The sequence below is a fragment of the Cyprinus carpio genome, chromosome A22 (assembly GCF_018340385.1).
Source record: "Cyprinus carpio isolate SPL01 chromosome A22, ASM1834038v1, whole genome shotgun sequence".
NCBI classification, from domain to species: domain Eukaryota; kingdom Metazoa; phylum Chordata; class Actinopteri; order Cypriniformes; family Cyprinidae; genus Cyprinus; species Cyprinus carpio.
In genome coordinates this window covers 6,567,918-6,640,006 of record NC_056593.1, presented here as the reverse complement: position 1 = coordinate 6,640,006, position 72,089 = coordinate 6,567,918, and the positions used below count along the sequence as shown (strand labels likewise).

Here is a 72,089-nt window from a genome sequence, read left to right as displayed (position 1 = left end):
GATGTTTGTACCAATACGTTTTTAACCTCCAGTGGAGTTTCTAAGACCGGTACACACAGTTTTGCAGCACAAGATCTTTTTTTTTAAACATCACCATAAGCAAGAGTGTGCACCTATTAAGATAAGATTTTCAAACTTTTACTTTCTTCTTTTCAGGCATTCTTCCTCAGTTGTGCTTGTTTATACATGGCTGCAGCAACAGGAATGGCAGCGCTGAGAATAATTTAAAATACCACACTTGTCACATGCAACAGTTCCCACCTGTAGATTCCTGTGAAAATACATCAAAACTACCAGTGTGAAAGTAGAACAGTTATTTTTGTTTCGTTCCAGGTGTCTTTAAAACTCCACTAATACATATCTCTCTTTAGCCAGATTGTCCCAGCTGGAAGACTAACTCAAGTATAGCTGGATGGGAGGTTTTGAGATCCCTCATATCCATGCTTTATTTGTTCAGTATTGTCTGAAGAGCCAGTCTAATGCAACTCTAACCCTTAGTATTTTGGCATATGACATCCAAGAGATGTAGAATTCGCTTGGATGGAGGTCATCAGATGAGATGTAGCCCTCCAGAAACCCCAAGGGAATGGAGACATAAAAGCTCAAGGGTTTGTGTGTTGATGAAGGGAACATTTGGAAGATTTCTGAGTAAAGTTTCAAAGCAAATTCACAAAACAAGTGGATTCCTATTAGGATTCCCGTTGAATATGTATCCCACAATGCCTTGCAGGATGCACTATTCTAACTAAAAACAGTTCATGTGATTTTAACTGACTGGGTTTAAATAAACCCAATGCATGTTGTGAAATGCCATACATGATGTGATAAAAGCTTTCTTTAACATTTAAATCTATATTTTATCCCAGTTTTAATAGGAAAATGCATTCAACTTGATTTTGAAATTGTGAATTACTCCTCAACAGTGGTTTGAAACCATTGACTTGGACTTCATATACACCCACTAGCGCTGTTTAAAATGTATGCGTAGTAGCAAAGTGTTTATCCTAAAATTATAGTCATGCCTGGGAAGGAACCGCCACCATCAGCACAAACAATCTAAAGTGCCAAACACAGCAATTACCCATAAACACCTGCTGTGTGGGCTGCTGCAAGGGGGAAGCAGCAGTGTAGTTGATTTGGTGGACTCTGCATGTGGGAGGGATAGACGCAGTGTTGACCCTGTTTAGCTAATGAACGACACCGTCCTCCCTGCACAACTGTACTAGCTCTGTGCAGCCCAGGAGGCCGGAGAAAAGTAAGATTTGTCTTTAATACTGGACTGTGCAAATGGAACAGTTTGTTAGGTCATGGTATATCATAAAATATAATTTTTTGCTGTGTAATGGATGTTTTCAAAGCTGTTGGAAGCGATTCCTGTGGCACTAGTGGTGACAAACCAAAATGGTCTTCCATTATTTGGTCAAACAGATAGTACTGGTCTAAACTAATGCAATTATCAAAGTCATCGCCAAGATTTCTGATTAGCTAACAGAAAACCTCAAATAAATTTAAAAGGATTTTGTAACCTCGTTGAAAAATAAAAACAGCATATGATGGTTAGGTATGTTTTGAAGCATGATTGCTGGTTTGAGCTGGTTTAAGCTGGTCATGTGCTGGTACTATGCTGGTCCTAAGCAACTACCTCTTGCTCAGGAACAGCTTAAACTGACTCATGACCTGCTAAGGACCAGCTTAAACCTGCAGCCATGCTTCAAAACATACCTAACCAGCATATGCTGATTTTTTTCAACAGGGAAAACCAATCTAAAATCTCTAAATTGATTGATTACTTTTATTGTTTTATATAAGCACAATACCTTCTCCACAAGGTTATGCAGGTAACATTAGTTTGTTAAATTGCTATTAAATTGTCATATTTGAATTTAGCACGCTAATATGCATAATGCAACATTAGCAGTAGCAAGCTAATATGCACAATACATTGTGATGAAAGGCATTAGCATAATTGCTAACTAGCAGATAAATTGGTAGTGACATTAAAAGCCAAATTTCTTATGACATATTTGAAGAAACTATAACAACACGAACAGATTTTCTTTTAAAAAATAATTCACATTTGTTTATTTGATTGCCATTTTATTCCAAACGTAGCCTGTTAACATTCAGAATAAGACGAACGTTTGCTGTAAGCAAGCTAACACCATACATGTGATCAGAGTTGTAAAAGGCAAAAAGGTTTCAAAGACATCCAATAATACCAAGGCTTTAAGAAATTATTTGAAATAAGCTTAAAAATTGGCATATATTTAGAGATGTTATGGCAGTGCACAGGAAAACCCTGTTAGCACTTCCAAGTCACCATACCTTCGATGAGGCTTTTCTGGAGTGATATCTCTCTTTTTGCTATCATAATAAGAGAAATATCACACTGCTACAAGGTTTAATTCTTGTAGGGACGTGTGGCATTTTCTTGTGAGATTCTCAATATCCAGACAGTAACTGAGAGAGCCATGGGCCCTTGTTATATTCCTTGACAGGTCGCATAATGGGCCTATTGACAAACTGCCTGAGCTTCCCGTGGGCAGACGACACATGAGTGCTGGTGAGTCTGAAACTCTTTTAGGAAAAGAAGTGACTGATAAACAGTGCTTCGACCTATTGAAGTCCAACATAGACATAAATGCCATGGTGACAACTGCAGAGAAGGAAGGGGGTGGGGGGGGGCTCTTTCAATTTAACAAGAGAGGAAATTAAAAAGAATTAGAGTGTGAACGTATTAGAGGAAGCTGGTATAAACAACCATTCCTTCCCCGCCCAGTTTTGACACACCGCTACATCGCCAGAGTAAAGTAATTCTGACACCTGTAGTCTTGTGTGGAATGGTAATATGGACCAGCGGGCATAGCAAAAAATAGCATGCTGAAAAATATGATATTCCTATTGAAATTGTCTCAAAATTGGCACCGTTTGAGACACATGAGGCGGATTGAGATCTCTTTAAAAACTAGATTAGATTATTGGGGGTTTGTTATTTGGAGAAAATTATGATTTTTGCAAATGTCTTATCTCAATTCTATCTAATTGCTAACAACTGAGATATTTAAGAGACTTGGTTTGTTTTAGATTTTATTGTTTAAATTTTATATATTTGATAGAATTTGTTTTTTTTAGGAGACTTGGTTTGTATAATATTCATATAATATGGCACCTCAGTGATAAAACTCATGGATTCGGATGGCGATGTATTCACAGTGGTGAAGCAAGTTCTGTGATCCTTTGAACCTGGGAACACACTGCTCATGTGGTCAGTCGCATAATTGAGAATAAATTCATAATTATATATCTATTTATTATTTGACTATTTAAATATCCTGTTTAAAAATAGGAAAATAGACACACCTGTTGGTTGCCGTAATAATGGCTCATTTCAAAACTCTTTTGGAGAAAAAATAACAAATTGGACAATTGAGTAAATTTTAAGATCTGAGTTTTGATATTGAGATCTCTTCAAAAAAAAAAACTTGTGAAATTACTGGGCCTTTTTGTTCTTTGGAAAAAAAATGTGGACTATGCAAATGTCTCAATATGATCTCTGTTTTATCTAATTGCCGTGAAGGTGAAACAATTGAGACATTAAAGATTTCTCTTTTATTTGTTGGTGGACAACTGACAGTTCATCCCATAGGAAAATTATCCAAAGTTAGTTCTATTATAACATAGCATTCTCAGTTATGTTTCATTTGAGTATCAGCTTTGTCTCTGAGGTTTCTGAAAACTTTGATATCTTGGTAAATCTAGCATAGTTCCTGAAACTCTAGCAAAATCGTGTGAATCTCTGAAGTCCAAGCTGGTTTCATTTTAGTCTCATTGCCTTCAAGGAATACACTGAGATGGTAATCATTGTATATTTTGCTTTCCTATGGTGCGGTCAAATGTAGAAGGTGAGTTCATACTGAAATATCTGACTTTTATTGTGAATTCAATTCTATCTAATTGCTAACAACTGAGATATTTAAGAGACTTGGTTTGTTTTAGGAATATATCCAGGTGAGCAATCTAAGTAGCAATACACTTAACCAGAAAGTTTCCATTTGCTCTCTAATTATTTCTTATTTTTCATTAAGGTCTAGGAGAATCAAACGAGATATTAAAAAGATCTTATATAATTTTTTTCTTTTTCAGGAAAACACACTAAACAATGAAGAGGCTCGTTGCTGGCCTGCTCACCTTCTGCAGACACTTATAAATGAAGCTAAACGTACAAAGGCCCACAGTTACTCAATATGAATGAACTGTTGAGTAATTCCTCCATTATGTCACAAATCTCAGGCATTTACTGAAGCGCTTCATAATGGCTTTATAATGGAAATTATCGTCGTAATCGTCAGTAGTAAAAGTGAATAAATTTCAGCATATGTTCAGGGTTAGCTAATGTATGAGGTTAACAGTGTTTCTTCGGGAATGGGTGGAGCCTTCCGTAAATTTACCCCACAAAGCCGCGATACTGCAAGGTCAGGCTGTCGCACCATAACCAGATCCAGATAATGAGTGTTGATTTCTCGGAAACACAAGCCAGAGGTCTTCAAGCTGAGGAGAATCTCCATTAAGGCTGAAGTGCTTTGTCTGCTGAACTGTATTGCATCTTGCTTAACGAGACTAAGTGAATTTAGATCTACGGGAAGCACGTCCAGCTCTTCTTTCTGGGGAAATAAAATCCGTTGAATATTTGTAATACCTTGAGCAATCAAAAGAGCCAAACACAGGTTCTCTAGAGTCACAGCCTGTTAGATGTGTAATTCACTTTCACAGTCTGAATTCAGACATCAGAAGCGTAATTAGTCACCTCTCTGAATGCTTTTTTTCTCTGTAGACGCCTTTTTCAAAACGTCTCCTCCTTCCCTTTTTATCTCCCTTTCTTTCCATCTGGCTTCCCGGCGAGGTGGGACAGAATCCATTAAAAACAGATGTTCCCTCACCTAGCCAGCTATTTTTCAGCACAGGCGCGCCGGAGTGATTCTTCCACACGACCTGAAGTGCCCTTTCAAAACACTCGCACACCAATGGAGGCAAGCGACAGCAATGTCGTGGTGAATGAATTTAAGCATCCGCATGTTTTCATACATGCCTTATAAGTGTTTATGTGATGGGCTGCCATAGGGCCCATTGGGTAGGTTCACTCTATTAGTGTACTGATGATTTCAAGCCCCCACATGGAGCTCTTCGTGGAAGCCAATGATCCATGACGGATAGGACGGTTCCTCCGCTTTGGTTCCTTGCCATTTTCATCAGCCCTGATTTCCCTACTGTAAACTCAGGACTTTGGGTCTCATAGGACTAGATCTGTACAGGCTGAAATGTCAAAAGATTATATTTTGCTTTTGGTGTAAATTGAACATAAGCTTAGATATAGTAAATAAATATAATGCTATAATATGCCCCAAATTAATTTTAGTGTGAACTTCTCTGTTGAGTTACATTCGGTTCCTGTTCTCCTTCCCCGTTTAGTTCTGATCAGCTCTTCATTAGTTTTCTTGGTTACCTATTATTCTCAGGTGTTTCTGTTTCATTAGCCCCATTATTTATACTATTTATACTTATTTAGCAACATGTTATCTTCATTATTTTTATTGTTTATATTTTTTTATCAGGTTTTTATGTTTTACTAAGAAACATGTTAGAAACTTTACAGCAAGACCCTGGCAACCACGAGAAATTACTGCTAATCCAAAGCAAACAGAAGCCATAATTAGTCCAATACTCTTCCTCACTGATGTAAAGAACCCACGCGGCCAGAGCCATGCAGACAGACAGAAATCTCCAGGAGAGTGAACACACACTGCTCTCTTTGACTGGATGTCAGCCAGCTGTCAATAAGCATCTGCTGCTGGACTATCCAGATGAATTAAGAGAGTCTATCAGGTTTCTGAGTTGAAGAACTGTTCCAGCTCCTACTTTAAACTGAGAAGAATTTGGTTGGCAGGGGTTATGTTGCATCCCTGATGACATCAATTATTGGCATACGTAAACTATTATTTATTTTTTTTAAATGCCTACATTAAATTTAGCAGATGGTCTAAAGCAACTTTAGTATCTAAAGCAATTTATCATATAAGTCAACAATGTCGCTAATTGGGTGTTAGCTAGTAGTATTAAACCTAAAGCTGTAGTGAAATGCAGCAAAGTGGAGATACAGAAAATATTTTGTTATTAATATGGAGTGGAAGTACCTTTATGGTGGTGGTTCAGTTAACAGATGTGTCTTCAGCTGGTTCTTGAAGGTTGTTCCACTATAGAGGAACAGAGAAGGTTCTGGACTTTGTACCTTGTTGTGAAGAAAACAGATGCCACTCGTTAACTGACCATAATTTTGATGTTAATTTGAACAACATGCATAATTTGTGTGTGTAGTATACTAAAACGTGTTTTAGTTCTTAAAAATAAAAGTACCTAAAGGGGTTTTACACAGTGATGCCACAAAAGAACATTTTTTTCATAGTTTGAAGACCATTGTAAAATATAAAGAAACTTTTTCCAATCTTTTGTGGAATGGAATGGTTCCATTGATGTTAAAGGGAAGCAATAGTTTGAAGCTTTTTACACTTAATTAATGGACCGGAGTGTTGTGATTACTTGTGGATTATTGTGATGTTTTTATCAGCTGTTTGGACTCACATTCTGACGGCACCCATTCACTGCAGAGGACCCATTGGTGAGCGAGTGATGGAATGCTAAATTTCTCCAAATCTGTTCTAATGAAGAAACAAACTCATCTACATCTTGGATGGCCTTAAGGGTGAGTAAATTTTCAATTTTTTTGGTTCAAATATTCTTTTAATCACCAGAAAAAAATACAACAATGACAAAAGTCCAATCTTCCTCTGATCCAGGATACAATGTTCAATTCTCAGCTGATTTTCACATGTATGGATAACAGTTAATTGTATGTCTAATTCTGATTTCCACAAAGCTTTTGACATTTGCATTATAAGCCTAGGAACATATATTTTAAAAAAGTACATACTATATATTGTTTGACTTTCTGAGAGTAGTAGCTTTTAAAGATACTGCAGAGCAGCCAGGGTGCATTTTCTTAGCATGTCAGAGATAAGAATGAGTCAGGAAGACAAGACCTTTATCGGTTATAAAATAAGTGTTTCTGAGTCTCTGACGACTTCCAGTGACTAGTTAAGTACTCACTTTTAGATACAGGAGTCAAGCTAGTGTATTAAAATTGATGCACGAACCTTCATCAAGTTCATGATAATGAAAACCTGTGTACTGAACCTCTTAATTTTTAATGACGGAGGAAAACCAAGAACACAGTTCAAAACCACACACAAAAAAGACTGAAAGAGAGGTAAAAATGAAGAACATAAAAAGAGGAAACATCATCCATAATATGTAATTAATAAATAATGTCATTATTTATTAATGGTTGTTCTTGCTCTACTCTTTTGTCTGTGTGTGGCTTCACCTTTGCTGGAACTGAAGGTGCTTTTTTTTTTTTTACCCCGTTCTCTCATTTCTTTCTCTTCCTAGCTTTTATCTTTTTTTCTCGCTCACTCTTTCTTCCCAAAGCTTTACTCCTGGAGATGAACATGATGTCCTTTTCACAGAAAGACTCACTTTCTTCCCTTCTTAGCATGTGTCTCATCCAGTGTTGAGGAGTAAGCAGCACATTTTTCAGTAGCACAGCAATAGATCAGCTGGTTTCTAAATAGTTTTTCAAGAAATAAGCTGAATTTTACAAGAAGCACAACCAAATATATATATATAATATTTTCAATGTCATATTTCCGTACAGCTCAACGTAACATATGGCATATGATTTAAGCACTGAAAATTGTTGATTCGTTTAGTGAGTTGGTTCACTCCTCTCTTTCATCATTACAAAGTCTGGGATATTCTCACTTTTATTTAAAGCTTTGGAAAGTCAGTTTTGTTAGCTGATCCTGTCATATGTACCATTTCAACTTTTGATTCAATTTAGTAAATCACTGCATCCTAAACACTTCATTTCCTGCTCCATTTGCTTTGTTCGAGCGTATTAGTTTTTTTTTAAAACAGTCCTCTTGTTCATGTGTCTGTTAAAATTTTCATTTTAGTGAATCACTTTATCACAAAAACTCCATTCTCTGCTTCATTTGCTTCATTCTAGTCAATTGATTCATAAGCATTTGAACAGACATGCGAATGAGGTATGTATGATTCATCTTAGTGAATCACTTCATCAAAAAAGCTTCATTCTCTGCTTCAATTGCTTTATTCTAGTAAATCATTTATTTCGTATGCCTCATTTAGTGAATTTGCTCATCTTAAACAATCCTTAAACATCCTGTTCAAATGTCTGATTCATTTTAGTGAATCTCTTTATCCTTCATGCTTCATTCTCTGCTTTTTTTTTTTGTTTTTTTTGTTCTTATTCTTAAACAGTTCTCTTATTCATGTTTCTGTTCAAATGTCTGATTCATTTAAGTGAATCACTTAATCTTAAATGTTTCATTCTCTGCTTCAATTATACTTTAGTGAACTAGTTCGTCTTAAACAATCCAAATGTTTCAACTGGTCAAATTTTTGACTCAATTTAGTGAATCAGTTCATCCTAAACACTTCATTCTCTCCTTCATTCTAGTGAATTGGTTTGTCATAAATGATCCAAAATTTCAAATTAAAATTAATTCAGTAAAAAAGTATTCAATGATTTCAAGCCCAGTCTTTTTTTTTAATGGTGAAATATATTTAGATAAATACCGCTGCTCATTTGTTTTCAATTATATGAATTGTATTGTACAAAGTATTACTTTCTTCTTCTTCTTGTTGATTATCTACTTGAAAACATAAGTAGCTCATATCATAGCAAGCCACATCTTTGAAATGGCTTTCCCAAACCCATTCTCATCTCACCTTCATGCAACTGGATGATGACCATCCAGTCTATCATAACCCAGCTTATTAAAGTGAGGTTAACCAAATGAAATCCAAACGCTCCCAACCACAGATGGAAGGCGAGAACCTTGACTGCAGACGGAAGTTGTAAGACGTGAGGAGCCGGCGGGAAGGCAGAGCGGGGAGAGTAAATTAAAAGCTGCTAATCTGTAAGTCAAAGAGCATGATCAGAGCACAGCATGCTGGGACTTTAAAAAATGAATTAGACAGGAAATGGATCTCCAGTGATAGAAAACCAGAATGAATTCCCAATGAGGAGAATGAGGAGAATTTCAGAAGGTTGGTTGTAAAATTCTAGATGCACTTTGGAACTATGTGTGACAGAACATTAAATAATTCTAATATGCTATTACTCTATGCTTTATATTAATCCATCAAATGTTCTTATTTAACATAAAATTTTTTGAATATTGTTTGTTTTGTTGTTTTTTTTTTTTTTTTTTTATTTTTTTTTTTTTTTTTTATGTTTGAGAAGATGGATGAGGATAAACACTGACTGCATGGCTGACCACTATATCACTGTGTCAGACTGTATCAAAGAGGGTCTTTGCTCTTTGAATGGAGTACGGTGTCATTCTCTGTCCTCTGGGATTAATGCTCTAATCCCTGTATTCTGAATTCCTATAATCCAGTCTCAAACACATGCCATTGTGCCCTATGACCTGCCGAGAGATTACCACTGCATCTGTAAAATGCATTAACACTAATGTGTGTATATATTTAGCATTCTTATCTACATGGGGTTCAAAGAACAGTCGCATTATGTCTTCAACTTGGTTTTTCTGCATATGATCATGATGAATCACCAAGCACTTGTCTTTGTGTTTTATATGCTACAGAAAATAATTACCTCACTTATCCAACTTTAATTCTTCGATCACAAAGGAAATGCATCACTTCAGCATTCTAGAGAAAACGGATGGTATAGTGATGCTAATCTCAGAGAGTTTGCAGACAACATTTTTCAGGTAGAAAGCCTTGGGTTTGTTAATACTTGAAATTAGTAGATAAACCATTTTCACTTGATCTTTTTGAGTTTCGATTGGTTTTCAGTCTGCAGTCTATTTGGGTTCCGGAAACTTGCCCTTGTTTACACATTTACACAAAATTTACACAGTTTAAGGATTAGATGTAGACTAAACTAATATGTAGCCGACAGAAATGAGAATATTATATGAAGATTTGAGACTTGTACCACGAGATGTTAAAAACTGAAGTTAAAACGTTTAAATCATATGGTTTTTTTTTTTTTTTGTGTCTACAATAGTCTTAGAATACATCTCAACTATGCCTTAAGCCGGGTACACACTGTACGATTTTGGCCACGATTTTGATTCCTCTGATCCAAGGCTGAAATCTGAAGTCTCTGGTCGTTAGTTTGACATGTTCACTAACAGCCAATTAATGACCGCTGCGATCAAATTTTACCTTCGATGGAATTCTGGCAGTTCACACTCTGAAGCTCAACTTTCATTGGAATGAACCGTTAGCCACCATTTCATTCCTGTGTGTAATGCAGCTCACCTTCACCGATTGTCTCATTGGTTGATTTTTTTCTTGCGCATGTCCTTTTTTTTAACACGTCTTAACTGTCATACAGTCTGACATTAATGACAGCTGAGATCCTACAGTGTGACATGAGGATGGTGTTCGTACAGTCTGACAAGCAACAATCTTATAGGACTGTTTACAGTCTGACATTAATGACAGCTGAGATCCTACAGTGTGACATGAGGATGGTGTTATGGCATAGCTTTTGGGACATATGCATTTAAACTAATGTTCCAGTCAAAAAATATAAACAGTTCAAAAATGAAATATTGTATATTTGATTTGTGGGGATCTTTAGATAAATGTGGTATTTAAATATATACGAAGTTAAATGAATTCTTACGTAAGACACCTAAGCCCGCCAGTATTCTTAAGAGTGACAAATTCAAAGAATTCATACGAAAGACACCTAAGCCCGCCCCTAAACTTAAACGTCACAGAAATGTATACAACGATTTTGTATGAATTTTTTATATTTTTGATTTATAGATTTTTGTGCTTTGTGTGTGTTTGATTTAATCTTAAAAGTCAAAGTAATGTATTTAACTTTTTTTGGTCCGGACCAAATACAATGTTGATTTTTTTTATTATTTTTTGGTGCGGTTCGCTTTCACACTGCACTTTTTTGCAAGTGAACCAGAAATGTCACGTGTGCTTAGGTCATCCATTCATTGGTTTCGTCCATTCAACCGTACCAGAGTTCATTTGGCAGTGGATTAAGACCACCTCTTCTGCTGGGTCTCGGTAAGGTCATTGTGGTTGGTGTGCACCTGAGTGCGATTGCTGTATTCACACCTGCCCAAAAGATCTGCACCAAAGGGGGAAACGAACTTGAGCTTGATTCAGTCAAACCAAACAAGACAGGTGTGAATACACCCTAAGAGCGCGCGTGGCCATTTGTAACTTAAATGTGTGAGGCTTCCAGTGTCATTTATTTCCAGGTATTTTACCTGTAAACAACAGTCTATGATGTGCCTGATACTGCAAAATGGTATTTGCTATCATACTATTTTAACGTATTATCATAATCATAAACACACTTGTTTGTAAAGCAAATAGTTTTAGTGGCACTTTGAACCGGGAGTCTCGCACATTCAAGTGAATTTTAGGAGAAACATCAGAGCCACCATGTACCTGAGGTTAATTTACACAGTATTAGATGTATATTTTCAAACTACTTTAATGTCCATCAGACAGATATAAGACTATTATATGAAGATTTGAGAAACGGCACGAAAAAATGAGTTTAACCTATGTGCGTCAACGTGTCGTGTGTAAAACTGGAGCGCGTCAGTGAGCGCTGTCCACAGATGTGCTGCTGAAATCGTCTCTCTCTCTCTCTCTCTCGCTCTCTAACTCTCTCCTCTCTCTGTCTCTCTCTCTCTCTCTCTCGCTCTCTCAAAACTCAACTGCTTTCCACAGATCGTATCATTCGCCTTACAGCGCACATCCTCTCCACACTGTGTCTGTTGGCTCGCGCGCATCAGAACGCACCAAGTCTCATTCTGACCTAAGTATCTTCTCGACTTCAGTTGGACCTGTACAGTTCGGAATATCAAGCAGATCTGAAGACATCCAGGCAAACCCCGCCGAAAACTTAGTGTACGTAGAGTCTCGTGGGAAAAGCTTTACGTATGTCCCTAAGAGGAACTATGGGGGGAGTGTCTCCTTCGGTTCATCACTGGACAGACTAGCCGAAGAGCCGTTGGAGCCGATCCCGAACCGGACCCGAACTGGCTTTTTGGAGCTATTTTACGCTGGCTGGGAATATAGTGCAACTTGGATAAGCGTTGTTGTGCGTTTGGAGAGATGATGAAGGTGGTGCTGATGGACGCGCTGAGTTTCCACGCGTTCGCGCTCTTGTGCGCGCTACGCACCACACTGGCAGCAAATAACTGTGAGTATATTTGCAAGCATTACCTTAGTTAAAAAGAAAAAGTGAATCATATATTCTATAATTGTATAATTATTGTAAAATATTTCAAATATTAAAAATATATCTAAAATAAATTCTTATTTCTTTCAATGTAGTATTTTATAGTATATTAATGTAGTATTTATTTTTTTACATTTTATATTTTGGAATATTTAATTTGATAATTTAAATAAAATGTCATCTATATATATATATATATATATATATATATATATATATATATATATATATATATATATATATATATATGATGGATTGTATGAATGAATGAATATATATATATGAATTGTTTTAGATGCTCAATGTATTTTGTGTGTACATATGTCTGTTGTTTTCAGGATCTTGTGCTTGAGTTCCAGTAGGCTACTGCTATATTTAGCATTTTCAACAATTTATCTTATTAGTAGGTATAGTAATTAATAGCTTTTGAGAGATGATTTTTCGAGTCACACACTAAAGGTTCACGTTGATGGGACAAAACTCCGTCGGGTCTAATTTTGGAAGCTATTTATAGTTTTCAGAATAATATACATGCATTTTTTGTTAATGCTTTTGTAAACTGTGAATTTGTTATTCGTGCATCTTTGTAGGCAATGCGTTTAATTAAATGCATATTTAAGATGCTGCCACCGAATTAATGAGACGAAAATCAGCAACAGTCAAAAAAAAATGTCTTTTTTTTTTACTTTGTAAAGTCCAGGAAGCAAATACATGACACATGATTCCGATAATTAAAGACTTAGGAGCTATAAATAAGTTATTCAATAAGTAAATTTTTATATTGATCAGTAAAAAAAAAATAATAAGACAGACTTCTGTAGTCCACTTCAGAGTGATTTCTGACCGCTAGGCGGCGCTGTTTCCCCGTCTAGATCAATCTAATGCCATTGATATATAAATGAGTCAGCGTGCATTCAAGGACCTTACACACACCATCAGTAGCACTTATGAGGATTTATGTAATTCGTAGGAGGACATCACTTGAAAGAAAAGTTTAGCAGTGGGACTGAATGGCTTGGGAATAATTGTAATCACAATTTAAAAGCCTATAATATCAAAAGTTTGCACTTTTGTGGTACATCACAGGTTATTCAAGATCCACATTCTCTTTTGGTTGATTCTTACTTCGTGGATTGATTTCAAATGTCTTGATTTAAGAAAATCTGCCAACCAACGATCCAAAGAAATAAACATAGAGCAGGTAGAGTGACACTTGGCACAACTTATTTCCCCACTTGTAAATATGACTCATATATCTGTTGAATTGAGATTTACATTACTCTCTGAGGAAGATTTGTAGCCTCAGACTCTGGTTAGGCACTAGGGGTTGTCCAACATGAATATGCAAATCCCTTATGGTTAATTTGCATATGCGACGTCTAAACATAACATCCATAAAAAAACTTGGCAGGTTGGAATCCAGGCCGTGTTTGTGGATAACAACAAATAGCAAAATGCCTTGACAGTTAATTTAATGTTAGAAATTCACTATTATTCATTATGATGATATTCATTTTTTTTTTTTTTTATAAAATATCAATTCATTTTTATTTTATATATGGATACATGGATAATCAGTTGATAATGTTTTATAGATAGATTAGTAGATAGAAGATGGTTTGATATATATATATTTTTTTAACTTAAAATGTAACTTCTTTTTAGTTTCATAATTTACATAGATAGACCTAAATAGGTAACCATTTCTCTTGAGTTATTTGAGTGTGTCTGTGTATAAACACACACATACCTACTGTATTTAATGAGGATGGTTGAATGCATATGAGTTGTATGATTTGAGAATTGCGTTACACAATAATTTCACAACAAAGCCTGAATTGGCCAATCAAATGGCTATTTATTTTTTAATATCAGCTTTGATTGGCCTGTCACGTTCTGTCTGATCCGCAGCAACTATATAACCACAAAAGCACCTCATCCTTGACTGGAAATGGCATCATGTTTGCGGCATAATTAGTAGCGCCTTTCTGGCCAAATAAATATTAGTGTTAGATAATAATTATAGATTAGAGATATAACAGAAGGCTGCAGGACGTTGCAGGCACGAAACCATCTGTGGATAAGCGCGAGCAGTTTGCTGATATTAATAACCACACTAACCGTGCCGTTCTCATAACCCATTAGATTGCACAAATTATAATTAACAAACTCTTCATATGACAGATTGCAAATAGATAGAAGTGAGTCTAGTAATGAAATGCGGAACTGGAGTTAAGCCTAGAAACCGGTGCTGAAAATAACGCCTCCATATACCTTATTTAGTGTTGTTTGTGAATGATTTGGAGATATGTATTCTTGTGAGGTGGAAACATTGCAGTCTGTTAAATCTAATGAGAGCAAAGTGTCTTTGAGAGAGTGTGTAGATGGTGGCCTAGATTTCCCCTCTGTTTTGATCGAACATGCCTGACAGCATTCAACCAAAAAAGTCAATTACTGCTTTTAATTACCTGATCTGGAAGGTCCAGATGAAAAATCTGCCGGGACCTTATTCTGCTCTTAAATCCTGAAAATAAAGAGGTTGTAGAGCCGTGATTGGTGCAGCCCGATCTCACGGCCATTCAACGAGATGGCTAATTAGTATGAATTTGTAGGAATGATCTACACCTAACCCCACCCCTAAACCTAACCGTCAAAATTAAAAAATTTTGGGTTAGCGACCCACCGGTTGAGAACTGCTTTGATTCAGTTATGCCGTTCATTCTCTTTAGATGGTTTAAAGTATGACAGACAACACAATCTAGCTGGTTCACGGACAGTTAGGGTGTCTTGTCTGGCCTTGTAACTCTCAAATGTCTCTCTCTCCTTGTCTAGGAAAGAAAAGCGCAGCGTTTGCATTGTACAGTAGATCATTGTCTAACTCAATAATTGCCTTTATCTTGTCAGCACATGTGTCAGCTGTAATTTCGGCACTAAACAAGAGGCGGATCCATAGTCGCTGTAAAAGCCTGACCTTAGAAGTTAAAGACAAACACCCCCACCCCACACCCCTCCAACCCAACTACAAACTCCAGTCCTGCTCATGAATAGCCTTTAGTCCATGTACCTCCATGTGATTTTCACTGTCGATGAGTGTTTATCACGACAGCGCCATTGGGTATTTTAAGACATTTTATAAATGCCAGAAAAACTATTCTGAAAGATGCGTGGGTTGGGTGAAAAAAAAAGAAAATAAAATTAGAAAAAGGCAAAGATTCTTAGTCGTTCTGAGAGATCCGAGGAACATCTTGGTTTTTAATAAGCAGCAAATTCCATAGGAAATTCTGAACTAGTAATCAAAAGATAAGTAATCAAGTTTGAATTCCTCTTCAGGGCCCCCGAAGGTTTGGCGCAGTACATGAAGGCTGCTGGTTCTAGTGAAATAACATATACAGTCAGGGCCACTGCTGGCCAAATGGGTGCCCTAAGCAGGATTGTATTTTTGTGCCCCCCTTCCTCAAATATTATAGAAGAAAAAGAAAAAAAAAACACCTACTATGGTGGTCAAAATAGAACTTTAATAAAATATAAAAGCAAATAAATAAATGGTATTATAACTACAATTATAGCTCTAGACAGTTACCTATGGCTATGACTTTATTAATACAGTTGTCTAATTGATTTTATAGTCTCAAGCATTCAGAAATCACGCCAAAAAAAAAAAAAAAAAAAAAAAAGCAGTTTTACTACGGTAAAACCATGGTTTTATTTTTGGGTTGTGACGTCCACATGTTTGTTGTTGAAGAAATTATAGAGGCTGTGTTATCTGTAGCAAAAAGCTGGCCAAAAATTAAATATCAATGTCATTAATAGCTTAAACAAGGATTTGATTGTCCTGTTAGTGTAGCAGCAGCAGTTACCCTCTGGCTCCCTTTGCAGGTATTTGTAATAACATGTTATGTACATAAATAGTTTGTTTTGTATTAGCCTACATTGTGTATTTTAACAGTGTTATTAACCAATCATTATTGCCTTATTGTTTTTATATAATGCATTTTATGTAATTCTAAAGGCTATTGTTGGCTTAGATCTGTTTTTATAACCACATAAAATTCTAGATGAATATTAGATGCATTTGTGATGGTAAAATTATTTCTGACATTAAAACACGCTATTAGCGTCAACAGCTAAAAAAGTTTTACAGGATTATTAATGTGCCTTAAAGTGATGCACGGGCTTCGTTTTCACCTTTTTTTTCTTTCTTATTATTTTCTCTGGGCCGCATTGCTGATGTCTATTCACGGGCATAGATGTCCATCCATCAGTTCTGATCATTTGCATTCAGCCACAAACATGAGAAAATGAACAGTGATTAGTCACTTTACATTTCCATCAGGCGGTATTTCCTGTCTAAGTGGGCAGTTTTTAAACAGAATAAGCTGCGGAGAGGATTAAACTTCATGCCATGAGTGAAAAGTTGCCATCTTGGAATATACATAAACACAATAACCTTTTGAATGAGTAGACAGACATACAGTATACAAACCCCGAAAACTCCCATTCAATTCTCCCAAGTTTATCATAGATATTTAACATATTCTCACAAAACGCACAGCACAACCAGGACCTTCCAGCCGTCACCCCTCAGAGAACTGTGAGAAAATGATCGACAGATCTAATCCATCAAAGTAAAAGCTGGTGATGATAAAACTGAACCCGGCTGATGTTCACTCCCGACAGTACCTTGAAAAACAGACTCCTTTAATGTATCTTCCCTTAATGAGATGGTGTTCAGTCTGTGTTAGTGGGCGTTTAGTCTGCAAAACATATGTTCTGCAGCTTCGTAAATATCCAAAGCACAACAATCTCTTAACAAGCCGCTAATGGTGTTTCACGAAGATCCCAGAAAGTTCTGCTGGCATCCCACACTCATCGCTGAACTGCGCTGGAGATGTTCCCCGCCCTGATCAGTGTAAAGAAAAGTTGTGTAAATAGCTTTGATGGTGTCCTGGTTGTGTAGTGATGTTTATTTAAGCCAATGACCATTTGGAGGCCTTGATAAGTTTGCTTTTCCAGGACTGCTGTGTTAACCAAAAGGGAAAAAAGCAACAATGAAAAACACTGAGCTATATCCGGCCACATATGTACTAAGCAGCTTCAGCTGTTACATTATTAATGCTTAAACCTTGTCATACTTCCAGATTCTTGTGTAAACTAGTCTATGAAATTCTTCTTATGTCTAGGGCATTAAAGTTGAGTTGCTTCAAAATATTGCAAAATTAAATATAATCTCTAAAAAGTTACAGATTATTGTTTTATATAGTATTTTAAATTATTTTTTTACATATTTGTTTATATGTATGTATGTTTGTATATTGATAGTTTTATATTGATTTTTGACTGAGTACTGCATATCTTGTATGAATTTTATATAATATTGTAATAATACAATAACTATATACTATTATATACTATATATATATATATATATTGTATTTTTTTCATTGTATAGCTTATTAACTTGAGTGTGTGTTCATTGTAATTTATTTTTAGTATTTTGTTGAAAAGATGTTTTGGTTATTATTATTTTTATTATTATTATTGTTATTAATATTCAAAATTGATAGATTATAAATGAAAATATAAATGACAATATAATTTCTTTTTAAAATTGTTTCTAGTTTTAGTTTTTTTTTTTTCGTACAATTTTTGTGGGTGTATTGTATTTATTTTTTTTGAATGAATTTTTATATGGAAATATTTTTTTTTTTTTTTTTATTTTTAGTTATTTTTTTGTTTTTATTATTTTTTTTATTATTATTATTATTTTCAAATTTGTAAAATATTAAATTTGACATTAAATTTAAAAATATAAATTACATTATATTTTAATTTATAACTAGATTTTTTTATCCATTTAAACACATTTTTGTGGGTGTCTTGTACTTTGTGTGTACATATAGATTTATAGATAAGTGTATTTTATATAATTTGTGTGTTGCTTATGTATATTTTATTTTTATTTATTTATTTATTTTATTACTCAGATAACACAATTTCTTGATTAAATTTGATATGATCAAATATGACCAAGACCCTGAACCAACGATGTTTTTTGATTTTGAACTACATTGCAAACTAATCTTAATGAAAAATATTCAGATTCGCTGAGTCATATTAAAAATAAAAATAAAAATCAATCAATCAATAAAAAAAAAAATCTAAGATGTCTTGTTATTGTTATTTTAGCTCTGTTCTGTAAAAAAAAAAAAAAATGAGTGTGGAAGCAAATTCAATCATGCCCACAGTGCAGATCATCTACCTATCCGACACACTGCAGGATGGTGTAATGGAGAACAGAGAGAGTAGATTATATCTTTCTATCTGTGTTTTACTAGTTACTGTCATGGGGCTACTGCAGGGAACGTGGTGTTGGTGCTGTTGTGACTCCAAATAATTGTTTTTGAGCTCTATGTGAAGAAGAAGTTCAAATCAATCATTGTTTTTCTAATTAAACACAAAAAGAGCTCTTTAGCTAAATGTTCAGGCTGCTCTACCACAAAAGAAGTATAAAGCTGCAAAAATCATCATATAAGCATTCTGTATGACTCATGCACACATTTCCTGAGATCACAGAATAGGTTTGCGTGGAATAAACATCAAACATAAATTGTTATTCAAAGAAAGTATTGCTTTTCCTTCCAGTGAATCCCAAAAGTGTCAATCGATACATATACATGCTCTCAGCATGAACTGCATTCAAATGCCTCTGAACTGACTCCAAATCAATCAAGATCTGATTGAGTTTCTCAGCATAAAGTTTTCAAAACAGTGTATGTGTGATGAGTGAAGAGGTTCTTTGTGCATTAGGGTTGTTTTACGATAAGAAAATTGTTGTAAACAGTGCAATTCTGTCATTATTTATTACTAAGTTATTACATATATTTTCAGAGGGGTTTTTTAGAAAATTTTGGGTTTTTATATGATGTTACACATAGATTCGCAGAGAGGTTTAGAACAACTTGAGGCTCAATTCCAGAGTTTTGTTCCAACCCTGCTCCAACACACATACCATGTAGTTTTCAAATAAGCCTGAAGGACTCGATTAGTTGGATCAGGTGAGTTTGATTAGGGTTGAATCTAAACTCTGCAGGGCTCTGGCCCTCCAGGAATTGAGTTTGACTCCTCTGCTTTAAACCAAACAAAAATGTAAACCATTGTGGCTGAAATGACTTTCATGTTTACACCTCCTGATATTCCATTCATATTCCATGATGTAATGGCCTAATCTTGCTATCGAATCCTCAGTTAAATAGGTGCCTGTAAATTACCCGGGCTTTGTTAGGCTCTTCTCGTTGTGTTCTACCTGCTGAGGAGAGCGTAGAATGTCACAATGGAAATGAAGAGTCTCTCTGTGTCGCTGTCAGGTTTAAGTAATAGCCTCTCTTTCGTTTTCCTCTATTACATCAGCCCTCGCTGCCATAGGCAACCGTTAGTAAAATCAGGTCAGCGCTAAATGCCAAGCTTGAAGAGGTGGGCAGAAACGTGGCCCGAGTCATTTTAATTACCCAAAATGCTGTGAGATAGGGTGCAGGGGTCTAAGGTGTTACTGTAAATGGGACATGTCTGAATATGAAGTGCTGTTGTGGAGGGGGAAAAAGGATGTTAAATTATTTTTTCTCATTTTATTTTATTCAAATTTATTTTGTTTTATTGTTGTGTAAGGTACTATGTTTTATAGTATTTTAAAATGAGTATATCATTTAAATATAAATAATAATAATATATAAAAAATAGTAAATTATATATTTTTTACAATATTTTTATTGTTATTAATTTAAAATAATGTGTGTTTTTTCATTTTTATATTTAAATATGTATTTTAAAAATACTACATTATTGTTGTTGTTTTGTTGTTATTAAAATAATGCTAAGCTCTTTAGACATATTTTAAAATAATACTGTATTAGTATTATTATTAACAATTAATCAATGATATATTTCCTCGTTTCTTTAGAGCCATTCAAATGGCGCAAACAAGGCAGAATCCTCTCACTGTTTAATCTACACAGATGTTGGTCTTGGTTTTATCTTCACATGCAAGATTAAACCCCTCTCACAAGGCTCAGGAATGATCCACAATTCTTAAACTACTGAAACGTGTTGAGAATGATAATTCATCATCAGATACCAAGAAGAGGGGTATTAGAATGATCATTTTAGAGACAACTTTTCACTGGATGTGGGTTTTGAGTTGGCTATATGGTGCTTTGGAGATAAATTATTGTTGTAGATGCTTTTCAGATTGTTTCTTGAGGTTATGCAGTTTCTCCGTATATGAATTTGTAACATTGAATCTTGTTATATTAAGGTTTACAGACTTTTTTGTATTTGTATATTATTGTTTAGTAACAGTTATAGTTTTCATTTTGTTTTTAATCTAATTCCAAAGAGTATGGCTAATTGAAAAGTATATTTTACATGAATATGGAGTCTGATTAACTGTTTATTTTATTTGTAAGTAACCTTTATTAGTTTTCATTTTGTTGTAATTTAATTTTAAAAAGTATAGCTAATTTGATAAGAATTCTACTTGAATATGGAGTTAAATTAAGGCCCTGTTTACACTAGTAAGTTTTCGTTTTAAAACGCATAACTTTTGTTACGGTTACGCCTATCGTTTACACTACTCTGGCGTTTTCGACCCTTGAAAACAGAGTCTTTTGAAAACACTGCAGACCTTGTTTTAGTTTGAAAACTCCGGGGTTGCGTTTTAGTGTAAACGGACCAAAACGGAGACTTTTGAAAACGATGGCATGGGTGCCCACATTCGCTCTGCGTATCATTGACGACCGTGTAAACAATAACATCAAGCGCATTGTTGTACCCATAGATGTATACGTAGATTCCCCATTTGATCGCTACAAGCACGTAGACGCGTCCATGCATTTTAGGTTGTGTAGTGTAGACTGAGATCATTTCTGAAATGCAGCGGAAACACCAGTGTAGACGAGGATTGTTTTCATTCTAAAACGCTGTTTTAAAATGAAAACGCACTAGTGTAAACAGGGACTAAATGTCTATATTGGTTTATTTTATTTTTTTATTAGTTCAGCAACCTTTTTTATTTCATTGAACTTTATTGAGCTCATTTGCTGTCTGACATCTGGCCTAGACTACGAGCCCTTATTGTTAAGATTGTACTTTTAAAATACAAGATGGCGTTGTTTGTAAACATAAAAATTCACCCAATTTTGCACACTTGTCGTCTTTTGAATGTTGAAGACTTCGGCTTACTAACTAGTGTCTGAATACAAGATTTGGTCTTTGTAATAGAAAGCTTTAATCCACAGAGGACGGATTGTGTTCGGTGTACAAAGAGACCTGGGATACTTCGGGACCGTGCAAACTCTGCAACAGGATTTAAATGAGTGTTTCACACTTTCTACAGGATGTAGGTGTCCTTTCACAGATGTCTAGGCATTCGGCATTTTCTGGTTCCATCTAACCACCCCATCCGCCTCTCTCTTTTTATGGCTCCTTTGGAAAAGTTTGTTGGAGTCAATTCAATGTGGGAAAAGCTTCTTTAAAACTGCATTAGAAATCACATGTTCTGTCACAGTGCAGATGCACTGGGACATCCAGGGATTCCATTAAAGGTGCGGACTCTTAAAAGCGTAGCTGGGGTCAGGAAAAATGGACTGTCGTGCTGGGTTTGCAGTGGGCTGCTTTTACGTTTAATAAAGCGTAAGAATACTTCTCAGGAGGAGGGAAAAAAAAACCTTGGCTCAGAAATACTATTTCGTGGATTCTTGTATCCGTTAATAGCCTCATACATGTTTTTCCAAACCACATTTGCTTAAAAGCTTTGAGTCTTAAACACTCCAAGGAGTAGCGAACAGTAAAGAAATTGAGTTAGTAATGTCAAATGGATGTTTTATATGATTCTGAGAGCTTTCTTCTGTAAACGTTTCTAAATAACAACCAACTCTTTGTTGCAATGCTAACGTTTAATGCCGTCCGACTGTCTAGCAAGCAAAACGGCGAATTAGGCGACCTATCCTCAAGCTAATACCAGTGCTGCTGAGTTGTTTTCCTCCCATAAACATTAATTTCGCAGCATGCATATGTCAGTAGATCTGGGAGGGCTGACTAGGAGAATTTCCAAGGTAAACATAAAAATTTAATCTCCCCCACCCTTCCAGCCCGTCTTCGCATCCATGCCAAGCATCCGTCTGATCCCGGTAGAAACAATTACGTGTGGTGTGTTTGTCAAATGGAGGGGGAAAAAAAATATGTTTTTACCGTTGAACACGCAGCCCTGTGTGTGCACTAACTTCCCATGGCTTTCGCTCTTGTCATAATTTTTTTATTTAAAACAAAAAGTGAGCACTGTTCTTGATTCATTAAACAATTTTATTAATTACATGCATACATGAGTACACTTCATTTCCACTAATTAATACGCTAAGCTAAAATGAATATTAGCATGATTAACCAATTATGTATGCAGCAATCAGGTCATTGTATTTGATTAGAATAAATTATTTTTGGCATTCTGGTTATTGGCAGAAGTTAAAACATTACATTCTTGGCTTAACTCTTTGTAATCCGATAGAAAAGGAAAAATCACTCTTCATTAACTTATTGTTTCTCCTGAACAGAAACTAAATTAAAATGAAGAGTAAAGGAGACTTTTAAGTCTCTTGCCCCCCAGATTTGCTCTCAAGAAAAAGATCTCATCAGTGTCTCAAACTATGCTTCGGTTTGTTTTTGGTGTCTTGGCAAATCCAAACATAGTTTAAGCAGCCAAAATTTGGGGATCTCAATATGACCTCAAGCATTCGTCATTTTGAAAGGTTTATGAAGACAATGATCTCATATGTGATTGCTTTTTGTCTTCTAGGAGAAACGTTGATGCATGACTGAAAACTCTTTTCTTTATGTCTTCAGTGCTTTAAAAAAGAGCAACATTTTAGCAATGTTTCCCCCCTCTGAGGAACTTCTGAAGTATAAAAAAGTAGGTGATATATAACTACTCATTATTTGGACTTTAAGAGTATAAGAACTTGTGGCCATGGCCTAGTGGTTAGCATACATGCTCAAAACATTGAATGGTGTTCATATGAGAGATGCTGGTTCCTGTCTTTCCCATGAAGTGTCTATGTAGTCATGGATATATTGTAGAAAAATTCTGCATTTTCAACCCAAGATAGGTAAAGGACACTCACACTTTTGTTGCCTGATGTAGCATCACTTCCTCCTCCTACGTCTCTGCAATGCACAATGCACTTTGGAACTAATGGATACACATCGTTCTCTGAAAACCTCTCCAGGTATCCATAAATTTCATTGAGCAACTGCAGTGGTTTTTAACCTCGACCTCTTCAGCCAAATATAGACCTAAAGGTCAAAATATTCCAGTTGCAGAATAAGATTTGTGAATACCCACAGAGTTAGTGCACTTTTGCGTTTGCATAAGGGAAGGCTGTGGATCGATTGGCTTCAAATGGCACTGAGCCTTGCAAAGATGTAGAAAAAGCAAGGGTCAGCGAAAATGGTACTCTGTCATGCAACCAGAAGTTGCTGCAATAGACACGATTAAAGGGATAGTTCACCAAAAAATGAAAATTCCCCCATGATTTACTCACTCTCTCAAACCATCCTATAGGTGTATATGACTTTCTTCCTTCAGATGAACATAAGCAGAGTTATATTAAAAAATGTCCTGACTCTTCCCAGCTTTAAAATGGCAGTGAAAGTTGGTCGAGATTTTGAAGCAAAATAAAGTGTGTCCATCCATCATAATAGGCATAAAAGTGTCCCACACGGCTCCGGGGGGTTAATGAAAGAACATGCTAGTCTCGCAAGAACCAAATTTTCCAGCAAAGGAAAACCAGTCTCCTCTTGGCTTATATCAAAATCTCCCAACATTTTTCTTTACAAATCCAAGTATTGTAATTCTTATTCGTGACCGGTGTTTTTTTTGCTCTCTCCTTTGCATCCTACGTCATCCACTGGAACACCCCTCTCTCGTGAACATGAGTACGACAGTTACTGTAGCGGATGCTAGAGATTAAATTTTAAATGTGAATATTTTTCTTGCACAAACGCATCAATTCACTTCAGAAGGCCTTTATTAAGCCCGGTGTGGAGTACTTTTTATGATGGATGGATGCACTTTATTGGACTTCAAATTCTCAGCAGCCATTTACTGCCATTATAAAGCTTTGAAAGAGCCAGGACATTTTTTTTTTTATATAACTCTGATTGTATAGGCATGAAAGTAGAAAGCCTCATACACCTCGGATGGCTTGAGGGCGAGTAAACCATGGGGTAATTTTAATTTTGGGGTGTACTATACCTTTAACCAAACAATGTTTTTTGTTGTTTTTTTTTCTCAAAGTTTCATAAAAAGCAATTAATAGGGGTGGCATATCACAAGGTTGTAGAAGGAAAAACTTTTTGAAAATAACTATCTGGCATTCGATGGAAAGTTAAGAACATTTTAAAGTTTGCTGCATTCTTGACCAGAGTAGGATCCTGTAGTGTTTTCAGAAATTCCTGCATGATTTATTTTGGATGGGTGCTTTTTTTTCCTCCTCATAAGAGTTGTACACATTATTGTTGTTCATGTTTTCAATTGGAGATTTGTCTTTTGTGCAAGTGCCCACAAACATCTCAAGAAATGAAGATGCTGGTTTATAGTCATGCTGTATCGATTCCCATCTCTTGTACCATCAGAGCACCAGGTGCTTGGCAGCCACTAGGTAATTTTCACTTCCCTTCTGCTCAAGGAAATATTTAATCTGGTCTCTTTCCACTGGTGGACGCAATGCTGCCGATCTCCTCCATACGACCGTCACCAAAAGCAGAAGCGGAAGCCCGTGTCAGTCATTCCCATCATTCATATTTATGAGTTTCAGAAACATCACTTACTCAATTTGCCCACTTTACACGCTTGCAGAGGAAAAGATAGAGAGATAGTCAGCGAGAGAGACTCCCTGTTGAAAAATGCATCATGGGGGTGGGTTTTTAAATGGCTTCATCTGGAGGAAAACTGCTTCGGAGGTTGCCTGTTTATTAGGGATTTTCCCAGAGTAAATATACCGTTGAACCAGCAGAGGACATTTCATTTTGGCTCAGGTATCTGTGATGTCTCTCAAAGCCGTTGTAAGAGAGGAAATGTGGCCACATCTAGCTGCCCCTCTCTATCCTTCCTACGACCTTACCCATCTCTTTATCTCTCCTTTTCTCCCTCTCATCTCCCTGTCTCACCTTTTGCCTGGTCTGAGATACAGTTGCAATTCTATGAGTGAAGCTATTTGATGTCAGGCTTATTCAGAAAGCATTTGAAAGGTTAATTAGCTGAGAAATCGGTGTGGCTTTCTCAAACATTGAAATGAGAGCTGTTGTCAGCTGTCTCTCTCTCTCCTTTCTGCTCATTTCCTTACTTTAGTTTAGCACGTTAACTTCAGAAGTGGATGCCGAAAGTCTCACAGTTACTAACTTTGCAATATTTACAAGCCATTTTATGTCTGTAGGGGTAAAGGGAAAAATGGGGAAAGTACAAGGGAGAGGACTTGATCCATCATTCATTGGGAGATAATTGGTTTATGAATAGCAGGCATTCTAAACAGAATGGAGTCATTCACAAACCTTGAATGTCTTGTATGTTTGGTTTGTTTTGTTAATCTATTTCCTGCTGTTCTAGATCACTGCAATGGGCCACTGGTTTCTGCTCTCCCTCCCACGTCATTCCAGAGCTCCTCATCTTCCTCTGAGAGTCAGTCGCCATATTTTGCCAAGCTCAACAGAAGAGATGGTGAGTAATCCTAGTATAAAATGTGAAAATGTTGAAATTACTTTATCAGCATTATCAACATTAATTGAATTACTTTCATTAATATGGATGTAACTTTTCACTCAACACATGATGTGATATGATTCACAATACTGATTTCATAATACTTTTTTTTTTAAACAAAATTAGATTTAAGACAATTTTTAAATCAAAATGTGTCCTTTTATTATTTCTCAAGCAAAATGTTGCACATTTCTTTGTGAAATTGAAATATGCCAAATAACAACACTTTCAATTTTTAATTTTAAAACCAATCCCACGTCCCATGAATAAATAATACAAATAAAAGAAATACCTTCATTTAAACAAACTAAGGCTTTGCCTGTGATCTCCATTTAAAATTAGAGGCAACAACTACATTTTAATCACAATCCAAATAAAGTATAATTTCGAAATTTGAAGCAAAACCAGAATGGTCTGACTTTGGCTTTGTAAGATTATACTACATAAAACATCTGAACGAAACAAAAACAGCAGATGGATTGCATACTTTCATATGCATTACACTGAGGCAAGATGAAAAGAAAATATCATCTAAACTTTTCTGAAGACAGTCAGGTCCCCTCAGAGATACATTCACATAAACCATCACCCCCAGTTGTGTCACGATTCATTTAACATCTCATCCAACTTGAATCGTCACATAATTTTTATCGATTTTCAACTGGCTCGGAGTGAATCGTTACATCCCTGTTCATTAGCAAAACTGTACAGTGATGGGATCTGATGCTAATACCTTGGTAATTTTGATGTAATTTATTGCACTGATATATACCATGGTATTTAAGGTATTGGACACTATTTGTATGTCCAAAAACATGCTCTGTCATTTGATAAGGCACAGCAGGGATAAATACCCAGTTTGACTTGTGATAGAGTATTAGCAATCATTACTCAGCCTTTTAGAATGGATTTGATTGGAATTTAGTTGACTTACAGGTCAAAAGCAGACCAATCAGTGAATTATTGCCTGAAAGCTACAGGGGCACCAATGTGACATTAACCTCTTTGGCTCAGTCTGGGTTTGTTTGTAGAGCAGTTCCTTGTGCTATGACTAGCACTGGGTTTGCTGTCTATTTGGTCAGCTTTTTAAAAGATACAGTGCCAATGTAAGGTAGATTTACTGAGCTAATTAGTGTGAACAGACAGGCTTAAAAGAAGCTCACTTGGCAGGCTTGTCTGAAGTTGAGGCTTGGCTGGCTGCTAAGTGTTTCAAATACCTTTCTGCCTTTAATTAAAAGTTTATCTTTTGTTAATGAAGGGATGTTTCTTAATTAACTACAGTGTTGTACAGAAGCTAGCCAACAATAACAACGCTAACAATTTAGCATTGTTCACTAGCATAACTGTCTGTTTCCAAAATAGTTGTTTTATCATTAGCATGCTAGCTTTTCTTATAAATAGCATTATAGAGTAGCTTGACAGAATGCTACATTGCTTTGTAGCAGTGAGCTGGTGTAAGAATAAAACATGTTAGGTTTCTTTTTCTCACTTTGGTAATTCAGAGTCATTTTGGCAAATCATTTAATTAGAATATTTCGGGATCATTATTGCATTATCAAATAATTTCCACTTATTATCATGGTGTGGTCTGAAAAAATTCATGCATTAAATCTGCTGTAAAGTGAACCAATTCAAATATATTCACAAATCATCACTCAATAGTGTTCAAAAGCCATAGTGTATCATTTTATTTTTTTGTGTGTAGTAATATAAATATTTAGTTAAAAGTGCGGTCACAATTACTTTTCAATCAAAATCTGTGCAATCGCAAATTTTGCACAAGGCGAAAGATTTCCCCCGGAGATGTTGCAACATGTTCAGGTTTGTCAGGGTTTTTGCCACATTAAGCATGCAAAATTGACTGGTTTGAAAGTGACTTCTATGTGAGCAGTGCTTCATCTGTACTTTTTTGCCTGCGACAAAACCTTAAAATAAAAATTACCTTGTAGCCTGGCAAACTCAACACAGGTTGATAGCTTAAATTATTGATGTTGTATCTTTTTGTCGCTTGTACCTGGACTTCACCCCTTCTGTTCTTGTGTTAGGAGGTGGTGGCTGGGCTCCAGAACGAACAGACAGGCTACGATGGCTACAGGTGGATCTGCGAGAACGGGTCGAGGTCACAGCTGTGGCGACCCAGGGTCGTTTCGGGAGCCCTGATTGGGTTACGAGTTACATGTTGCTGTACAGTGACACAGGAAGAGCTTGGAAGCAGTTCAGACAAGAGGACAACATAGGGGTCAGTTTTCCAAGTACTCTTATAAATAATCCATCCTTTATTATATTTATAATGCATTAGTGCTTAAGTACTGGAAAAGCTTTCCGGATAGTGTGTATCAAGGGGGCTTTTATGAGTGGAATAAAATGCATGCACACCCATAATAATTAAGAGTCTGTGTCTTTAATGAAATCATAATAATTTACTAGGATAAATTAATGCATCCTCCCATGCACTGTCAGACACTGTTGGCACACACTTCCTATCGAAAACCAGCCACCCACAAAATGTTCAAACTTTAATTACCGACTTGAATTTCACTTAATCGCCTAAACTAAGATTAAATACACCCTCTATTTTGAGTAACGGGAATTTATATCCCTTCCAAAACTTATTTCATGGTCTCCTGACCTCACCGGTCACTGGCAGTGCAGCTAAAATCCTTGTCTACCCAACTTGAATTACGTTTTCTTTTTTTGGGTAGTTTTATTTTGACAACTTTCTGACATCTTTTTTTACGTTTTCTTTTTTTGGGTAGTTTTATTTTGACAACTTTTGGTTTTATTTTGACGGCCTTTGCTTCTGAGGGGACGGTACTTGTTTCTCAGGAGATAGATGTTTCCCCGGCGTTTTTATTTAGACTTGCTGGTAGAGATCTGGGGCGACTCAGATCTTACCTTGCCATCTCCAGGACGTCTTCATTATGAAATGGATTCCTGCTAAAATCATCGAATTTTTCACTTAGTCGTCTCTCATTACGAAAGCTTGGATTCCTGCTAATGTAATCATCAGAGCTAAACAAACACAGAGAGCCGTAGTATGATTTGGACTTTATTTTTTTTTTAATTATTTTTTTTTGCTTGATGATGGTTTAATGTTTGGTTCTTTTATCTTCCAACCAGCAGGAGGAAAAAAGGTGCTGATTAGTTTGAGAACATAGTTTAATGGAAGTCTTTGAAGGTGTGAAGCATTTTAATGAGTAGAAGATTAAAAGACGTGGAACATTTTTAAAGAGCGGTAGGTGCCTCCTGGTCGTGTAATTTTTCTGGTAGTCTCTACAGCTGGAGGTAGAACCTCCAGCTATTCTAAAACTAGAGGTTTAGATTAGCAGCAACGCTTTGAGTGCAGCTTAAAGAAACTAACGTTGCCAGTAGCACCCCGCTAACTTTTTGTGTTCATTTTTTTAAATCTTTGGTAAATGCAGCTTGGCAAAAGTTCAGCTCTATGTATAGATAATAAATTCTCTGACTTTGGAAGAGTTTCTTTGAGGTAAACCTATATGCTAATTGAGACTATGTAGGCTAAAGTGCCTGCAGAAAGCTAACCGTACTTTCCCAGTAACTTCAATATCAGTTTTTCGACTTCTGTAAGTGACCTTCATTAGCAGTATGTTAATTGAGGGTATGTTGGATAAATTGTCTGCAAGCACATGCCATCTAGCCAAACCTAACAACTGAGCTAACAACTGCACCTTAGACACCAAATACACCTGAAAATATCTCAAAGTTCATAAAAACCTCACTCACAAGATGCTTATAGATGTGGGAGAGCTAGTAACACATTCTGATGTGGTCACATTAGCAAAAATTTGGCGTGATTGACTTTAACCCCTCATGCGAAATTCCCCATCTCATAAATTCCCATTTGAAATGATTGGGTTTTGTCCATTAAAATTCGCCAAATGGCAGGAAATGTGGCTGCATCTCTACAAAGGCCTTCCATCCAGCAGAAAAACCTTGTTTGACATTATATTGACTCATTAACAAATGAAGTGCACATACTAAGGTCATATCTTGGAAAGTTACTGTTGTGCAAGCTAACATTTTCTTCCTCCTGTAGACTTTCAGTGGAAATATAAATTCAGATGGGATTGTTCACCACAAGCTCTCACACTCCATAAGAACACGATTTCTGCGGTTCTTGCCGGTGGACTGGAGTCCCGGGGGATGGATGGGGCTCAGAGTGGAGGTCTACGGCTGTGCATATAGTGAGTACTGAATGTGCATTTGGTGTGCAATTGGTACTTTATGTATTCACAATGAAAGCTGGATTGAAATGGATATTTGTCCTATCTATTTTCTAAATCCATCATATTGATTTTATTGTGAATAGAATTATGTAACTGCGTCTATCAGCACATGCTAATTAACAAACCTGCCAACAATATACAATGCTTTTTGAAAATATCTCAGTTTACCAACTGCAAGCTAATATTCAGTTACGTAGCACTTTGGAAAAAACAGCAGAGAGTTGGTTTAGACCTGCCTTCCCTGGGTATCAAAGTGCAGAGTAACAATCAATCGGTTACCTCAAGGGTAGCCAGCGTCACATGACTTGCGCTTGCAATATTTATAACATAGCGTTGATAGTGCTCGTTTTCTCTCTTTTCTTTTCTTCCCCTACTCTCTCATTGTTCCTTACTCTCAGTCTCTCCTCAGGTGCTTTGTATTTGTAGTCTGCGCACTAGCAGCACCGATTGTCAATTCAAAGCTTGACTCGGCGACCTATCACCGCCATGTTTATTCTCTAAGTGTTAATTTCGTGAGATAGGGCGGAATGTGACACCGCTGGGGGCGACTCGGTTTACTGTGTTGATCAAACATGATAAGTGAGTGCTGACCACACAGTATTTCAGTAATAGGGTTTGATAACGGAGACGCTAGTGCTTTCTCAAAGTCAGACCACTGTCAGGTTAGCATTAGAATTAGCGCAGCTTGCATTCCAAAAGAGCTGTGAATGAATCAGGCAGTGAATTTGTGCTTGGTAATTACATTTATTATTAGCCTTGCACTAGTATGCGCCGAACATACAATGACTTCACACGGCGGGGTTCGTTGTTAGCACAAAGGGCATATGAACATGTTTGCTAACCTGAATTACAGAGGACAAATATGAAAGGGGGAAAACAGAAAATGTTGCATCAAATAGGGGGTAAAATGAATTCAAACGTGTCTGAGACTTAATAAAGAGAGAGAAAGAAAGTAAACGCACACGTACAGGATAGCACATTTGTCTTCTGTGGGATAAACTGGACATCCTTGGTGGTGCTTTGGCCTTATTCATGCACTGCTGAAATGCTCCTCAAGTCAGTTAGTTTTAAATGTGTCAAGCGCCTCTGCTACTAACTGTTATTTAAGGCCGTGGCTTCGTGGTGTAAACTGTTTGTGTGTATGTCTGAAATGGGAAGTGTGTAGCAAGAGCATAAGTCTGTGTGTGTGTGTGTGTGTGTGTGTGTGTGTGTGTGTGTGTGTGTGTGTGTGTGTGTGTGTGTGTGTGTGTGTGTGTGTCCCTGAACAGTCATTAATTCACATTGGAGCACTGCTGTGATGATGCCACCAAGAGACCCACAGATAAAGTGAGGTCTAATTCTGAGCTTGTAGGCAACTTTGTGTATGTCTTAAGCAATAAGCAGCCCCACACAGAATGTGTTTTCACCCACATTTTCTGTGTTGAGTAATTGGGAAAATTCACAAAATGCTTTTTTTTTTTTTTTTTTTTTTTATATAATTTTTTCTAAAGAAACATTTTCTATTCAGTCTGACAACATCATTTTATTATTATTATTATGTGTTCCTATTTTTATTTTATTTTATTAATTGCAATGTATATCATTTTAACCTTATAAACTAACAATAAATAAACAGCAATAAGATGTCAACAAAATACAAACAATTTTTCAAATATATTTTAGGTCAGCATAAAATGTTCATTTCTCAGTGGCCAGATCTCAGACCACGTCCATATTTTTAAGTGAAATAAGATTCAGAGAGGAAAATATATATATTCATCTTACATTTATATATTATTTCAGCATTATTTCAATTCACAAATTGTTTTATTTAATGACAATGATTAGATCATGAAACCCTTTTCATGATCCAATCATTATCATTAAATAAAACAATTTGTATTCAGAAATAGGGTGCCAGCGTTGAATGACTTTGTGGTCAATTTAGTCTTTATTCTCATCTCTGTGGGCCCAGATTTTATGCGGACAGTAAGATATACAGAGAGAATATACGTTTATTTTACATATCAGTTTATTTTTATCTACAATCCTAAATAATAAATTATTCAATCATGGTGTGAATCCACCGTGTGTTGTGTTTAGCGAGCCGTCTAGCTGAGTTCAGATGCAGTCGCGAGTTTGAACTTTGAACTTGTTTTTGTTCTTTCCCCTCGGGAAGGATTATACAATATGCATTAGTTTAAACTTGGCAGTATTTTCAACTTCTCTTCTTTCTATCCTTTCAGTTCTCAAGGTCATCATTTACATAACTTCTATGTTTATTTGGTGATTATTGTTGTGCCTCTTAGATTGAAAGACTTTGAGATGAAGATACATTTCTTTATCGTTACATCTTGTCATGCATTGCACTTCCATCAAGACAGCCACTCATGCAAAATACGAAAACCAAACACATTCTCGTCTGATCTCCCCACTTTTATCTAACTCAGTCTCATTGCACTTGCTGATGTTCCTGGCCCCTCTGTGTTAGTTCTATATTCAGCAGACGGCTCCGAGCTCTTTGCGAGGCTTTGCTTGTCACGGCTAGTTAGCTTCAGTCCCTCGCACTCCAGCGTCCGGCGAGGAGAGAGATGGAGAAAGAGAGCAAAAATGTAATGTCTGAACTCTGAGCCTGGGTTAAAATCCACATTTCTGCCTTTGACTGCCTAGGGTAGAATTAGGTCTGAAGGGTTGCTTTGAGACAGGCTTTGAGAAATTCTGGCCAAAGATAAAATAATCTGAGCCTAACTCTTAAGACGGGTCTTTCTTTATCAGTGCAGTTTTTCTTTTGTCTCGTTGTAAATGGTCTTGCACCTAATAAATGAGCTTGTAGTCCATCTTCCTTAGGTGGCATTTTGCAGACTTTGAAAACAACAAGCACATTTAATTTCTGTAATTTGACATAGTTCTTAGTAAAATCAAATATTCAGTTGGAAAAATTGTGTTTTATCAATGAAAGTTGTTAATAGTAATGATAATAATAATAATAATAATAATGATAATAATAATAATAATAATAATAATAATTTAGTATTTCAATATTGCTTTACCAGAGCTGTATTTTATTTTACTTTATTATTATTATTTTATTATTATTGTTTTTGTTGGGTTGTTGTTGTTGTGTTTTTATGGTTTGCATTTTGCTGTGTTGTTTTGTTGTGCTTTGTTTTTTGTTTTGATTTGCTTTGTTTTTTTGTTTGTTTTTTTTTCTTTGCTTTTGTGTTGTTGTTTTTTGTTGTTGTGTTGTTTCTTGTTTAGTTGTGTGGGTTTTTGTTTTCAATTAGTTTTTGCTTTTTGTTGTGCTTTGTTGGTTTTTTGTTGTTTTAAATTCACTTTGTTTTTACTTTTTTGCTGTCTTTGTTTTGTTATATTTGTTATGTTATGTTTTGCTTTGCTCTTTTTTGTTGTGTTTTGCTTGGCTTTGTTTTTGCTTTTTTGTGTGTTATAAAATTTTTTAAAAACGAGCACTTTTTATTTTAGAAAAACAGTTACTGGAAAATTGTACAAAATATGAAAGTTTTTAAGAATACCTAAATACGTTTTTTTCTTGTTTAATATTTATGACCATGATGGATTATTTTTTTTCACCTTCCACTTTTTAGAGTCGGATGTTGCAGATTTCAACGGCAGGAGCTCTTTGCTGTACCGGTTTAATCAGAAGTCCACCAGCACTGTGAAAGATGTCATCTCTCTACGGTTTAAGAGCCAGCGCGGGGATGGGGTCCTTGTGCATGGAGAGGGACAAAGAGGTGATTACATCACCCTAGAGCTGCATAAGGGCAGACTGGCCCTGCATATCAACCTGGGTGAGTGAGAGCTCTCTATAGCCTTTTAAACTCAAAACCAAAGGCCTGAAATGTACTCTGTGCAAGACTGTGAGCACAAATGCTTTGAAAAAGCTTGATTTGATGCAGTTGCATGTTCAGAATCGTGGCAGATATTTTTAACAGTGTGTTGTATTCTCAGTGTTGCCACAGCAGCATTTGCTAATGCAGGCATTTGCATTTTTTTAACAACTATTTTTAGCAAGTATTGTGAAAATTACTTTTTTTTTTAACTTTAAATTATTTTATTTGAATTACTTTATTGCTTTATACAATGATATTATCTTTAGTAGTGCATCTCAATTTTGCAAATAATTTTGCTTTCGTGCATCCAGGGACTAAACTGGTGTTTTAATTTCTTAAAGTTATTATGCAAATTATGCAAAATAACATTTAAGTGTACACTAGGACACAAATTAGCCTCCAATCTAATATATGTTGACTAAAAACCGCAAAACACCTATTTTTGGAGAGATTCAAACTCACTGTTTAGGTTATTCCACATCTTTGGGTTTTGTAGAGCTCTTCTATCACTGCAGCAAGAGGAAGTGTTCATAGACATTATCATGGCATCTTACTGTAATCACATGAGAGGCAGTTGTGAAACAAAGATTTGATTAAGAGGCCAAATCTGCGCCGTAATCACATTTAAGTGTATCGAGCTGTCACAAAGAATGGTCTTATATAGAGTTCCAGTGCTTTCAGTGCCTCATGTTCAATTAGCACCAGCAGTCAGATGGAATAAGTTGTGCATTACGTGCGTTAAGAGCGGCGGCGAGCTCTGATTGCTAAGTATACCGAGCCAAGATTGTGTTGATGCTGTTTATCAGGACAATGTTTTTCATTTACATTTGCATTCGCCCTCTATCTGAAAGCCACAAAAGCTCTCAAAGCTAATTTCAAATGCTGTATATTGTCTCCTTCATGGGTAAATCTCACTATAATGTGTCTGCTTTACATTTCTATCCAAAATCATAAAAGGATTATATTGCTTAAAGAAAATGAGGCATATTTTTAAGACACTAAATCACCGCCACTTTTGGAGAAATATTTGGTTAATTGTCATGCAGTTAATTTGACAATGCAACAAATAATAACTAAGCTAAAAATAAGCTTACTTTTCTTTATGCAAAATATAATTTCGTACTTCTTTCTTTTGATTTTGTGGTGAAATATAAGCTGAACAAGTTCCTGACAGGCTTCTCTCACTTTGTCAAGATACGCTTCTCTTTCTGCTCTTTTATCATCAATACAGCAGGTTTCTTTCCAGGAAGTTCAGAAGGATCAAACAGAGGAGACAGCACATGGCACACCTTTCCTAAGCTATTTATGAGAATATGCGCAGAAAAAGAGAGCGTTTGATAATTTTCTTTCTAAGGTTGCCCATTATAAAGAAGCTATAAAATTAGCAACTGATAAAAAAAGTTTGCTTCCGACAACATATTAATTTTTGTTTAATTTGCTAGCATAATATAAATGGGATTTGATTTTTATGCACCTTTATACCTTTTAATACTAAAATAACGCTGCTAAAGTATCTTTCTGGTGAATTTCTTAAACATAAATAAATGCATAAACAAAGCAACAACAAGAGGCGATGGTGCAAAACTAAAATTCATCCAACTTTTATATTTCTTTCTCTCTTTTTCTCTAGATGACGTTAAGATGCATCCTAGCAGTGGTCATGTCTCTGTGTTTCTGGGTAGTCTTCTGGACGACCAGCACTGGCACTCCGTCCTGATCGAGCGATTTAACAAACAGATCAACTTCACTGTGGACAGACTAACCAAACACGTGAGGACGGGTGGTCTGGATGATTCACTGGAAGTCGATTATGAGGTGAGAATGTTTTTGGTTACTTTACTTTTATTTATTAAAATTTTGTACAGTCTATTAGCAGATCCATATAGAGATCCATAACAGTAGTTTTTATTGAAGACCCCAAGTTTCACGGCTTGTTACGTTTGAGCTCACCTCACATTTAGCAGATATTTGCATCTTTAAATTTACAGTCTTTTCCAGAAAAAAAAAAAAAAAAAAAAACTTTGATTAATCATCCTAGACTACAGATTTTCATCCAATAATATATTACCTACAATCAATTTACAATAAATAGGATATATTTAATTCATTACTTTATATTTATTTAATATTTATTACTTTAAGGGATCTTGAATGCATGTGCTTATTTATTATTTATTAAAATTAAATCATTTTAAACTATTAACAGTTCAATCAGTTATGTTCTTCTTTTGATGTTCTATTTATGTTGTTTATATTTTTTCTGTGTTGCATTTTGAAGTGCATTTTATGAAATATGCAAGTAAAATGCATGTTAAATATAATAATAAATAACTTATTAATGAAGTACACAAACATTGTTTAAGCTAAACTTCGAAGTGCATTGAAGTGAATTACTATTTGTAATAATAATAGTATTTTATATTTTAACGAAGTGCAGCAAATGTTGCACTTTGAAAATTTTATGAAATACGCTATGCAAGTAACATAATAATAATAATAATAATAATAATACATTTTTGTTGTTTATATTGTTGCATTTAAAATAGAATTAAATGAAATGTGCTATGCAAGTAACAACAAAAAATCTAATAAAAATCATAATACATTTTGTTGTTTCATTTGGTTACACTTTATTTTAAGGTGTCCTTGTTACAGTGTAATTATACATATAAGTACTGAGTAATATTAATAAACTACATGTACTTACTATATGGTTAGGGTTAGGATTTTGCTTAGGGTTACTTGCATGTAATTATGCATAATTAATTGTTATTATAATAGTAAGTACATGTTACATATATAGCAAGGACACCTTAAAAAAGTGTTACTGAAGAATTTTATGAAATGCACTATGCAAGTAACATAATAATAATAATAATAGTAATTGTAAAAAATATTTTTTGTTGTTTATATTGTTGCACTTTGAAGAGAATTTCATGAATTATGCTTTACAATTATTATTATTATTATTATAAATACTAATAATTTAAATTCTAATATTTACTTTTAATTCTAATATTTTTTTTTAATTTTATTTATTTTTTACATGCCCCAAAAACAGATGGACCTGTTGATTGGACCTACATAATAGCTTGTGTACCTGTACATGTTGGTTTAAAGAGTGGAAACTTAAAGAGTGACCTTAATCATGTAATTTTGATTAGTTAAGAGCGTAACACCTCAAGCACCAAATCACTTGGCCAATAATTGGACACGTTTCCCGCTATGTTGTAAAACCTCTCCATTGCTGTTGTTTTCCCATTCATTTCACAAAGCTCAGCTTTGGAGGAATCCCTCTTCCCGGAAAACCAGGCACCTTCCTGCGGAAAAACTTCCATGGATGTATGGAGAACCTCTACTACAATGGGGTCAACATCATTGACTTAGCCAAACGACGCAAACCTCAGATCTACAGTGTGGTGAGGATGTTTATCTTGTACATTTATTATAGATCATCTTATACATTTGTTATTGTTGTTGTCAGAGCCATGAAAAAGCTATACACTAAGAAAAAAATACCACAGGTCTTGATGAATTAGCAATCCCATCCCATCCTATCCATAATGGATGGTTCTTGACCTCAGTATTTCGTGATTTTTTCCCTAATAGCACCTGCATGGAAAGGTGCCAGAACTTTCTGCAGCCAAGTCTGTGGATTGTGATGAATTTTGATAGTTGGAGCACAAACAGTGTTTGCAAAGAGATTGATTTATATTTTCATTCACATTAGTTTTCACCTGCATTTTTCCAGAAATGCATCTTAACGCTGGTGTAGCTCTCTGTGGAACTGGTCAGCAGGGAGCGAAATGGAGCCATTCGGATTTTCTTCAGTCATCACCAGTATACTATGGCACCACAAGGGAGCTTTTTAAGAGAATGAATTGTGGTTTTGTCCACATTATTCCCACAGAGCTGAGAGCCGAGTCATTAAAATATCTTTTACAAGGTGCGCAATCACTCTCCAAGAGCTGCTCGGGCCTTAGATTACGCCTCATAAATGATCCGCTGACAAATACCTCATAAAATCCAACTCACCAAAGGTCTGGGGACTGAATTACAGTCATTTTGAAATGAAGGAAGGGTTTTAATGAGAGGGATGGCTTTGTGTAATGACACGTTTCTGCTTATTTGACTACTCCACACATGTAATTTTCATATGCCTGTTTTATTTCATATTGTTTTGGTTGCATTGAGATATTATCCATAAATATACAGTTTATAATTGAAGATCAAAGCAATAAGTAATAAGAGGCATGTTTTATAGTTGAGTTATTTGAAATTTGAATGTTTATGGCCTTGTAGACTGAGAGATGATGGATGGATGGATGGATGGATGGATGGATATCTAGATGGATGTGAATGGATGGATGGATAGATAGATAGATGGATGGATGGATGGATGGATGGATATGGATGGATAGACAGAGAAATGGATTGATGAGTTGAGTTATGTGAAATTTGAATGTTTATGGCCTTGTAGACTGAGAGATGGATGGATGGATGGATGGATGGATGGATGGATGGATGGATGGGTGGATGGATATCTAGAGGGATGTGAATGGATGGATGGATGAATATGGATGGAGAACTAGATGGGTATGGAATAAGGGATGGATGGATGGATGGATATAACCTGATAGATATAGAGCTAGGTCAATAAAGAACTGGATAGATAAAGATGGATAGAGAACTTGATGGATGTGGATGGATAGAGAACTAGATGGATATGGAAATAGATAGATATAGATGGATAGACATAACCTGACAGATATAGAATTAGATAGATGAAGATGGCTATATAATACCTGACAGATATAGAATTAGATAGATGAAGATGGCCATTTATTTAGGGTATTTAGCAAACGCTTTATATATAATATATATATATATATATATATATATATATATATATATATATATATATATATATATATATATATATATATATGAACCCTTTAGAATTTTCTATATTTCTGTGTAAATATAACCCAAAAGATCATCAGGTTTTCACTCAAGTCCTGAAAGTTGACAAAGAGAACCAAATCAAACAAATGAGATGAAAATGTATATTTTGTAATTTATTTAGTCAGGGAAATTATGTAATATTACATATCTGTGAGTAGCAAAAGTATGTGAATCTCTAGGACTAGCAGTTAATTTGAAGGTGAAGTTAGAGTCCATCTGTTCAGAGGTGTTTTCAAACAGTGGGATGACTATCTGGTGTCAGTGCATGCCCTGTTTTCAAAGTCTGATCATGTTTGTGGAAGTGAATCGTGATACGAACAAAGGAGATCTCTGAGGACCTCAGAAAAATAGCTGTTGTTGCTCATCAGGCTGGAATAAGTTACAAAACCATCTCTTAAGAGTTTGGACTCCACAAGAGGGAGATCACACTCCCGAGTCGAATGCGCAAAGTCTGAACTACTGAGGATTCAAGTCCGACATTTGCGTACTTTGTTTTGAGAAACGCACGCAGACCTATGTCACCAGACTATTTGCCTAATCGTCACGGTACGTTAGACCGCGGTGGAAACGCAGAAAGCAATAGTTCTGGGGAGAAAATAGTTCCTGGGGAAAAAAGTTCCTGGTACAATTGTTCCGGGTAATTTCGGTGGAAACACGGCATAAGCAACTAAAGGCCTTCTGACATTGGCTCATGTTAATGTTCATGAGTCCACCATCAGGAGAACATTGAACCACAATGATGTACACAATGATGTACACAATGATGGCAGAGTTGCAAGGAGAAAGCTACTGCTCTCCAAAATGAACATTGCTGCCCGTCTGCAGTTTGCTAAAGATCATGTGGACAAACCAGAGGACTACTGGAGAAAGGTTTAATCAATAGATGAGACCAAAATGGAAATTTTTAGTTTAAATCAGAAATGTTATGTTTGGACAAAGAAAAACACTGCATTCCAGCATACGAACCTTATCCCATCTGTGAAACACGGTGGTGCTGGTATCATGGTTATGACCTGTTTAGCTGCATCTGGGCCAGGACGGCTTGCCATCATATTGATGGAACAATGAATTCTGAATTATACCAGGAAATTTTAAAGGAAAATATCAGGACATCTGTCTGATAACTGAATCTTAGTAGAAAGTGGGTCATGCAGCAAGACAACGACCCCAAGCTCACAAGTCGTTCTACCAAAGAATGGTTCAAGAAGAACAAAGTTAATGTTTTGGAATGGCTCAGTCAAAGTCCGGACCTTAATCCAATTGAAATATTGTGGAAGGACCTGAAACAAGCAGTTCATTGGAGGAAACCCACCAACATCTCAGAGCTGAAGTGGTTCTGTACTGAGGAATGTGTTAAAATTCCTACAAGTTGTTGTGTAGGACTGATCAGCAGTTACAAGAAACATTTAGCTGCAGTTATTGCTTCAAAAGCAGGTCACACTAGATACTGAAAGCAAAGATTCACATACTTTTGCCACTCACAGATATGTAACACTGGATATTTTTTCTCAGTTAATAAATGACAAAGTATGTATTTCTGTGTCCTTTGTTTGATTGGATTCTCTTTGTCTACTTTCAATCTGATGATGTTTTGGGTTGTATTTAGTAGGAATATTTGGGCGTAAATCCCTGATAATGACAGTATTTTTTTATGATACAGAACCTGAATATAAATCCACAGTCCTGCTTTATTGTTCTACATTTTACCAGTTCTGAGGCTCAAGGATTAACAATCCTCTGAATCAAGCAACTTTTGCGAGTTTCCAGTCTCATAGTCTCATATTGTTAGCACCCGTTTCCCCACTGTGATTATGTGTAATGGCTTGTCATCGGCTGTTATATCACGTCACATCAGTGCAGTGGACTACACCAGAGCACAACTAATCACTGCAGCCATTAATCTGGCCCACATGCTGGATATTGCATCCTTTAATGGACCGGGAGGGAGTTCAGTGGGACTCTGGTACTAATGACAGAGATGACCGAATTGCACTTAGTCCATGCCACCCTCTGAGATTTTCACAGCAGACACCTCCACTCGCTCTCAATTATGCAGTAAGTTTTCAGTGAGGCAAATATACAGGCTCCTAAGGGGCCTTTGGAGCCCAATTAGAGCCAGGCAATGAGGCATGCTGTCTCTTAAGCAACTAGTGCAATCATAGTGGGACTTCAGAACATATGTGGGATACACTGTGTCCGGGATTACTAGGGTCGAAAGGTCTAGGACTTTTTTTTATGTCTGTTATATTGCATTTGAATGTATCCTAACCTGTTTGATTCAACCAGGGCAGACTTTTGACACTTAAAAAAAAAAAGGTTTTTTCATTTACTTGAGAAGCTTTGTTTTCAAAATATGTTATGCACAAAATGCTATTTATTTTTCTAACTTAATATGTTTGTTTCCAAAATGTTTCTATCTTGTTTTGTAAAAAAGATCAATCAGGAATACATCAGACTTTATTATGGTTTCTGCTTTTAAACAAGACAGAATAAAGTTAGTTTAAAATATCTGAAAACTGTTATTTATTTATTTTTGGAAGTAAAATAGGAATGCAAATGCTCTTTGCTGCTGACTTTAATTTAAAATATATTTTCTAAAAACTTTTATTATTATTATTATTATTATTATTATTATTATAGTTTTTATTATTATTATTATTATTATTATTTTTTATTTTAAAATGTTTTTTTATTTATTTGTTTTTGTTTTTTTTTTATTTTGTTTTTTTTTTTTATTATTTTTTTTTGTGTTTATTTTTTTTATTTATATATTGGAAATGCGAATGTTGTTTCCTGTTGGCTTTACTAAAAATATTTATTATTATTATATTTTATTTATTTTTAAAAAAAAAAATCAGAGTAATGTTTTTACTCAGAAATACTTTATTACGGAAGTAAATTGGTAATGTGGATGTTGTTTCGTATTGGCTTTAATTAGTTGTATTTCCTTCTAGATGGAGTAAAGTGTGTCTCCACAGGCTTCAGGTGTTTCTGTGGTGTTTGGGGTCTTATTGGATTGTATTTATCTAGCGCTCTGTCACCTCCTTACTTAAAGAATCCAGACACGTTCTTTTTCCTCTAGCGGTTCACCATGCGATAGGCCTATGGTCTGGAGCTGGTCCTGTTGTGGCTTGCTGTCTGAGACCACACAGAAAGACGGATCAATGGATTGTCCACTATATAGTCCAGTGCCATTGGAATGTTGGTCTAAAAACAGACCCCTATTCTGTTTCTGTGCAGACCTGCAGTCTTCGAAGTCCTGACATTTGACTTACTGTTTATTACCCTGTCGCTCAGTCTGCCTGCCTGCGGGCAAATCCTGTCAAAGAAGGAAAAGAACATGAAATTTCTGCATGGATTTGTGTTTAGATTGAGGGGAAATTGTTTGTTATTGTGCAAACACTGAAATATTTACTACACCAAAAATTTTACACACACACACATCCTGATATTTTTTACTCCAGTACTCCATTTTAACCGTCTCATAACCTGTCATTTCAGGGTAATGTGACTTTTACCTGCTCAGAGCCTCAACTGGTATCCGCCACCTTCTTGAGCTCCAGCAGCAGTTTCCTGTCACTTCCGTTGGACGCTGCCACGGAAACGCTGTCGGTGACGTTCCAGTTCCGGACATGGAACCGGGAAGGGATGCTACTTTCGGCCTGGCTGAGGAGAGAGTCAGAGAGACTGCTTTTGCTTCTCGTTCATGGGCAGCTTAGACTCACACACCACAGATCAGCGTTGCAAAGCTCTGATATAGTCATCGGTGAGACGTCTACTTGTGTACATGTGTGTCTTTCTGGAGCTTACCTTTTGGGGTTTGAACAAACAACCATAACACAAAATAATGTAATTTGAATCATAATATTTCAAAAACAAAAATAACAACAATTATAATAATTAAAAATGACAACATAAATATTTATCAATAATACAAAAATAATAAATTTGTATCATAAATTTTTAAAAAAACAAAAATAATGATGTAATTTGAATAATAATAGTAATAACAATAGCTAATAACACCATATTTATTTTTTTTGTATTATTAATATTATGTTATTTATTTTAATATAGTATTGTTATAATTATGACAACATCTAAGGAGATGTTACAAAGACCACATGTCAACATCTATTATTATTATTAGTAGTAGTAGTAAAGAAAATCATCTTTACTACTCATAGATGTTTGGGTCTCCCAAAGGAAACCCAATACATCAGTATCTGAGTAACTTTGAAAGTGACTCACTAAAGGGGAAATATATTTTTATCCATTCTTCTTCTTCTTCTTCTTCTTCTTCTATAATGATTTGTTATTAACAATAATATTTTATTATTGTATTTATAACAACAGCTATTAAAAATATAACATTTGGTGTTATTTTGTTCATGTATTTTTAAATAATAGTTTTTATTAACAATAATATAATTATTGTTATAAATATTATAATAATAACAACAACAGCTATTATTATTATTTAATCTCAAATATGCTAACTCTTATATGCAAAAATAAACTGGTTGTTTTGTCGCTGCAAACCACTGTCGATACAAATGCTCCTTAGTCTAATTATAATTAGCTTAAATTAAGAACAACAGATGTGAAAGGGAAGACACTCCAAGGGATAAATATACAAGGTTATGCGCTTGTCTTCACATTTTGCATCTCCGCCACACAACAACATGAAGAAAATCCAATCCCACATGCACACGTTCACCCTAAAAGCGTTTACCAAGAATTCAAACAGGATTTTTAGTTGTAAAACACTCTTTGGCAGGCACACCTGTATGTCGACTAAATTTTGGATGCGGCTGCCTGGCAGGCTGCCATTGCAGACGGTAAACCGAATCTCTGCACGTCCCTCTCAAGGGGAATAGTGGATTCTCTGCCGGGCTGACATATGCAGATTAACTCGTTGAGCTCCAGCGCACAAACCCCAGATCTGTCAATCATTCGCCCTGATTAATGCGCAGCATTTGAGGCGTAACATTGCTCCATGTCTTCCTCTGCCAGGTCAGGCTCTGAGTGATGGCCAATGGCACACGGTGTCCATTAGCGTGGGAGGTTTCCAGGTTTCCCTCTCGGTGGATGACGAGCCACCGTCCACCATGCAGCTCAAGGACATCGCACAGCCTGAGAGGAGCGTGCTAATTGGTGGTAGGGTGCTAGTGGATTTAAACTAGCAAACTAACACTTCAGTTTTATAATTCAAAGCTGTGACTAATAAAATATGTACAACTGAATAGTGTGGGCTGTAATTACAAAATCCCCTACTTTTGGTTCTTTATCATGCAAGCTTTATCATGGATTACTGGATGCTTAATTGTGAAGAATATACACATTTTACCCAAAATGAAAAGAAAGAAATATGAAATGGTATACAAAAATGAAGACTCCAGTACTTTGGGACCAGTAAGATATTTTACACTGAGAGATAATTTTCATGCAAATAAATAAACAAATGAATAGATAAAAATAAAAGTAAGCAATAGATGAGTGCTAAATAATAACATTAAATTACTGTAATACAATAATGAGAATCAAACTGTCACAAAAGTAACAATTGTAATTGTCCTAAAATATGATTACATTTTTAATAAAATAATATTTTTGAGGTGGATTGTGGCCCTGTTTTGTGAGATTTATATCTCTTAAAGCAGATGGTATCAGGCTGTGTTCTGAGCTAATATTTCTAAAGAATTGCTAAAAACTTTTACCGATAGTGACTGATACCATACTTATTATAGTGTCGCGTAGCCAGATCCTCAGACTGACAGCAGAAGGTCTGGGAACCTTGGCCGCTTTGAATGGCCAAACATGTTTTGTATTGTGCCGCGTCATTTTTAGGGGCATGGAAATATTCTCACAAACATGTTTTGTATTGTGCCGCGTGGGACGTATTTTAAAGAATCTATGCCATGAACTTTACATATCACATGCTGTTGAAAAATCCAGCATTTAGGTTGATCCTGATAGCGCTCATTTGTTACAGTTGTAAACACATCATCACAGCATATATATATGTGTATATTATTATACAGTATAAAGCACTATTTAAGGAAATATTCTCACAAGTATATGTATGTATATATATCTATATATAGATATATATAGATATATATTATATTGTATATTATTATAGTTAAAGAGCTCTTTTTGTGTTGTGTATTTTGTTTTTTTTATATTGTATATTATTTTGTTTTTGTTAACAACAGTGACTCAGTTGTAACTGAATATTTTTAACAGGTTGCCCATCAGTGTTAACCAATCAGGGTTGTCGAAATCCGACACTGGCATATCAAGGCTGCATGCGCTCTGTTATCATTAACAACCAGCCAATCAACTTCAACCTGGTGCAGCAAGGTCTGCTGGGAAACTACAGCAAGCTCCAGTTTGACATCTGTGGCATTCGTGACAGGTATATCTATTAGTCATTCTGTTTGAAATGCTAATGACAAGTATCTTTTTAAATAAATTATTGTGATTCACTCATTATAAGATAATGAGCGACACAAACAAGCACAGTTTCAAAACAACAGGGCGTAGTGATAAAATCCATGCCAGTGATTTTGCAAGCTAACTGGGATTCACCTTTTTTGCCTGAAACTTCAAATGTGAAAATTTGTTTCACACCTCGCCCAAGAGGATGGATGGTTAAATGTGATGTTTATGTGAATAAAAATCTAGCTTCATACAGCTGAAGTTTGTTTAACGATAGTGTATTCTGTGTGAGTGCAAAAGCCATGGGCAAAGTTTAAAGCTGTAGCATCAGACAAGGACACAACCTTTGTAACACGTTTGTTCAGTGTTTAAAAAAGAGCGCAATAAATTAGAACTAATTAGCAAGGTGGGAGACGCAGGATCAGAGTTTAGCTTGATCACAGTGTTTTGGGGCAATGCATCACTTCTCTGCATGCGTGTGTTCTCATTGTGCAGATGACACCAAAGTGCTCTACACTGTTGCTTGCACTGTGAACAATATAATGACAGATTTAAATGAGTAGAGGAAATGAGCAGATGAGACAGTTCCTCCATTATCCCCCATCCTTTAGCATCCTTGCCTGTTTTCTATGGTCTACTTTATGGCACACACAAGCGGGAGATAAACAGGGAGGAATAAAAATGAGGCAGAATGGCAGAGAAAGAGAGAGAGAATGCTAAGCAGGTGAAGATAAGAGCGTTTGTGATGGTGGGGGAAGCCATTCAGGTTAAGGTAAGAGCATTAGACAAAGAGGAAGAAAAAGAGACAGATAGAAAGGCTAATGCACTGAAGGATGGAGGGATGAAACAAGGAAGGAAGAAAGAAAAGGAAGTAAATGGATACATTGATGAAGGAAGGATGAAATGATGGAAGGAAAAAAAAAGAACTGATTGATGGATTGTTGTACTGAAGGAATGGAAAAAAAAAGTAAGAAAGAGGGTAAATGAATGAAGGACAGGTGGATGAAGGAGTTAAAAGAAAGAAAGAAAGAAAGATCGATAGATAACAATAGAGATAGAAAAGACTGAAAATGGAGGGATGAAAGAAATAGGTAAGGAAAGATGAATGGATCAATTGAAGGAAGGAAGGAAAATATGGAGGAATGGAAGAAGGAAGGATTGATGGGTGTACGAATGGATGAAAAAGAGAAATAGATGGAGAGAAAGAAAAAAGAAAGATAGATGAAGAAAGAGAAAGAATAGATGGTCAAACAAATTAAAAATGACTAAAATTAGATTCAATTAAGAAAGAAAGAAAGAAAGAAAGAAAGAAAGAAAGAAAAAAAATGAAAGAAGGGTGGATGTATGAAGGGGTTAAAAAGTATATAGAAGGAACGATGAATGAAAGTATGCAAGAAAGACTGATAGGTGGATGGATGGAATAAGGAAGTAAAGAAAAAAAGTTAGTTAACTTAGGATAAGAGCATTAGATGCAGTGAAAGTCAAAAAAACAAAGCCATCTAGCAAGTCTGGTTAGGTTACAGCATTGGACAAAAAGAAAGATAGTTAGGGGAGAAAAGAGAGATAGCCGGGTTTGGAAAAGAGCATTACTGAAAGTGAACGCTAGCCAGGGAAAAGGAGAGGGGGTGAGATCGTAAATTCTCTGCTGTCAATCTCGTCTCTGCAGGTCTTTCTGGCAATGTATGCCACATTCTTCACAGAGCAAATGCTCAGACCTGGCACCTGGGCAAATGACTGTTGGCAGGGCTGACGTGGGAATGAATTGTGATTTTAGCTCTGCCAACATGCTGTGAATGTTCCAGGGGGGAAAGGCAGTTCCAGGCATGCATCCACAACCCACTCAGACTGATGTGCCCTTGTCAAACAAAATTTGAAATGCTCTTTTGACCAACCATCACCTCAGAACTAAAACAGGCCAAAACTGTGTTGTGACAAGTTTAATTGCTCATGTGAAACCAACTTGGCCTTCATGGTAGCAGCTGTTGAATTCTAACATATGTTGTAAAACATTGGATTTAAGGTTTCTTCCCTTTGGCTGAATTTAGTTAAGCAGTTGTCCTCAGTCTTAGCTACTTTGGGACCTTGATTTAATACCAAATTTGGACCTTTTAAATTGTGAGATTACTTTCTTATACTGTTTGACAGAAAAGTTTGTTGAGTGTTCAGAATTTAGCCTGGGCTAGCTAGCTAATCCTAGTTGTCCTATATACTGATAACTTTTTGACACTTAAAAGTGAAATACCCAAAATGATTTTGATGGGTTGTTGAGAAGCACCCAGAGTAGGGGCACATCAGGGTGATGGTTAGTTCTGATGGGTTGGTGAGCGACATCCAGACTGGTTGCATGTCAGAGTGAAGATTAATTGTAATTTGTTGGTAAGCAGCTCTTTGAGTAATATGCATGTGGGAATCATGGTCATTTCTGATCAAGTAATCAGCAGCATCCAAAGTATAGGCACCTCAGAGGAATGAAAAGTTCTGGTGAGTTGGTAAGTAGCAACCAAAGTAGGGGCATGTCAACATGAAAGTTAGTTCTGATAGGTAATGAGCAGCATCCAGAGTTAAGGATTTATCTTAGTGATGGTTGTTTCTAAAGGGTTGCCAAAGATCCATGGATGATCCAGGGTGGTAGTTAATTCTGATTGGTAGGTTAGCAGCATATACAGTAGAATAGGTGTGGTATAGCGCCTCTGATTTCTGATTGGTCAATAAACAGAATCCAGAGTGGGGGTATGTCACCAGAGCACTTCCCACAGGGGAAGCCTTGAAGGTTAGTTCAGAATGGTGTAGGATCCTGACAGGCAGACAATAGGTAGTTCTGACTGAATGAAAGCCATTGGAGGAGTTGCCTCTGTACACTGAATAAACTGCATTAGAAAATTCTGATGGGTAGGTGAGCAGCATTCAGAGTAGGGGCACGTCATAGTGATGGGTATTTCTAAATGGTTGGAGAGCATCCAGAGTAGAGGCTTGTCAGGGTGGTAGTTAATTCTGATGGTTGGGTGAGCAGCATCCACAATAGGTGCATATTGTATTGATGGTGATTTCTGCTCGGTCAGCCAACAGCATCCAGCGTAGGGGCACATCATCCAAACTTTTCCTGCAGGGGAAGCTTTCAAGGTTAACTCAAAAAGGTGTAACGGGGCGTAATTTCGACAGGCAGATAAGATAGTTCTGTTTGAATGAAAGTCATTGGAGAAGATGCTTCAACTGCTTTAGTGTTGAAACAGCTCATCATTTTGTAAAATGACTGCCTGACAGCGCCTTCAACACATTTGCCTTGACATAGTCATCTTGGTGCAAGTTATATTTAGAACTTGCTACAGATAAAGGCTTGTTCTGTAAGAGGAGGATTATAAGATTCATGGGACTTCCCTCTGATTTTTACAGTCTCCGCAAATGCTGGCTGACTGTGGCCACATTAGAGACCTTTTGCCAAAAATTATGTCGGCAAAAAGGTTCATTGTCTATTGTCAATAGTGTAGAGATGTATAAAGCATAGCTCACAGAGAAGTCACTTTCAAACCAAATAGCTTTCTGCTGGTCATCTCGTGACCAACTTAAACTTGAGGAAATGTGGGGTAAAGTTTTGTCCTCAAAGAAAATATCTGATTGTGCAGATTTCTATCGTAATGACTGGATTTCTCCCATGGAAATTTGCCAAACAACCACCCTCTAAAACCGATGTCATGTGCGCAAGTTATTATGACTCTTATTGACTGTTAAACTTTTTCTAATGATATAGGTTGCCATCTCCTCTTACATCCTAGTGATGGATGTTGCTAATTCTTAAAGGTTAAACCCAAAGTATTATTGTCATAGTTTGGATAATTTTGATTGGTTTGTAAGCAGCACCCAGAGTAGGGGCATGTTATCTTGCAATGATCCTGAACGCTGTTGACTTATGACTGTCTAGGCAAGCCAAGGACAAAAACATAAAGAATCATTTGAGAGACAAATGACCCTTCGAGATGCAACATCATTAAGAGCCACATGAAGCTTGTTGAGTACCAAGGCTGTAGAAGATGTGCCTGTTTTCGCTTCAGTAAAGCCTATCAGTTGGAGTAAATGAAGATAAGCGAGGCCAGTTGTTGGTTTTGGCTGTCCTCTAGAATAAGTTTCGAAAAGGTATACTCCTCTCTGACAGCCTTTGATCACCATCCTAAATCATTTGTGTAGACCTAGACTAGCATGCTTCAGACACTTTCCCCCTGTTTCTATCTGCATTCCTTTCACGCTCTATATCTAGCTATCTCTTGTAATTTTCCTCCACTTTCGTTGTCTCTTTATCACTCTGTCTAACCTATGGCTAGGCCCGAAGTCCCTGTTCTCACCAGCTGACTGCAGTTTGATAGTCAAGACAGATCAATAGAGTTTTGGACAGTGATCACTAAGCCAAGACACCTCAGATCCTGCCAACAACCCCCCCCCCCCCCCCCCCCCAATTGCTTTGAATAGCGCCTACGGGGAGGAAATGGTTTGTGGGTGAATATATGTAGCTATCCTTTGTGATGCTACCCACGTTGCCCTGCTCTTCATGAGATGCATAGCAGAATTAAGCAGAGAATGAAATGCGAATGAGAAAGTAATGGTAATCTTTAATCACACTCGCTCTGGCTGAATGAAGATTCGCACCACAGCACTTTAGATATCCTTCAGTTACCATCCGTGACCCTTTAGATTTTGCTTCTTTTAACCTTTCTGTACCAAGCACTTTCCCCCCGCAAAAGATTGGCCATTGTACTTTTGTGCTTAACCTTGCAGAAAAGACATAATTAAGATGTATTCAAATGCATTTCAAGGTTTAACAGTCAGGTTTCATCGCATATTGTTTGTCGGTTAGCGCTGAGATCAGCTGGCACTGGTGTAGATCGACCTCTGCTGAGTTTCAGAGACGTCTGCAATCTTGCAGCCAGTGTGGCGAGACTGTTGTTATTCCTGTCCTCCCTTCCCTCATCACACTTATTGTGCACAATTTTTTACAAAATGGTTTTATGTCTTTGTAATGTTACGCCTCTGAAACAATGTGTTTCAGGGACGACATTGTTTTGGGCTACTGTTAAATCCCGCCGATAGTTAACACAGTAATTTAATGGAGTTTAATGTTAATAAGGTTACTTCAATTATGAATTGAAAATTAAGCGTTACCATTGGGATACGTCAAAATGTTCTCAAGGGTGACTTGCGGCTTCCACAACCCGAACTGCCGCAAGATACAATTTAATATAAAAAATACCAACCTATTTTGGGGTTCATCTTCAGTCTGGTTTCATCCTCCACTGTTCATCTGTTAGTGCTGAGATCAGCTCACGCTGGTTTAGAATTGACCTCTACTGAGTTTCAGACACGGCCGCAATCTTGCGGCCTATGAGGCGAGACGGTTGTCATTTCTCTCCCCCCTTCCCTCATCACACGCTACATGGATATGAGTTATTTCTGCCACAATGGAGTCTGACAGCTGTGTTTTCTTCTTCTTCTCATTATCCTAGTCTTTTGTTCCCTCTCTCTACTCTAAATTAATCAAAGTAGCAATCAAGCATTGGAAGATTCTTTAAAGTTCTTTTTTCCACATCTCTGCAGGTATTAATATTTTGTAAAGCATTTGATTGGTGGATTCAATTATTAAAGTTTCTTCTAGTGACAAACTATTACAGCATTAACACCTTTCACATTCAACAGTTGACAAAGAGGCATTTCAGAAGAGATCGTAATTTTAGAGCTAAATACATACCCAGATGGTTTTGTTGAATTATATTTTAACAAGGGAGTTCAGTCGTATCACAGTTTTAATTAGCATTTTTACATGCAGGTATTTAGCATATGCTTTGCATTAAATCGCTCGTGTATTATTGTCTTTCGGAATTAAATTTCCTTTCTGAAATATTCGTTTGTCATTTAGGATCCATTAAGGGATTTTTATGAGTAATGCACCATATGAATATAGATTGTTTACCTGCTGATGAGAGAGGGATAAAACGGTAGATAAACTGTCTCATATGCAATTGCAACGCAGGATGTCCCATGTACTTTAAGAACTTGATCATTTCAGGAGTCGTCAATAGTTGATATATGGCTCACAATCTTTTATCACTTGTCCAGAATCCTCATCCTTGAGTGCATGTTCAGTCTGTTGCAAAATTGATGCCTCCTTCATGAGCTTTCAGCCTCACTCATCTATTTCCTAATAGTCACTTGTGGTTATTGATTGATGTCATGTCCTTAAATCCCTCTGAGCACAAAATGCATCACCGTTCATTATTGTACCGTATGTCGCAGTGTTTCGTTTGTGTAATTTGTGTAATTCGATAATGTATCTTCCACCCTGCTGTAAGTACCATCAAAGTTTTAACAGAAATCTTTTTCCTGCAGATGTCTTCCTAACTACTGCGAGCATGACGGGGAATGTTCTCAGTCCTGGAACACGTTGTTCTGTGACTGTTCGGGAACTGGATACACGGGAGCAACCTGTCATAACTGTGAGTTGACGAACGAATACAAAAAAATTACTGATTGTTTGGTTTTTGGGAAAGTAGCTACAAACTCTTTCAAAGCTTCATGTTTTGGCGTTGATGAATGATGTTTAAACTTTGTTTTAAACTTTGTTTATTTTTTCAATTCTTTTGAAGTTAGTAATACTGCTTAAATATGCAAAACAACCACACATGTATTCTCTACAAAGCCAAATAAACAAGTTTCCTCCTTTGATGACACTCAACATGAGCTGACTTGTGGTTTTCGTTGCTGTTTTTCTGGTCAGCCATCTTTGAACCCTCCTGCGAGGCCCACCGGCTCACAGGAAGTGCCTCAGGCTTTTTCTCAATCGATCCTGATGGAAGCGGGCCACTCAAATCCACCGTCGTCTACTGCAACATAACCGGTGAGACCTCTGTGGGATAAAAAACATAAGTGTTAACATGAATACTGCAAGTGTGGGATAAAAATAGACATGCTGCATACATACTGTACATGCAGTTTTCTCAAATTGCATGTGTTAAGAAAATATTAACCCTTCAGTGAATGAAGTTTCACATTCACAGCTAAGTTTGAGCCTGCCACCTTTTTTAACATCTAAGATTTTTGTCTTTTTTGTTTTAAACCCATTGAATATTACAATAAAGTTAAATTTGCTAATGTTCGTTAATACTTTATATATTATTAACCAACAGTGAACACTACTGTGATTTTACAGCATTTTATAATAGGTAAATGCTAGTTTACAAATATATTGTTGTTTACTGCTAAATTCATGTTTTTTTTTAGAATTCATTAAAGGGGACATAACACACATTTTCGCTAATCTCATGTTAATCTTGAGTACCTATATAGTAGTATTGATTTCTTGTTATTTTTGAGTAGTTTTTTGTTTTTTTTGATTTATTAATGTAGGATAAGGGTTTGCGATTCTCTCCGAAAACAGCTGAACTCCTGGAGGCGTGCCGTGGGCGGAGCTAAAGAGTCCCGAGCACTTATGCGCCGATTGCCAACAAAACACAGAAATTTGATGCAGTTTGTAACACAGTTCATAGATCGGAAAAGAGGAGGCAGGAACCAGCGAACATTTAAACAAAACTTTTATCAATAAATGAATAACACAAAACTAAAAATGGTGTGTCAGCCCCTCACGGAAGACTGCCGCGCACAAACAGAACCAAAACAACATAAATAGTCTAGGCCTGGTCCTTACTCGTCTTGCACTGTCATCACTCCTCCTTTTATCCTTCCGGAGCTCCTCCGCGGGACTCAAGACCGGTAAGTGGCGCAGGTGTCGTGCATTATCATTTACTCCACCGGCCTCACTCCGTTCCCAAGGCTCTCGGCCCCGCCCCACTCATCACACAGTTTTACTCACCGCCTGCTATTCCTGCTATTCTCATGGCCAGGATATTTTACTGCTGGGGCCACTCAGTATCAAACGATCTGCAAATCCAAAACATCTGTCACTGAAATTACTGGAACAAACACACATGTGCGAAACTCCATTGCTGTCCCGGAAAAACAAACTGCATCCACTGTTTGCGTAACGCTGGGTTCTTTGGGAAGTTGAGCAAGGTTCTCTTTCCCTCACATCCAAAAACACATATTTTGGTGACATTCTTCTAGAGCGAGTCCTGTGCACCGCTGCTGATGACTTACGTAACCCGAATGAAGAACATTGGTGGGACCCACCCCCCCCCCACCACTTAATGTTAATTTAAACAATTTGAAATGTTTGAAAAGTCTCTTATGTTCACCAAGGCCAAGTTCAATATATGTCCATATGCAGTGCCCTCCATAAGTATTGGAACAGTAAAGACAAAATTGCTTTCTTTGCTGTGGAGTCAAGAGATTTACAAATATGATTAAAAGATGAATATGCGACAAAACTACATAATGTCACATTTTATAATTAGGTCTTTCGACACATACATGTTTTACCAAATAAAAAGGACAGCACTGTTAGAGTTCATCCCACTATTTGATGTGAGCAAAAGTATTGGAACAGTTAATTTAAGGCAGATGTAAAAGATTAAAAGCTAATATTTAGTTGCAGATCCCTTGCATGCAATCAGAGCAGTGAGTCTGCAACCCATAGACATCACCAGACTCTTGGTCTTAAGCTTTGCAATGCTTTTCCCCAGCCTTTAATGCAGCCAATTCCAGCTGTCGCTTGTTTTGGGGAGTTTCTGTCTTTAGTCTCCTCTTTAGCTGGTGAAATTAATGTTCAATCAGATTTAAATCTGGAGATTGATTTGGGCAATCTAAGACTTTACTGAATTGGCAGGGTGTTTTGGGTCATTGTCTTGATCCAATATGAAGTGCTTTCTAATGAGTTTCTTGGCATTTTCTTGAATACTGGTAGCCAAGAAAATGTTGTACCCCTCCAAATCCATTCTGCTTCTGCCATCATACATTAAGTCATCATTTAAATTAAGAAGACCTGTTCTAGAGACAGTCTTGCATGCCCATGCTATGAAGCTTTACAGATGAGGTTGTATGCTTAGGATCATTTGCAGTTCCTTTTTTTTCTCCACACTTTTGCTTTCCAATCACTTAGATAAAGGTTAATCTTTGTCTCATCAGTCCATCAACTCAGTTCCAAAACTCTACTGGCTCACATTTGTGAAGAATCTTGCCTTTCTTCTATTTTTGGTGCTGATCAGAGGTTTGCATTTTGCTGTGTAGCTTCTGTAATTCTGTGTCAAATTCTCCTGCGGACTGTAGATTGACAGAGTATCACCCCAGCTTTCTGGAGGTTGTTGGTGATTTTACAGACATGTATTTTAGGGTTCATTGTCACAGCTTTTATGATTTGTCTGTCATCAACTACTGTTGTTTATCTCAGCCGATTAGGTCGTCGTTGGTTGCTGATGTCGCCGGTAGTTTCCAAACTCTTGATTTCTCCATGCCCTATGTTTTTCCTATAGTTCTAATTGACTTCCTCTTTTCTTTTAGCATCCACATTGCTTGCTTTTCTTTCAGAGTCAGCTTCCTCGTCTTCATCCTGGTTTGTGTGTGTCCTCATCGAATGCAAGACTTAGAATGCTGAAGCAATGGATATAACTGATAAGACACATTCTTTGCTTTTAATATCTGAAGAATTAATGCAATGGGACACAGCTGAACACTTAGAAAGACCTGTGAGGCAACTGTTCCAATACTTATGCTCACATCAGACAGGGAGATGAAATTTTAAAAGTGCTGTTCTTCTTAGCTGGTAAAACATCTTTGTGTTGAATCACCCAATAATAAAATGTGACATTCTGTAGTGTTGTCTCATATTCATCTTTTAATCGTATTTACAGATTTCTTGACTCCACAACAAACAGAACAATTTTGTCTTTACTGTTCCACTACTTATGGAGGGCACTGTATAAGACTTGAAATGTTTAAAAAAGTAAAATTTTAAAGCATATGTTGAAGTGTTCATGTTAAATGTAGCATTAATTAATGTTAGCATATAGAAACTTATTGTAGAGTTTTACCAAATTAATAATAATATATAATATTAATTATGATTACATAATATGACACTACAACTGACCAATAAAGAACAAAGTTAACATGAATGTAGGCTACATAAATGATAGCAAATAACTCAAGTTTTTGAAGATACAGAGCTGACGAGTTGTTGAAGGCTGTTTTCGGCCAGGGGAAATCTGTTTGAATCCACACCAATGCGAAGTCATTAATCAGAGCTTGAACTTGTCCAATTGCTAATGGATGTTGCGCTGTCTGCCAGGGCTGTCGGGGTCTCAGGGTGCAGAACGATGGGTCTGTCCAGGGGGGAAACGGCGGCCGGGCCTGTTTTGCTGGACTGTTATACACGCTTCTCATTCTGTGAAATATTACTCATCTCCTGCAGAATTGTGATAAAGTGTCACTCTCTTACACACTTATTCGCTGGCTCGGGATCCACTAGAATAAAGTGCCATTGACTTTGGCCAACCTCAATTAGAAATGCCGCATGAAATGTAAATTACTGTATGCTTGGCACACGCTGACTTAAGTGCCTGCTGGGTGAGAAAACACAATACCACCCACCCCCCACCCCCCGCTGAGGTGTTTGCTGGATAAATGAAAGCTGACGTCAGAGGTGTAGCAAAGATTGGACTTAAGTCTAGGTTGGAGGAGACTGGCAGCGCTACTTTATTTTTAAAGCTAATTGAAGTCGCGCTCTTTTCTTGTTAAGGTTTGTGTACATTATTATCTGGATTACAGCTCACTTTTGTGATTGAATGAACCGAGGAGGTATGAAGTGCTGCACATTCAGTTTGTTAAAGGATTGACTTTGACAGCACAGAAAAGATGGGTGATGTGCTGCTTACTACATGCTGTGTGTTGTATACTACAGTGTGCTGACTGTACAAATAGTATTTTCAGTTAGTGAGATATGCATATGGATTATTTTAGATTCATAAACCAGTTTTTTTTTTTTTTTTTTTCAGATGATAAGGTTTGGACTGTAGTGAATCACAATAGCACAGAGATGGTGAGGGTTCAAGGGTCATCACTTCAGAAGCCCCACGTGATGAAGTTCAACTACAGCACGTCTCTGGAACAGCTGCGGACACTTGTGGGCAGGTCTGAACAGTGCCAGCAGGAAGTTGTTTATCTCTGCAGGAAGTCCCGCCTCTTCAACACATGGGGTGGGTATTGAACAACCTCTGCACTGTTAGTTCTAGCATTATATAATATATATTAATATATAACAAATATATTCATTTACATTTATTATATACATTTTATGTAATTGTTTTATGTGGATATATTGTCATTTACATTTTAATTAATGTATCAGATGTTTTTATCCAAAGTACCTTTTATATCCATCATTTATTTATTTCTTCTTGAGCTTTTGCTCTCTCGCCATTTAAGTCAATATATAAAGTTGCATGGTGCTTTATTATTATTAGTGTGTAATTATTATTTATTATTATTACAGTATTATTTAATATACAGTTATTTTATTTTTATAAACTATTGAAGTTTTATTAGTATTTTGAATTGTTAATATTGCCCTTTTATATATTTTAATTTTGGTATTTTATGTGCTTTTGTCTTTATTTTGCTATTTAAATGTAATTTATTTTTTATTTAAATTTTAGTTTTAATTTAGTTTTTTTTTTTTTTCAGTTAGTAATTTAAGTGGTTTAACTTTAACCTATTTCAGTCAGTTTCACATTTCTAATTTTATGCATTATTTTTACTATTAAAGTTTCATTTATTTCAGTTTTAGTTTTTATTCCAAGTCAATCATTTTAGTGCTTCAACCTATTAAGGTTAGTTGCCAAAACAACCTTTCTGATTTTCATTAAACATTCAAGTTTTTCATCTATTTATATATGATTGTATTTGTTTATTTCAGATAACAAATATGTTTTTAATAGTGTTAGTTAACAATGATAACCCTGATAATATATAACTGATCATTGGGTAATGTAATAATGTTTAATGACTTATTAATGCAAGGGTGAAAGTTATAGTGCTACGTGATATTTGTTCATATTTCTTACCTATTAAAAGCAGTCACTGGTCAGCGTTCACTATCCAAACATCTCATCTGCCTTCTTTCCAAGGTCTTATTCTTGATTAAAACGTCTCAGCTCATTGGATAATTTACCCAAAGTGGAATTTGTTCAGATCTATAATCTGACTTGACCCCAATATAATTACAATATTAATTGATGGGAAATGACGACATTTATAAACTAGCCAGTCCTTGAAATTGTTCATCAGTTTATGCCGGGCACAGAGGTATTTGCATAATGAGATCTGAAGTTGGGTCCCGTTCTTGCGCTCTGGTGGCTGCAGAGCAAGGGAACAACGATTGGCCTGATTTTTCCTGGGGTGGGGAGGTGTATTGAGTAGAAAGGCTAAACGTGTGGAATAATGGTGGCCAGATCTTGTGGGAATATCTCCATGGATTGTACTCTTTTCAGATCTGTTAACCACAGAGGAATATAATGTCAATTCTGACCACATTTTACAGGCAGGTAGAGTTTTACAGTGACAAAAACATTCAGCTCTTACTCATCTGCAATCGTCAACTGTATTTTTGAGATTATTTTTATTGTTATTCTGGGCATTTTTCATATTATTAAATCTTACTCATCTGCAATCGTCAACTGTATTGTTGAGATTATTTTTATTGTTATTCTGGGCATTTTTCATATTTAGTATTATTATTACAATATTATTATTATTATTATTATTATTATTTTATTTATTTTTATATTTATTTATTATGGTATTTATTTTGGCATGGTAACAAGTATACAATATTAACACACCTTTAAAAAAAATTCCTCCCCTCAATTTTATCAATTTAATATTACTTTTAAAATGGTATAATAGTGTAAACATGTAAACAGTGTATATGTCATGTTATATGTATTATAATCATTAGTATTATTGGCATTTGTCAAATTAGTGTACAACCCTTTTTACTTAAAATATATATTTAATATTATTTACAACCCTTTTTACTTAAAATATATATTTAATATTATTTGTTAAATTTTTTGATTTTTATATTAGTATTGTTGGTTGTGGTATTTAAGGTAATTACTATGCAGTATTTTTATTAATATTTTTCAAATTGCTAAACTAATGGCCAGCATTTTTTTTTTTTTTTTTTACTTTTTCTTATTTTCTTTATTGAATGTTGTAATGTTTTCATGCCTGATTTAATTTGAAACATGTAAGTGTGAGTAATTACTAAAATATCTTTGGGCAAACTATGTTTATCGGCCATAACACAAAAATAGTCAATTACTGTCACTATTAACCTTCTATATTGCCTGGAAGGCGTTTTTTGTTACATGTCACAGTCACTGGCAAAATAAAGAAACGTGTTGTCTGAAATGTGTTTGCTCCAGATGGAACGCCCTTGTCCTGGTGGCTGGACCGGGCAGGAGAGAGAAGGACGTACTGGGGTGGATTTCTCCCCGGGGTGCAGCAGTGCGCCTGCAGTCTGGATGAGAACTGCATTGATATGAATCACTTCTGCAACTGTGACGCTGACCACAGCTCATGGTATGAGCCGTCATCGTTTGCCTGTTTCTACACTGGTGCTCTTTTATATTAGATTTCGTGTTCTTCTGTTTGTAATCTGTTGAATATCATCTCAGCACATGTTTACAGTATCAATAGCTGTGGATAGTAAGAGCAGTCGTGTAAAAACCGTTATTGTTTGCTTGTGAACAGGGAGAATGACACAGGAGTGCTGTCCTACAAAGAGCACTTACCAGTGACCGAGATCTTGGTAGGAGACACAAACCGAAGTGGGTCTGAAGCCATTTACAGAGTGGGATCTCTGCACTGCTACGGGGACAGTACGTAAGCACGCATATCTCATTTTAGCATACTTCAGAAACTTTTTAAACTGCAGATGTGCAACTAAATTGTAACATGATCGACAGGATTTTATTTTTCTTTTTTTTCATTGTTTCAACTAAATAACTAACTAAATAAATTATCTATTTTTTTCTGAACCATACTTTTGTAATTAACACATTTAGAAACTTTTTTAAGAAATGTAGTATCTGCTGTCAGTTTTTGTTTCTTTTTTATGAATTGTTGTATATGTTGTCAGATAGCTATTATTTCATTTTTTTGAAAAAAACACAAAATTTTTTTTTTTTTTTAAACAAAACAAAAAAATAAGCGAGATATGTTTTTTGCTTAATAAAAGTAATGTCTATTTGAAAAACTGCATCGACGTTTTCGGAGATGTGAGCTCCAGGGCATCAGCAGTCGTTTAGCGCTCATGAACGCGCCGAAAAGTAGTAGTTTTGTGTTTTTGAAAGAGTGGATAGAAGTTTTAGCTCTGATGTCTCTTAGTGGTTAAACATGAGCTATAATTAGTTTTGGGTAAATCTAACGGGCAATCTTTGGTCTCCTTAATATACTTGTTTCCAGAACAATTGTTTTTTGTCTGAGAGTAAAATCTCATCACGTTATATTTTATGTAACTTTAATGCTGTATATCAGAGCGCTGCCTTTCTACTTTTGACTGAATTGCCTAGCAACTTTTATGCGCGCCGAAAGCAGGCTATTATTAATTAAGGGATAATGCACGGCTAGCTGTGCATTAAACAATTTTAATGCACAATGTGGAGGCCAAGAACTACCCGATGCGAAGGGGAATTTATTACATTTACATTTATGTGTCTGACGGACGCTTTTGATCCAAACTGAGTTGCATTGCAAGCTATGATTTTATCCATGCTTATCCTTGGAATCAAATTCATGATCTTCTAGTTGTCAGTGCTGCCTTCAACTGTTTTAGCGACAGTTGTTGCTGACAGTTTAATAAATGAATCAATCATGCTTAACCTTTTTTTTTTTAAATTGCACATTTTTGTAGTTAGTGCATTAACATATTTGGCCTATTAATCCCATATGTTAATGCATTAATTTTAACAACATTAAAAATTGGGTATATCTAGAACTTGCAGTCAGATCTTGTCTTCACTTACACAGTCTATCACATCTTAGCTATAAAAGAGTGATATAGTTTAGCTAAATTTCTGACAAGACTCCTTAAAGGGATACTCCATCCCAAAATGAAAATTTTGTCATTAATCACTTACCCCCATGTCGTTCCAAACCCGTAAATGCTTTCGTTCATCTTCGGAACACAATTTAAGATATTTTGGATGAAAACAGGGAGGCTTGAGACTGTCCCAGAGACTGTCAATTATTTGGCAGTCTATGGGACAGTCTCAAGCCTCCCAATTTGCATTTAAAATATCTTAAATTGTGTTCGGAAGACGAACGAAGCATTTAAAGGTTTGGAACAACATGGGGGTAAGTGATTAATGACAAAATTTTCATTTTGGGGTGGAGTAACCCTTTAAATTACAGGTTATAATTAAGTCTTAACATAGGAATATTTTAATAAAACCATAATCGGTCTCCTCTTACCTCAGGGTTTTTGTGGAACGCCGCTTCCTTCTACCAGGAGTCGTCCTACCTGCACTTCCCAATGCTTCAGGCCGAGCTCAGCATCGACATCTCGCTCTATTTCAAAACCACGGCTCCCTCCGGAGTCTTCCTGGAAAATCTGGGTGCAAAAGACTTCATTAGAGTGGAACTCAGCGGTGAGTCCCTTATATTGAGAGCGAGACTTTCAAAATAGAGAATTAACAAAATTTTCAAATGAAGATGGGTTAAGAAAAGGTTTTTTGTTACTATTATTTTTCTGTTAACACAAATGTCAAAATAAAATGGTAAAAGCCACTCATATTCATGCCGTGTCATTAGTATTTGCAGCAAAGAGGAGAGGATGCAGCCAGTTTGAGTGGAAAGAGTCGTTTTAGTGAACTGTGCCGTTGAAACCATCAGCTGTGTAATTACTGTACACAGTTCACCGAGGCTGTTCATCTTCATCATACTGCCTGCCATCAACTTTTTTATATATTTTCCCCCAAGTATAAGGATTTTTTTTTTTTTTTTTTACCAAAAATCGGCAGAATATATTGCCAAGGTAGTTGAATTAATGTAAATGTGAAAATTAAGAAGTTGGCTTCCTGTTTTAGGGTGTTGTTTATATATATATATATATATATATATATATATATATATATATATATATATATATGTATTTAAAATGTATTTATGGTTTTTTAAGCTGTATGAAAAAAACTTTGGAATATTATGTAATGTCTATTATTATTTTTCATTTAAATTTTTTAAATAATTTATTCACCGATAAATATACCATCAAAGGTTTTGTTTTTTTTTTAAATTTTTTAGTGTAATGAATAATTTTTAAATGATTTTATATTAAGTATTACAATATAATAATTTGTGATCAATTCTAAAAATAGTGCTGAATAATAATAAATATTAAAAATATAATAAAAATGCTTTATATACATTTCAAATATATTATTGAAAAAAAATTGTATTTGTAACTTTTAAAAAATATAACTATTAAATAAAGTATATAACTATTAAATAATAAATATATTTAAAACATAATGCATTTTAAATTTATATAAATATTTTAATATTATTTGCACATTTTATTTTGCATCCCTTTGATGGTACTTTAATATCTTGATATTTATGTATTATTGTTTTAGAGCCATACTTATAACCAAACAGCTAAATAGATTATTTTAATATAAGAGCTAAAAAATGATTTTACCTACATACTTTTAATAAAGAATATTTGAGACAAGTCATTAAATTGGAGAGTTGAACTGATTTACAATAACTAAACTGTAGCGTAATTTCTGCTACTTAAGATTAAATATGAAATTTAAATATGAATATCAAATCACCCAACCCTACAATTACATCCACAAATTCCTGTTGCATATGAAGTGATCGGTGTTTTCTTCTCATTCCTGCAGCGCCCTCTGTTGTGACCTTCACATTTGATGTGGGTAATGGCCCGGTGGTTCTGATGGTGAAGTCTCACGTGCCACTGAATGACAAGCAGTGGCATTATGTCCGAGCGGAGAGGAATGTGAAGGAGGCGTCGCTGCAGGTGGACCAGCTGCCCTTGCGCTTCCTGGAGGCTCCGTCTGAAGGCCACACCCACCTTCAGCTCAACAGCCAGCTGTTCATTGGTAGGCACCGCCTTGAGTGACAGCTCTGTGCCAGCGGGGCGTAAAAGAATAATATCCCTGTACCTCAACACAGATGTTGCTAATAGAGTTTACATGCTAATTATTTCTATATTAATTCTTAATTTTATCCCCTTTTTTTCTGCATTACTTTTTGCTATATTATTGTTTGCTGACTTAATTTTGTTGTACCAGCACTTACAAGGCTTTCCATTTTTTGCATTTAATTTAGTTTTACTCACACTAAAAAAGCTTCCTTCCTTATTTGCTCTTAATTTAGTTGTACCAGCGCTAACAAACCTCTGTGTTTTTTTTGCAATTAATTTTGTTGCACTAGCTTTAACAAAACTTTACATTTTTGTTCTTAATTATGTTGTACTAGCTCAAACAAAGCCTTGTCTTAATTACTCTTAATTTTGTTGTACTAGTGCTAATAAAGTTGTTTTTTTTTTGTTTTTTTTACTTAATCTAATTTTACTTATGCTAACAAATGTTCCTGGCTTATTTGTGTTTAATTTTGTTGTATTAGCACTAACAAAGCTTTGTCTTTTTGCTCTTAATTTTGTTGTAGTAGCGCTGACAAAGCTTGTTTTGATTACACTTAATTTTGCTGTACTAGCGCTAACAAAGCTTTGTCTTTTTGCACTTAATTTTGTTATACTAGCGCTAACAAATCTTTGTCTTTTTGCTCTTAATTTTGTTGTAGTAGCTCTGACAAAGCTTGTTTTGATTACACTTTATTTTGCTGTACTAGTGCTAACAAAGCTTTGTCTTTTTTGCAATTAATTTTGTTGCACTAGCTCTAACAAAACTTAAAAATTGCTCTTGATTTTGTTGTACTAGTGTTAACACAGCTTGTTTTGATTACACTTAATTTTCTAGTACTAGTGCTAAAATTTTTTGTTTATTTTGCACTTAATTTTGTTGTACTAGTGCTAACAAATATTTGTCTTTTTGTGCTTAATTTTGTTCTGGTAGCATGTGCTGATTACACTTAATTTTGTTGTAGTAGCGCTAACAAAGCTTGTGTTGATTACACTTAATTTTGTTGTAGTAGCACTAACAAAGCTTTGTCTTTTTTGCAATTAATTTTGTTGCAGTAGCTCTAACAAAACTTTATATTTTTGTGCTTGATTTTGTTTTACTAGCGCTAACAAAGTTTTTGATTACAATTGATTTTGTTGTACTAACGCTAACAAAGTTTGTGTTGATTACACTTAAGTTTGTTGTACTAGCGCTAACAAAGCTTTGTCTTTCTTGCAATTAATTTTGTTGCACTAGTTCTAAAAAAAGTTTTTGATTTGTTGTAGTAGCACTAACAAAGCTTTGTCTTTTTTGCACTTAATTTTGTTGAAGTAGCTCTAACAAAACTACATTTTTTGCGCTTAAATTTGTTGTACTAGCGCTAACAAAGCTTTGTCTTTTATGCACTTAATTTTGTTGTAGTAGCACTAACAATGCTTTTGATCACACTTCATTTTTTTGTGCTAGCACCAGTAAAACTTTTTTACGTTTAATTTTGTTGTACTACCATTAACGAAGCTTCTGTCCTAAATTCACTTAATTCTGTTGTACTAGCACTAACAAAGCTTTCCATTTTTGTTGTTAATTTTGATGTACTAACGCTAAGATAGCTTCCTTTTTAAAATTACTGTTTTTGTCTGTGCAGGAGGCACAGCATCGAGGCAGAGAGGATTTCTAGGGTGCATCAGGTCATTAAGCATCAACGGGATGACACTTGACCTTGAGGAGCGGGCTAAAATGACCCCTGGGGTCAGTTCGGGGTGCCCGGGTCACTGCAGCAGCCAAAACAGCTTGTGTCACAACAGGGGGAAATGTATCGAGAAGAGCAGTGGCTACGTTTGTGACTGCACACACTCAGCCTATGGAGGACCCAACTGCAAGAAAGGCACGTCATTATTGCTGATAAATCGTTTGCGCTAATATTGAGTTTGTTTGCACGCTTGGTTTCTGCCAGTTACAGTATCTTAAAAGCAGGTTGCCCAATGGTCAACATCATACCAATATACAATAAAATGTCTAATTAGATCTTAAACAGTCAAGATATCCATAACTAAGGTAAGGTGCTAACTGGCCAAATATTGACCAGCAGATCTGTCTATGGCTATTTATGACACCGAAGGTTTTAGATTTTCTTGCAGTTCAAAGGAGCAATTCCTCATCAAAAACAGTTGGTTTCAACTTTGTTATGCTCCTAACTCCTCTACAGTATATCAAAGAACTTTCCTTTAGGGGGGGAGTTAAGTTATGGGTTAGATTGATTTGTTTTGTGGGCATTGTGCCCGCAGATTGCACCTGATCAAAGCTGAGCGGGATAAAACATGAGATATTCAGTGCAGTTCTGCTGTTCTTTGTCTGTCTCGCTGTCTCAGAGTCCATGACCGTGAACCGAAGTTGTTTGGATGAATTTCGCTCAAAGGGTTGCAACCTGACCAATCTCAGCGGACCCTCCCTGCCCATCACGCTCAATGCTAAACCTCTCTGTTGTCAATGCAGCCTTTATCACATTTGATCCTCTGATATGCCAGACAGCCAAGACATTCAACGCTCTGTGAATAAGACTGCGTTCTTGGCTTTGCGTTTTCTTTATTGGACTCTAGAGGGCTTGTGTTTCTATTCAGATAATATTGTGAGTAAATGAACACCATGAGATGACCAGGGGTCGGTTTCAGTCCAAGCATAATTTTGCATTCATTTAAAGTTTAAATGATTCATTTCCTCTGCATCATGTCCTTGGTTTTCGACAGCGCATTAATATGCTGATATGGAAACAAAAACACGGCCAATCAGTGTCTATGATCTGCCCACAAGCGTTTGCACCAACATTTTCATGCTTCTGTGTCTTCTTCCTTTCTAGAAGTTTCCATGTCCTTTGAAAGCGGGTCCTCTGTGACCTACACCTTCCAGGAACCATTTTCTGTGATGCGCAACCACAGCCGTCAGTCCTCAGCTATCTTTGCCCAAAGCAGCAATTCACGAGAGAGCATCGCCTTCAGTTTCCTCACAACTCAAACGCCTGCCATGCTTCTGACAGTCAACACCTATCATCAACAGTACATGGCCATTATTCTGGCTCACAATGGTACTAACATAATATTACTCTTTTGTTCTTTCTTTCTTTCTTTTTTACTGTAATATAGGTGAATCTCACAAAACATGTCAAGAACATGTTCAGACCATACTGTATTTCATCCCAAAACAACAACAATAATAATAATAAATGACTCATTCTCATTACTTGCATGCATATTGTAAAGTATAATGTTAATTATATAGTTTGCATGCATCATAGTAGTGTTTTTTGTACTGCTTTAAATTTATGCTAATTAAAATTTAAGGATAATATATTTGATATATATGAACATTAGAACCACCTTGAGATTTAAAGGAATATTATGGTAATGATAATGCAAAGAATTTTCTTTTTTTTAACAGGAATTTGCTAAACTTAGTTCAGATAAAGTCTAGAAATGTATATTATCAGAGAATAATAACAATTTTCTATTTCTTTTTCTGTTATTTTGTCCTGTTACAGCATGTGGCAAATCACAGTGTTGTATTGGCCAATCAGAGCTGTTTTTTGATTACCTTCAGACTGTCAGTTGATGATTACTACAATGATTGTGATGATTGGAGAGGAGCATCCTTTTCTGTGTTTCTCATATTTCAAAACAGCGGTCAAGCTAGCAATTACCCTCATCAGTGGGGAAGGAAATGCGGACTTGATTCTGTCTCACTTATGTCTCAAATTGCCTCCCTTTCTCGCATCTCATTGGCGTCCTGCAGGGAGTTTGCAGATTTGGTATCGGCTGAACAGAGAGAAAGAGCCTGACATCTTTACACCAACGTCTCTTAATTTGGCCAATGGAGAGCTCCACAGAGTCCAGATACATAGAGAGGGAAGGGACATGTACGTCCAGGTGAGTTTTGAAAAAGTAAAAAAAAAAAAATTTGGTAAGTTCTGTGGTAGCTATTAACCAGTTATGGCAGCTACTGTACGTTAACAGCGTTATTATAAATCATTGGTCTTTATTCATGAAATGAGCAGAACAAATCATTTATTGAACCTAACCAAGACAATGTACATAAAAATGGTTTTCAAACAATTTTAAAGATGGACGTTGCAGTCATGCAACAATTTATATACCAATATCAGACTATATACTCAATTTTGGGTTATTTATGTCTGAGAGTTGTACCAAGACAAATTCCTATCAACTTGTTGACATGGCAATAAATTTATTGAATTGAATTGAATTGAATATGAACGAATTGCACTGAAATTCAGTTAAAGATGTGGGTCACATTCATGCAACAATTTATATACAAATTGTTTTACGAACAAATTAGACAAAAATGTGAGTCACATTCATGCAACAATTTACGTACGAATTGTTTTATGAACAAATTACAATGAAATTCTATTGAAGATGTTGGTCACATTCATGCATCAATTTATGTACAAATTGTTTTACGAACAAATTAGACAAATTTAAGATGTGAGTCACATGCATGCAACAATTTACATACGAATTGTTTTATGAACAAATTACAATGGAATTCAATTGAAGATGTTGGTCACATTCAGGCAACAATTTATATATGAATTGTTTTACAAACAAATTAGATAGAAATTTAAGATGTGAGTCACATTCATGCAACAATGTATATACAAATTGTTTTACGAACAAACATTATATTTTAGGTATAAAATATAATATATAATAAATTTAATAAATAAAAATGATTCTTTGAACAATTTATGCATACATTTAATTGAAGGTGCAAGTTGAATTTTGCAACACTGCATAGTTTTATGACCATTTTGCACATTTATTGTCTAGGGTACATTTTTTGTTACAAATTATGTTAAATTGCTTTTATGAATCATCTGGATTATTTTGAATAAATGTGTTGCACGTTAAATAACAATAGTATAAATAAAAACATTCTTGTTACAATTTCCATATGAATGTTTTGCTAAATAAATTACACACACACAAAAAATTTATTTATGCTTCAGTTTTCATTAGAATGCTTTTACAAATAATTCACAAAGGAGTTGAGTTCCACTCATGTTTCGTGAGTTAGTCCTGATGCTGCTGAGGGAAAGTTATAGCATCATTAATCGCATGCCTTTCAATTGATTAAGATCAGATTTGTTTTCAGTCTGAGATAAATAAAGTACCCTGATGTGCATGGCTGATGATACATTTCAGTTTTGTACGTCGGTAGCACAGACTTCATGAACAGAGCTTAAACTCAAGGATGTCATCAGTATTCTTCACACAGTCTTGCAGATTAACACTTGGCGGCTTTTGTCTCACACCAATAAAATATTTGTAGAATCTTGCGAATGTCACGCTACATCTCTCTCTCTTTGACTCTGTATCCTTCTCCTTCTTAGATTGATAAAGATACCAATCTGAAATACAGCCTGTCCACGGACAAAGAGTTAATCACGATAAGGTCTTTGACATTGGGGAAAGTCACAGGTAGGCGGTTTAATTAAACTTCAAGATTAAAGCTGTGGATGTGCGAGCCTGTGCTTCACTAGCTAATTCACCACTCCAAGCCACCATGAGATAGTCTGATGGGCAAGAATCCTTCATTTAGCACTACATACACTGGTTTGGTTTACATACACCGTCTTTCGGATGAGACGTTAAACCGAGGTCCTGACTCTCTGGTCATTAAAAATCCAAGGATGTCCTTAGAAAAAGAGTAGGGGTGTAACCCTGGCATCCTAGTCAAATTCGGCCATTGGCCTCTGACCATCACGGCCTCCTAACCATCCCCAAATCTGCTGATTGGCTTCATCACTCTGTCTCCTCTCCACCAATAAGCTGGTGTGTGGTGAGCGTTCTGGCGCAATATGCCTGCCGTCACATCAACCAGGTGGATGCTGCACACTGGTGGTGGTTGAGGAGATCACCCCCTTCTACTGTGTGTAAAGTGCCTTGAGTGCCCAGAAAAGTGCTATATAAATGTAAAGAATTATTATTATTATTATTGGTTTAGTTTAGCACTAGTTGTTGGGACAAGTACCTACTGAGGTACAGTATTCTTGCCTCTCTCAGGTCGAGCTGGTGTAGACGAGGAGGTTCTTCAGGCCGGATCCAGAGGTTTCATCGGCTGTCTGTCTTCAGTTCAGTTTAACCATTTGGCTCCTCTCAAGGCGGCTATATTAAATCGAGGCAGCTCATTGGTCAGTGTTCTCGGTAACCTGGTAGAGTCAAATTGCGGAGAGCTGGCAGATAAATCTTCATCCAGATCTTTGTCAGGTTGGTAAAGGTACCATCTTATGTTTTCAAGAAATTACTAAATGAATGGAATCACTGTACAAACAACAATCTTTATTCACAGATCATGCAGACACAGGAAGTAGAGGGAAGAAACTTACGAACGCTGCTCAAAGTGACTCCGCTGTAATTGGAGGTAGGTGCCGCTTTCCTGCTCCATTTTTTAAGGCAAATGTGCTGTAAAATTAAACCTTTTATGAATATTCACACTTTCAGTAAGGTATTTTGAAGGTGCGAAAGATGACACAGGCAACAAAGGTCCATTGTCAATCGTCAAAAGTCTAGTTATAAGGCATAACTCATGAGTCACTTTCAAAGAAAGCAGCTTTTTGTTGGTCACCATGGCAAATCCTCGTGTCCAACTTGAACTTGTTGCGAAATCTTTGTGGGAAGATCTTTCACCCTCACGCAAAAATCCCAATTGTGTGGATTCCTACTGAAATTACTGCATTTTGCCAGTGAAAATTCATCAAACGGTGTTAAATGTGACTGCACCTGTGACCATCGTGCACAGAGAGTGGTGGTTTATGAAGCATTGCAAATAAGTCGCTTTTAAACCAAGCAGCTTTCTGCTCGTCAACGCGGCGAATCTGTGTGACCAACTTGAACCAGTTGCAAAAACTGCATGAGGAAATCTTTCGCCCTTGTGCATTGGCACAAATGCCACTCACTTATTCTGTCTCTCGTAGGTTTGATAGCAGCAGTGGTGCTCATTACCCTCTGTGCCGTGGCCGTGATGACCCGCTTCCTGTACCGCCATCGAAACGAGCGTACCCAGCAGATGGCCTCCGTCAAGGAGAAAGATCACCAGCCCAGGCCAGAACTCAGATACCGGGCTGAGTTGGACCTACACGGTGCCATGAGAGACAGCAGGAAAGAGTACTTCATCTGACTTGTGCCGTACGAATCTCGTGACCCCCATTGGGTTGCTGTGACCCTATGTTCGGCGCCAACTCAGTGGACAGGGATTGGGCACAGGAAGTCAGCTGAGCCTTGTGGACACAGCCAGTGACCTTCACCCTCCCAACCACTGTCCTTTAGCATCCAGGATTCAGGGAACGGAAAGTACACAACACAGATACTTTGAATTATAGCAGTATGCAGGCAGCGTGGTGGATTTTAATGTATTGGTGGTTCTTTGCTGTGGTTTTAGAAAAATGTTCCCAAGAGTTAGAAGATCAGGTGGCTTCAAAACTCAGAAGCTGTACCCAAACATGGCCTTCAGCCCTTCGCAGAGGATGAAGAATCAGACGTTTGAAGCGACTCTTTTGCTTTCAGGGCTAATTGTTTAACCAGACAAAGAGATTACAGAATCGTTTGTGTGTGCACATGCGAATCAGTCTGGCAGACAAACAAACACTCAACGGTCTCCAGTCTGTGGACCGTGACCAATCAAACGGCTCTGGTGCGGTACTAATCCAGCACGAATCGTCTTGTTCAGCCACAGGCGAGCACGATGTAGTGATGCAAATAAAGTGGTTGATGTTACCAGTGGGGCTCTTTCACTTCCTCCTTTCTTTGCTCTGTTTCTCCTTCATACATTCACTCTTTCCTTTACTAAGGACTACTTGAAACAGCATTCGCACTGCATTTAGCTTAACAGTTATGTGATGAATCGCAGAGTGAAAGAACAGGAAATAAGGACTTGATTGTGTCCATAATAGGGTCATGAAAAGCAGGCGTTGTGTTTCAGAATGGTGGAGGGATTTGCATCGAAGAATCATTCAAAATAAAACCAGTAGCCATTTAATTATGGTTATGTCATATAATTTAGAGTGAAAGTGAAATAATGGGTGGGGATTTTATGTAGTGTGATTTGATTGGATCCTTAAAAGTAGGATTGATTTTGATCAGTATCATATCGGTGCCAACATGTTTTTGGTTACATTGGCAGAAAAGCTGTGGAACAAGTTTTATGAAAAACATTGATTTGTGCAGAAGAAAACCTGTAACATTTATTAAGAAATTGGAAACTGGATATTTTGAGTATTTCCTGTTGGTGCTTTATTTTAAATAGCCGAAAGCCTTTACTTTACTGCATACTTTGCAGGTTAAATGATATAGCTAATCAGTTGGATCTAGTGGATTTTCTGGTGGATTCGGACAAAAATCTGTGTAGTTCTTAAGACAAGTCCTTAGTCGTCTTAATCTGTTTTGTTAGAAGATCAAGACTGTAAATTTGAAATGTGTAGAGGTGCTTAACATTTGTTTAGCCAACTTTTAAAGGTGTTCTACCATATAAATGGCCTCAAAGCTAATAGACGAGATCTTACAAGCCACTGAAGTCCAATTTTTATTTCATAGGGTCTTTAAGTAAAGTTATACGGTCAATTTTAATTTTATGTAATCTTTAAAGTCTAAGACTCACTCATTCAGTGCATCTGTTTCTGATGCACTCTATAAGGATTTTCCAGGCCCTTGTTTGACCCCTTAAATCTGAGGTCAGTGACTGGTTCCAAGAAATGTTGTTCTAGAACCAAAAAAAGGATGTTGAAAGGATGTTCTGCTTACATAAATCATGTAAAGTGAGTCTCAACAACAAAAGCACACATGGTTCTTATCTGCTGTCAAAAACAAACTCTAAACAAAATAGTTTTCTTCTTCTTGTTCATAAAAACATTATAATAACAATTATAATTGTTAAATTATCATAAATGGTTTTTATTTGCTGTTATAATTGTTAAATTATAATTGTTAAATTATAATATTATATATAATATAATATATTATATATAATATTATAGAAGTGTTGGGGGTTCGATTCCCCGGGAACACATGATAGGTAAAAAATTGATAGCCTGAATGCACTGTAAGTTGCTTTGGATAAAAGCGTCTGCTAAATGCATAAATTCATATATATATATATTATTTTTCTATATTCTATCCTTTCAAATGTTGCTTAAGAACCTGAAATAAAAGCCCCAAAAGTTCCCCAAACAAGTAAGAACGGACATTTTCTTTCACTTTTACCTTCATGAAGTCTCATGTGCTGGTCAGAAGTGGCCATGATGTGTTTTCTGGGAAC

General features: G+C 36.2%; 1 protein-coding gene across 1 annotated transcript; it reads left to right on the top strand.

Moving 5' to 3' along the window:
- Positions 1-11,877: 11,877 nt before the first annotated feature.
- cntnap5b (contactin associated protein family member 5b) lies at positions 11,878-70,560 on the top strand. Its single transcript, XM_042711748.1, has 24 exons — positions 11,878-12,355; positions 26,046-26,156; positions 28,244-28,437; positions 30,256-30,403; positions 34,027-34,230; positions 35,903-36,087; positions 37,548-37,691; positions 42,739-43,003; positions 44,254-44,397; positions 45,487-45,658; positions 52,051-52,157; positions 52,439-52,558; positions 56,607-56,807; positions 59,040-59,196; positions 59,368-59,495; positions 61,095-61,265; positions 62,526-62,744; positions 64,411-64,650; positions 65,620-65,844; positions 66,549-66,682; positions 68,170-68,257; positions 68,843-69,046; positions 69,129-69,200; positions 69,754-70,560. Exons 1-24 carry the CDS (start codon positions 12,268-12,270, stop codon positions 69,954-69,956), a joined length of 3,924 nt encoding a protein of 1,307 aa, XP_042567682.1. The 5' UTR covers positions 11,878-12,267; the 3' UTR covers positions 69,957-70,560.
- The last annotated feature ends 1,529 nt before the right edge of the window (positions 70,561-72,089 follow it).

Coding starts and splice junctions, on each gene's coding strand:
- cntnap5b (XM_042711748.1), top strand. CDS start 12,268: ATGATGAAGGTGGTGCTGATGGACGCGCTGAGTTTCCACGCGTTCGCG. Junction 52,559..56,606: donor CGTCTACTGCAACATAACCG/GTGAGACCTCTG, acceptor TTTTTTTTTCAG/ATGATAAGGTTTGGACTGTA. Junction 64,651..65,619: donor AGGACCCAACTGCAAGAAAG/GCACGTCATTAT, acceptor CTTCCTTTCTAG/AAGTTTCCATGTCCTTTGAA.